The 72089-nt window shown below is 37.5% G+C and overlaps 4 protein-coding genes across 10 annotated transcripts in view; 1 reads left to right on the top strand and 3 right to left on the bottom strand.

Annotated features, from left to right (window-relative positions):
- The window catches only part of LOC103712899 (caffeoylshikimate esterase-like), a 13887-nt gene extending 3454 nt beyond the window's left edge, over positions 1 to 10433 (bottom strand). For 2 of the 4 annotated variants that reach the window (XM_008799604.4, XM_026806871.2), the window contains exons 1-9: positions 10205 to 10433; positions 9964 to 10006; positions 9622 to 9877; positions 7449 to 7478; positions 7107 to 7233; positions 6855 to 7001; positions 1136 to 1266; positions 922 to 1059; positions 555 to 653 (exon numbers count right to left, since the gene is read on the bottom strand). In XM_008799604.4, the coding sequence (XP_008797826.2) occupies positions 555 to 653; positions 922 to 1059; positions 1136 to 1266; positions 6855 to 7001; positions 7107 to 7233; positions 7449 to 7478; positions 9622 to 9877; positions 9964 to 10006; positions 10205 to 10418 (1185 nt within the window). In that variant the 5' untranslated portion in view covers positions 10419 to 10433. Of the gene's footprint in view, positions 1 to 554; positions 654 to 921; positions 1060 to 1135; positions 1267 to 6854; positions 7002 to 7106; positions 7234 to 7448; positions 7479 to 9621; positions 9888 to 9963 lie in introns of all 4 variants that reach the window. The other 2 variants (XM_039128764.1, XM_039128763.1) reach the window with 2 other exon arrangements.
- A 3545-nt stretch (positions 10434 to 13978) lies between these two features.
- LOC103712900 lies at positions 13979 to 16326 on the bottom strand. Its single transcript, XM_039128762.1, has 6 exons — positions 16056 to 16326; positions 15628 to 15986; positions 15228 to 15533; positions 14759 to 15133; positions 14450 to 14652; positions 13979 to 14350 (listed from the first exon to the last, which is right to left on the bottom strand). Exons 1-6 carry the CDS (start codon positions 16289 to 16291, stop codon positions 14105 to 14107), a joined length of 1725 nt encoding a protein of 574 aa, XP_038984690.1. The 5' UTR covers positions 16292 to 16326; the 3' UTR covers positions 13979 to 14104.
- Positions 16327 to 32274: 15948 nt separating this feature from the next.
- Positions 32275 to 35446, top strand: LOC103712902 (NAC domain-containing protein 79). Its single transcript, XM_008799608.4, has 3 exons — positions 32275 to 32433; positions 32673 to 32938; positions 33037 to 35446. Exons 1-3 carry the CDS (start codon positions 32280 to 32282, stop codon positions 33553 to 33555), a joined length of 939 nt encoding a protein of 312 aa, XP_008797830.1. The 5' UTR covers positions 32275 to 32279; the 3' UTR covers positions 33556 to 35446.
- On the bottom strand, positions 35390 to 48857 carry LOC103712903 (KH domain-containing protein HEN4-like). 4 transcript variants are annotated; one of them, XM_026806873.2, is made up of 9 exons: positions 47928 to 48075; positions 44537 to 44646; positions 41880 to 42571; positions 38803 to 39267; positions 38407 to 38652; positions 37981 to 38283; positions 36490 to 36545; positions 36309 to 36408; positions 35390 to 35959 (listed from the first exon to the last, which is right to left on the bottom strand). In XM_026806873.2, the coding sequence occupies exons 3-9, from the start codon at positions 42534 to 42536 to the stop codon at positions 35792 to 35794; spliced, it is 1995 nt and encodes a 664-aa protein (XP_026662674.1). In that variant the 5' UTR covers positions 42537 to 42571; positions 44537 to 44646; positions 47928 to 48075; the 3' UTR covers positions 35390 to 35791. The 4 variants fall into 4 exon arrangements, with proteins under 4 accessions (XP_026662674.1, XP_038984688.1, XP_038984689.1 ...); XM_039128760.1 differs by lacking the exons at positions 44537 to 44646; positions 47928 to 48075 and adding an exon at positions 48383 to 48857; XM_039128761.1 differs by lacking the exons at positions 44537 to 44646; positions 47928 to 48075 and adding an exon at positions 48482 to 48857.
- Between the last annotated feature and the right edge of the window lie 23232 nt (positions 48858 to 72089).

The raw sequence follows: 72089 nt of genomic DNA, 5'->3' as shown, positions 1-72089 counted from the left end.
AAGATTCCAAGCAAGTGCATCATCCTACGTAGAAGATTCAAGCTACTAAGGTTTCACTATTGACACCAGAACTTGCTTATAGAGATTCACTGTTCTCCATCCTCAGTTCTTCACCCTCACATCCAATCAAACCATTAAACTGAACTTAAAAACCCCAATCAGACAATGACAAGCAGCACTTACACATATTTACCAACTCCAAAAATCTAGTAATCCAGCAACTTTTTATTAGATAACTGCTGGTGGTTAATTGCCTAGAATCAAACGACAACATCCTCTTAAATCAAGTTGGTCCTTTTTCATATTCCCACAAACTCTATTATTATCATATATGATGGATAAAATTCAGTATTGCACCAGAGGAAATTAGGTAAATGTTGTAAATGTTGCTCTCACAAACTTGCGCTTTTCTGACACCAAATGTGGTTTGCAAAGTTTTGTGGATATTTTGGCTATGCACGACAAATACATCAATGAGAATATTTTTTTCACACAAAATTCTCTTGCATGCATGATCAAAATATAGCAAACATATCTGGAAAAGAATCTCATACTTCTTCTAATCGGCGTTCTATCTCCTGGGTGGTCCTAAGCAACTCCAGCGCTGTTCTCAGGCGTGGTTTATCCTTGTAAGCAATGACATTGTAAGAACACTGCATTAAACAGAAAATGAAATCATATCCTCCATATAATAAATTGGTAGGAGTGACGAATTTTGCAACTTTTTAAGGGGAAAAAACAAGCAGCACACAATACACGCAATGCAAAGTGTTTGTCATTACATAAATACATGCTACAATGTCCAACAGGTGAACTAATGATACAGGACTCGTATAGCTCAAACTTTAATGTAAAGTCAGATCTGCTATAACTTACTCATACCCAAGCTAAATTAATCCGATTAGTAGTACAACAACCAACCTGTTGTCGCTTTTTTATATCTTTGAATGCCATTTCTGCTAAATCTTTTTGAGGAACCAACTTCTCTTTTGGAAGAATTTTAGCTATACAAATCAAAATTTGCTGAACAGGCCAAGGTGGAACAACATCTTCTGCCATCTACTAGAAAAAAAATATTTATTAAGACAACAATGCCAGATACTAAGACCCCTAAATCAAGTTCAGGCACAATTACCTTACACATTGGTGCAACTAAGATTGCACCATCCCACACATGAGGCTGTTTTAAGTGTACCTTCAGTGCAACTGCTCCACCCATGGATTGTCCAAATAGAAAGCTAGGAAGTCCTTGATATTCAGAATTTTCTGCAAGCCAATGTATGGAACAAGTAGAAATATTATATTTATATTCTAGAAAGAAATAATAACAGTTAGGTCTTATCTAGTGTTAAAAATCACAGCACATTCAGATTTTTGGATCATTAAAATTAATCCTTTCATTTAGCAGCAATCAAGCAATCATCTTAGTATGGAACTCATATGGTCACAATGGGTAATAGTTGCACGATCAGCATGGGCAAATTTTGTTATTATGTTTTCAGTGAATCATTACCACCATCACAGTATTAATTTTATGATTAAACAAGCTCACTCTAAGAAGCCAAGCAGGATCAGGCCATGCAACATTTCTTTTGTGTAATTATTATACTCAAGCTCATAATTATTATACTCAAGTTCATAATTTTCAAGGCTCAAAGCATAGACAATTAATGCTACAATCCATTCTTAGAGAAAAATGAGCTTTTCAAATTTCTAATTTAGTTTTCTGGGTGTTGTCTATCGATTTTAGCAAAAGAACTCTAGCTTGTAAGTTATGAAGCATGGACATGGATACAGGATATGGATACATCAAAAAACAGATATGTCAAAAGAACAAATATTGGAACGAAATAGGATAGGATATGACTACGATATAGCGATATACATATTCACATGTTGAAATGCATCAACAAAGCATAATGCACTATCACAGTAACATAGTCCGTAATATATACAATTACATCAATGTTCACAAATTCAATCTTCTAGTAATCATTTAAATCCATATTCATACTCCATTAAATAACACGAACATCAAAATATTTAGGCCCTATTTGGATGCCCGAATCATCTATCGGGCAATGTTTTTACAAAACAGTATTTGTCATGGAGAAAGGCAGCCACCGTGGGAAAAAATGATGAAATTGGGAGATCATGTGAACCACAAAATCCCAAAAATTATGGATACTGATTTCTGGTATCCCAATTTTTTGGGACTCAACAGATCAAAACTTCCCTCATTTGTAAAAACTCTCTTTCCTATGCTCTCTCCCCGACTAAGCTCTTTCCAGCCACCACCATATATAATATATTCGGTGGATGCCTTGTTGAAGCATCCAAACAAGACCTAAAATTAACCATTCATTGTCATAGTATCTGCATCTACCAAAGAAAGAGAAAAGAAGAAGGTATCTGAAAGTATCCTGGATTTGACCTAAGCAAATTAGGCCCCACAGCCTACACACCTAGTCCAACCTGCCAACCCAATTTTGGGCAGGCATGAACAAAAGGAATATGCCCCAGCAGGTCAGCAAGCCAATGCTTGAAAATGTGGCTCAATTACATTAGGCTAAGCTCAAACTAGCTAGAAAGTATATTAACCCAGCTTACCTAAAGCTATATATATTATTTGGTATCATTATTTATATATATTCACTAATGTAAAATATATAATGTCTATTATCATTTAAAATAAATTCAAAACCCTACTGAATTTTCACAAACCCTAGACATCCTGTCTCTATTGCACAATTCCATCCTCTCTCTGCGCCACCTCCCTTGCCTTGGTTTGGAGAAATGATCATGGTCTGAGAACTTGTGGAAGTGAGTCCAGATACCCCTCTCGATCTATCTATTCTCTTCAATTTCTACCCTCTATTTGTTAGTTCCTTTTCTTATTTTTGCAACCATAGGACAAAAAGCAGTCCTAAAATCAAATTCAAAGCCCTCACTTCCATCTCCTTTTCAACCAGCCATCAAACACAACCACCAGCATGAGCCAGCCTTAAAACTAGAAAGCTAGCCAATTCATGCTGTAAACTTAACTGCTAATCTCTATCATTTAAGATTCATTTAGCCAAATCCTCAAATATAATCCCTACAACCTTTCGTGTTCTAAAATTCTGATAATAAACTGCAATCAGAAATGTGCATGGCATCCTTTGCCTTTTTTATTCTTTCCAATGTATGACTCAAGAGGAGCCTTTCAGATCTTCGATAGTATGGATATGTACAGAAAAGATCTGAGTAGGCTCGTGTAAGGAGAGTCACTTGAGTTTGTATTGAAGATTATAAGAAGAAAAGTAAGACTTAAATTAATACAAATGGAGGTTGTGAGGACGAATATGGAGAAACTTTGAATAACATCAAAGATGGCCCTAGATAGGAATACTTAGCAAATAAGAATCCATTAAGCCAATCCCAAATAGTTGGGAAAAGGCCAGATGATTATGATTAGGATTATAATTCCTATAATTCCGATATATCACTTAAGAGGTTCTCAAATCAGCAAAGAATCATTATAATTGACAGCATATTGTAGTGATTCACATTCAATGCTTAAGAACTCTACTAGGTGTTTGACACAAGCTTAAAAAAGCACAGGCCTATGCTGGCCTCCATCACTTGGAACACAAAGCTTTCTTTGAAATAGTTGTATTTTCATTTTGTTTCTTTCTCTTTTTCTTTTCTTGTAGGTTCTAAAAAATAAAGAGAACTGAAGAATGGGTAAACAAGGTTCTTATTTGTGTGCCTGTGTGTGTATGGCATGGCTTTATTGTTCCTAGGGAACAATGAAGCTAGATGTCCTCCGTTTAAAAGGACAGCTCATGTCCTTATAAAGTTAGCTGCCAAAGTTAGTTATCCATGGGCACTTTTGGTAATTTGGAGCAACTATATCTCATAAGAAGAAAGTATCTCATAAGATTTTGAAGGCATATGTCCCGAAGCTTGAAATCTGTGACAAGCTCCATCTTCCTCATTTTCATCCTTTATTCTTCCTCCCAACACCAACACCACTACTGGCCCCTTCCACCCACTTCCAAACACCACATCGTTACCCTTTTATCTCCTTATGCCTCTGACTATATGCTACCGGTTACTCCACCATGTCCCACCAAACCACCCTCCTCTCACCAAACTTGCATAGTTTATTGGCCTCTTCGTTCCAATTGAACTCTTGGAGAAGCTACACTTTGATTCCTTTTGATTTCTGTTCTCTAGTGCCAAATTTTTCTCTTGCTCACAGAATCTTTGAGAGCCCATATAAGTGTCTATTCTACCTGTTTATAGTGACCTTGTAAACTTCAACTCAAAGTCACTCATGTTTTGTTGAGCTTTCCATGAAATCATTTCTGTCAAGCATAAATTTTGTATGACTCGATGATGTGAAGGAATATTATGAAATGAGAGGAGTTTTCTCCAATCCATGGGGATGGCTCGCTTCCACATATAAATTACAAATTTGAAGAGCTCTCTCTCTCTCTCTCTCTCTCTCTCTCTCTCTCTCTCTCTCTCTCTCTCTCTCTCTCTCTCTGCTTTTTTAAAGGAAGATGCATCTCAATTGAAACTCTTTGTCTATAGCAAATGTCAAAAGCCACTATAGGAGGGTCGCTTATTTGGATGGGAAAAATCCGCTATAATAGTTGTATAAAGACTTTGATGCTTGATCGACTCAGTTGCCTTTGAGGAACAAAAGAACCAGCAAAGAAACCCATTCCATAAATAATGACATTAAAAATACAAACTGTCAGATGTTTGCCAGTTCTTAGAAAAAGTACATAACTAATTGGATATCTTTCAAAGTCTTAAAAATCAAAAAAAAAAAAGAAGAAGAAAACTAGGTCTCTTAGTTTCTGATCAAAGAGCGAAGTCCCATCTATATCATAAGGTCTATATTCTATAATCATCTTTACTTCCTATATCCTTGAACCAACAACCTGTGCATCACTCAAGAGTGGGTTTACTTTATGTCATCATTCCTACAAAAAGATCATTGGTTCTTGGATACTCCTAGCTAGCACTATACAAGAAAACATATTTATTTTAGGGTATGTTTCTCTTCCATGATATTAAAAATGGAGCTGATATACATGTTCTTTGTCTTAGATACTAGTTAATTTTTACATCATCACCAGTAGCACAATAATTGCATCTGCAAAAATTCAGGGATACTCATTATTGCTCTAGTAGTCAAATTGCCTTTGAAGTTTAGGATAGCTATCCTAGACATTTTGGCTACATTAAGCATTTTCATTATTAGCAAATAAAATTTAGATGGCACAAATAATGAGCAAATCACTGAAACTTTGGTTTCTTTGATGCATGGGATAGGTCACAAGAGAAAATTTTTGATTTCAATATTTCATGACTATAAGGATCTTGTCTACCATTCTATCACCAAGTGTCTAGTCATTATCCCAATTGATTAGAATGAACACACAGATATCACAAGAAATTTTGACAAGATATTAGTTGATTGGAACCATGGAGGGTGGAGACGGTGCCAGTTGGTGGCCATAGAAGAAAAGAACAAAGAGGCTGTGAGAAAAGCAATAAGAGAGGAATGGGCGACCGAGAAGTGGTCTGTGGGAAAGATGATTCCTTGATTCAGATCTCCTCTCTCTCACATCTCTCAATCTATCAGTCATCTATCAGTCTGTTTCTACCTAACTTTTCTTTCCCTATTTCTGCAAATAGAAGATCTGATTGGTTTATCAGAATCTTTTTACAGTGTAAATATAATGTGTCTACATCCTATTCTTCAACCTGATAACTTGCATTGACCTTATTTACCTAAAACCTAGTTCCCAAAAACCTTTTACTGGTAGCAACTCGCCATTTATTTCTCCTGTTATGAGAAAACATAAAAGAGTCGCCCTAGAATTATTTAAACTTTGTCAAGCCTCTGGAAATCCCTGACCAGTGAACGCTGAAATTAAATCCCCTTATTGCCTTATTAAAAATATTTGTTCAAATTTGTAACAGAAACCGACTTCTTGACTGCCAATCACTTTTCAATTAAGTGCCTACCATGTCTTGCCTGGATATCATAAACCCCAAAGAACAAAAGCAAACTTAGAAGGAGGTAGTAAGAAACATTTTCAAGACAAGTTCGCAGATTCGAGGATTAGGTAATAGCAAGACTCATGGTGAAATAGGATGCATTAAGTCAATCCAGTTCGATGGTACAAGCCATGTCTTCTTATTCTTTTTTTCTTTTATGATATGTTTGCATTTAAGAATTCAACAATTAGGCTAACAACATTTCTCAGAACTTAATCTTGAATTTTTGATAAAGGGCTGCAACAACCTAGGTTAACGTACCTATACTCAAGGCTACTTAACCCATAGTTTATATTTGGTCAGAACAAAGTACCAAACTAGGGTCAGGTTTGGGACAGAATAATTCAACCTGGTTACAGCTCTGGCTGCATTCAACACAACCAGAGGTAGGACTAAGCAAAACTAACCCGAAACTATCAACCAAGACCAAATTATCCTGTGCATCAATGATCAAAGTCCTATTAAGGCAACCTTAACTGACTAGAACCATCCTGCCCTGTTTAGCCCAACTCTTCATGTCTGGAATTAAAATTTTGGTGTCAAATTGGATGCCTCATCTAGGAGATTCATAGTGAAGTCCGATTCATTAACTTTAAGGTTAGGCATTTGTTTGGAGTAACTTTAGGTTTGTCATGGATCTGACCAGAATTGCCCAAGCTGTAGCATGCTCAAGACTTTAGAGAGGTGACGTGGGCATTAACATGTTGATGAGTCGCAAGAAAAGAGTGTGTCATATGATTTGTATTAAATGGTTAGAAGTTCCTTAACGAGGTGGGAGCCAGTATCAATACCTTTGATTTTAGAGAAATGCTCAGCTACATCATTCACCAGGGTATCAAAACTTGGTATATATCCATGAAGTCCTTCAGAAAGACCAAATCCAGGGTAGTCCAATGCAAAAACTCCATATCCAGATGACGCTAACTTTTTTGCAATCCCTTTGAGAAACATGTTTGCAATGTATGTAGTTATAAGTAAAGCAATCTATACTTTACGAACTAATGCATGTACAGGATTATAAGCTGCAAGTGAACAATACACACCTTCAAAGAAAAATGTGCACGTGTCTCCATAACCATGACAGAAACAAATCAGTGCCTTTGTCTTAGACCCTTCTGGAAGCCAACTTTTGGAGAAGATTTCCAAACCTCTAGAATTCACCTCGTATGACTATATATAAATAACTTAATAAGTATAGTACTTTAAGGCAAGAACATATAGCAACAATGCAATATGATACAAGGAATACGATGACAAATACCAATTTCAAGCCACTATCGTGTGATTAGGGCTCTCATTGGTTTTTCAACTATGACCATTTACCATCATATATAATTTATTTAAGACATGAAGTACAAACTGTACATATGTAAAAAAATTATTACCTCCTTCATTATCACTCCACTATACTGTGCCTGTTATACAAACAAAGGAAAAATTATGAGTAGTTTTCCTATAAACATTCATGGATAAACAGTAAGAAAATCAAAGATATGATAAATCCCTTAAAACAATGAATGCCCCTTATTAAAGAAATGTTTATAAGAACTAGCTAATACAGCTACCAAAGGACAGAATAAAAATTACTACTTAACCACCGAAAGTAATATGGCCAAGTAGGATGAGGCTCGGAGGCTAGAGCTTTAAATTAGCAGAAAAAGGAGATGTCTAACCAACTTTTATCAACATTGGAAGCCTACATTGAACTCCATAATGGTGTCAACTGTATTCAGTAAGATGGGTTTGGAATCAGAAATTTAATTTATTTGATGTTTAATTAATATTTTAGTTTGAAGGCACTTGTATTAGTTATTTGGTTAGTATTATCAGGTATAGCTCCAGTACTTGCATCAAGTCACACAATGTTGCCTTGAGCTACATTTTCTGGATGATATGTAAAGAAAGGAAGATATCTACCCCATGGTGCAGATGCCACAGCCCTTACCAGGGAGCGTATCAACAATGGGATGACTACTTGGAGAAGTGCACTTATAGTACATAGGGCAGCTATCTTGTAAGAGGCATTTCACCTATTCTACTCCAACAACCACCATCCTCAAGCAGACTACCACATTCTAGCTATTTTAAACTCAGGTTTGATGGCTTCATGAGGGCCAATATCCACAATTATTTTTTGTTATTGCAACCAAATCCTCGTTTCCTTGTTTCTTTTTACCATTTTTTCTTCTGCTTCTCTCTGTATACACATCTATCTTCTCTTTTTCCCCTTTTTTTCCTTCTTGTTTTTTTTTCACTTCTCAATTCAATAATATACTATTGGCTTAATCGGTTAGAAGATAATCTCTAGTCCCACAAGTTACCAGATTTGAAAGTTTAGCAATGCATAAAACTTTTCCATAAGTTTTTTTTTAATTATTTGAAAGAATAAAACTTCAAATGCTTAAGCATCAAAGACCATTAGCAGTAACCTGTTAGTAGTTGTCCATTCATCTTACACTATTTTATATCTACTATTCTATCCTTCACACCAACATCCACAACACTCCAGCTGCATTTCTATTGTTTTACCCTTCCTAGTTCCTAGGAAATAAGCTTGGAGCCAGCACCTTCTGATATACTAATTTTTTTTATCCAATTTGTTGTTTGTAAAACAGCAATATTGATTCTCCATTTCATCGGTTCAAATTTATTTCTTTTATAGAAATTTTACCCCCTTACTGCATTTGGTGAGGAACAGCTTGCAGATAACCCTATATTTATGAAAATCAAGTAATGGTTCATGTAACATGTTAAGCATGTTTTCTCTGAATCCCCATTAATCTCATGATTGACTCGACTTTGTTAGAAGAAGGGAAACTAGAAATCAAAATTTACTCAATATTATAGGAACGGCGGATACGTCAATTGACAATAATTCCTCTCACTTTTCCAAATCACATCCACCAACAAAAATAGTTTACTCTGGCATTTTTTAGCTGCTAGACATCCAAGTTGTGGTCAAGAATATGACAGTATGTTTTAGGGTAACCATGCTAAAGTCCAACTCACGAATGACCAACAAATAGAACCACTTGCACTATTCTATTCTTTTTTCCACCACTACATATGAAAAGGACCATACAGACCAGCAGGTGCACACCCGTTCAATATGCCGCAACACCTTTTTTCATTGGTGCCAACTGGTAGAAAGAGCAAGACGCCCAAAAGTAGGTAGAAGCACCCCAACCAGCTATAAAACTTCATGCTTCTTATTCATTTCCGAAATTTGTTTAACAAAAATCATTCACTCCAAATCCCTTATTCCAAGATTTCCCATAAGCACATCTTTATTTCTTTTCTTTTTTTTTTGATTGTAACCCATAGGCAAATCTGACACACCCTACAAGTCGATACTCAATCCACTAATCTTTCATGATACCCCGTCTTTATTTCAAGAATTCGCCATTCTTTTCCATGGCTAAAGAAACTCGAAGATGAATTTTATACCTCCAAATTGTTGCACAATCACACCGTGCCAGTAAAAGAACACACGAATCGAAACGTATGAAGTGGATCATGGCTTCACAGCAGAAAGATATAGATATAGATACGGGATACCTTGAACAAGCAGTGGTCGATGCCAAGCTGGACGTCCTTGAAGGCCTCCCGGACCCTGCGGCGCTCGGGGGCCTGGTCGAGATTGGCCTTGGAGACCATCTTGGCGAGCCTCTCGTCGACGCCCTCCCACCTCGTGACGGCCGCCATCGGAGGGACTGCGTTGGCGACTCTCCCCCGGCCTCCTACTCCTTCCTCCTCCTCTTTCGCCGGCGGCTGCTTCTTTTTCTTCTGGTGCTGGTCGAAGCAGATCCCGACCCTAGTAAAATCTATTAAAGGTCAGACCAAGGAATATTCCAAGGGCTGGGGAAAAAAAGGGAAAGAGAATCGGTTATGAAGAAGTACCGTGCGCGGGAGGCGGACGAAAGAGATTGGCGAAGGCCGGAGGCTTTGACGCCATTTAAAGCAAGAAAAGTTCAGGGTTTTTATTTATATAATAGATTATAAAATAGAAAAGGGAAAGGGAGAGATTGGACTTTTTAGCGGAGGTGGTTAATCTGGGCTGATTTGATTTGGGGGCGAGGAGAGAAAAGGAGTCTTGGATTGCGAGGAGATTTGGAGGCGAAAAGAGAGGGATGAGTCTTACCGGAAGCTTGGAAAGAAATAAGAGGGGCTGCTATTCTCTTCCCCTCTCTTTTCTTCCTTCCTCCTGGTGAACAGGCCAAACCTCTCAAGGGACAGGGTGAGGGCAGTTTGACGCCCACGCGGTCCAGGGCAGTTGTAGGTCCATTTGATTGACCCAGTAAAGCAACGACTAGTCCCGAGCGATGAAGTAAGAGGCGTGGAAACATGGAAGCCATTCCTGTTCCTTAGACTGGTATTATTCCTCGTCCACCCAAATTATTAATTTGGGTGTTTAAATAATTTGGGTGTTTCTTTTTTTCTTTTTTTTTTGGTAAAATTTTGGGTGTTTCTTTGATGTCTCCATCCTTGGGCGTTAATTATTCCACACGTTTCTCCTAGATGAGAGGGTAGAAGCGTCAATTTCTTTATCGTCAAACTCGAAATTTCAATTGTGGAGTTAATGTGGTGCGAGATGTTGCTGCCTTCATAATTGACCAAGTTTATGATTTTTTTTTTTAATATGAAACCAAATCAAATACGCCTAATTTGGATCAATATTAGGTCAGTTCTGTGATTGCAACTAAACAAGCTGTTTCATGCTCTTCGCAGATGGTTCATGGGCTTAAGTTGGAGGACCCGAAAGGTCATCATGGTATCCGCATCTGTTTTCTTTATTTGGTGGCTGTATAGAAATTCACATATAATCTTCATATATTTTCTTTTTAGAATAATGAGCGTTTTGTTGATCATTTCTAAGAAGTGATTTAGAAATTATTTTAAATACTTGAAAATCACCATTTGGATAAGTATCAGAATCGCTGGGCTATAATCAACCAATGATCTAAGTGTAAATTTTAACAAACTAAACAAGTCATATAAGGCCAATTCAAAGTTAAACATCACTGCAATCCAACCAGTTGAGAAGTTGAGCCAAATTTTGATATAAAATAAGTAAGGGATGAGCTCGTATATCAACTCCATTGTATTTCAATTTTAACCCATATATTATTTTTGAAAGAAATCAAATATTACTACTCGTTTCATTTGCGCCCGGTTTTTAATTTCCTTGTAGTCAAATTTGCATCGAAAAACTGAGACTTGAGCTGGATAGTAAACTAGGTTGTGCTGGGACATGACTCGGGCCTGCTTAAAAACTTAGTTTCGTTAAGCCCAACTCCACCAATGAACGGGGACCACGTGTTTAAGCCACCAGTTGACCACGGATCAGACAATAAAATTATCTACCCAGCATGAAGTCCTTAATTTGGGTGTGTGGGCAAGGGTACCATATTTGAGTCACTTCTAAAATAATTTAGAGAATCTTTTTTTTTCTTTTTCTCTTTCATGATATTTTCTTCTCCTGATGAGAATTTAGGTCTTGGAAATGATTAACATGGAAGGCAATTGAGGGGTGGGTGTCCTGAGGAAGGCTGGGTTGCACAAATTGCCCTGTTGCAGGTATCTCCTGGCTGACCATCGGGCTTGGAGATCTAAATATATTTGCCAACCATATGGCCTAAATTAGTTAGTCAACATAGTAACAAAGCTCAAATTTCAAGACTTGAGTTCAGATCATCTTCATACTAATTATTTATTTAATTATTCAGTTATTATTCTGATTTATTTCAGTCCTTGTAGTACCTGTACGTGCATTGTCTAGGCCGTACGTTAAGTGTTGATGTCGATATACATTATTGACATTTTTCTTTTATATATATAAGATTTTTTTTTCGTTAAGATTTTGACTGATGTCTTCCACATCATGATTATTTTTACTAGTCATGATTATTTTAGAAAAATCATAATCTCTTCCTCCTAAAAAAGAATTCCAATCAAGATTGGTAACAGTTGACCTTATTAGTTCAAATAGAGGAATTTTAATCAATTATATTATTTAATTAATGAAAGAAAAAAAATTAGAACCTTATTTTCGTAGATTTTTTTTATTTTCTATTATACTTCCTCCTTTCTTCGATCAGATCAAAAGAAAAACAATTAATTGAACATCATAATTATTTTTTTATTTATGTATTTATTTTTGTTATTTGGTACAAGTTTAGTTCTCTTGATTGACTACATAGAACTAAAATTGGTCTTGCTAATCTGGATCTCCCACTTCTTCCCGTAATATTGCAGTAGCTTCTTTTGGTAGCTAATGATCATGAGTCTAGCAACCGAGTCTAGAAAAATCAATGAAGTCCTCCAAATTCTATAAAAATTAACTTGTACCCTCCGAAGAATCTTTGCCTGCAGCAATTAAATAAATTGCTGAAGACTAATAGGTTAAGCACGTGCACTGTACCTTGCTGACCTCCAACCGGATAATGAGACAATGGACATCAAACAGTGGTGGGACAAAGAGAACTTCTCAAACTAACTCCTCTCTTTTCCTCTTAAACATGATGGCCCGCGGATATGTTTAATTAAGATTGGAGGGCCATTTTGACTAATGCAAAGGCTGAGCAATATACTTTCGATGATGTATGAGCCCCAGCCATCAAAACATTTACAAGGTCATTCCATACTCTATAAAGACTTCTGATTTGCCACTTGCCTTCAACTTCTGTTGATCCAAAACCCATGTTCGGGCCCATTACCCACGCACTAAACAAGTCTCCCTTGGAAAGCAAAAGAAAGCTAAAGTTGCGCTTGTCTCTATCTCCACTCCTTCCACACTCTCATGCCTTTCACTTTTCTTCACTCCACTTTGTCTTTCAATGTTCATGAAGAAATCATCCACCTTTCACCTTTTTATAGCCAACATTGCTTCCAAATCCTCGAAATCCATGTCATCACATGCAACCATGTTTAGGTGTCGCCTCTTTCTTTTTTTTTTTTGTGCTAAAGCAAGATTTCATATATTACGTGCATGAATGCACCTAAGAAAGTTAGAAAACAAAAGATCGCGGAGTGCTCGAGACAACTCTCCCTCTCTGGCCCACATGGTTTACCAACATGATTGGTCACGTAGATAGCCACCCAATCTGCAGCTTCGTTGGTCTCTCTCTAAATAAATGCTTGAACTAGAAGACCCCTCCATCCCTCATCATCATGCAGATGTCTCGAAGTAAGGGATGATCCAAACCAACACCCCTCAAACCTCCTGGAGCCATCTGATCACCGTAGCCGAATCACTCTATAGAATGATTGAGCTGGTCTGTAGCACTCGCCGCGCATGTTGAAGACCCTCCCAAATAGCTTTAGCTCCATACTGGGGACTGAAATGTCGAATAATTGACAATCGTCCGCTGCCACCCTTTTGGAGTTGAGGTCCAAATTACACAACCCTCCCCTCGCCTTTTAGGGCTCATTTGGTTTGCGGAAAACATATTTCCTTTTAAGAATATAATTTCTGGAAAATAGATTTCTGAAAAGAGAATGCCTGGAAAAGTACTTTTGGCATATTTGGTTGGCAATGAAAAAGTGACAGATTTACAGAGTGCTTATGTTTAGTTGACCATCTATTTTTCTGGAAAAGTCATATGTAATTTCTATTATATCCTTAATAAAAATTAGGTCTTTAATGTCTCTTTAATACTAAAGGATTTTTTTGGAAAAAAATAAAAATAAAATGATTTCCGACTTACGGAAAAATAACTTTTCCATATTTCTTATGGAAAAGACTTTTTCATAAAATATGAGAATCATATTCACATGAGAATACAACTTTTTTATTTCTCTCCTTTGAAAATTCTAACTAAATAAGAAGTATCTTATTATTTTTTCGTTGACCTTTTTTTTTTTTCCCACCAACCAGTCGGGCCTTTAATTTTCCAGATCTTTACAGTGTTTTGTAAGTAGAGAGAAGCTTGGAATGCATATTCTCAAATCCAAGTACTTTTTTGGGTACATATCATATCGAAGTACTTTATCCAGTCATCAAGCAACCTACAAAAGTAAAGTAGATTATACAATGGTAGGGTCACTGAACGGGGAAAAAAAGTGGGGAGGAATCTCGTTTTATTTTCCCATTCCAAACTCTCACTTTGCTCATCTTCTCATCGCACCAATGCAGCTGCTCCTCACTGATGTCAGACATCCTTAAAACCCTTGACACAACCTTCATGTCTATTAGGCCCATCAGAATCTCCATCCCCTCTTCCTCCTCTATCTTCCTCTTCTTCGGACATCTCCGCGGCCTCCCAAGGTCTTTGAGCCTCATCTTTTTCTGAAGATATTATGTTAAGAACAATATGAGACTACAAATAAAAGATAAGCGAAAAAAGAGTGATAGTAGACCTTAAATAGGCAGTGAAAAAACACTTACCTTTTTATTAGCTTTCTTGAGCAAATGAAGAAGAATTGGATCAACCGAGCTTGATTTCATCTTTATGAGTGATTTCAACATTTGGCAGCAGCTCTCCTTATCGGCCTTGAGAAAATTCATGAAGGTCCGGATCGCATTTTGCAATATCATGAAAAATTCAGTAGGTGAAATCATTTCTTCTTTGCCTTGATCAGTCTCCGAATCTTTTTATCAAACAATTGAAATAGCACCAAGGAAGTAAGATTAAGCATAATTTTTGATGAAATAAAAGCATTGCAGCCATCGAGTAGGACTTGGAAATTATGGTACCTTTGAATTCTGGAACTTGGAGCAACTTTGGAGAGTAACTCCTCACTCGGGCATAGACCTCAGGCCTTCTACCATGCTCATAAGGCTCATTTTCTATGAATCGTTGCAGCAAGATCTCAAACTGCTGAAACTGCTGAGCAATTCGTGCGGGAAAGCAGTAACCTTCCATGTCTCGGTAGGAATTTGCTGGATGGAAGTTAGTGTAATTCCAATTAAGAGCTTCCCATGTCAGACAGATCTGAAACACATAAGCACTCTCCAATTCCAAATATGGATCCATAACTCGCCTTGATGAGTTTTTACTTGTCATGAATATTTTGCGAACTATCCTTTGGGAAATTGATCTTGGTTGGTACTTTATGGACCTCAATGATTCTGAAAACAAGTACTTACACTAAGCCAACTTGTGACCGTAAAAAAAAAAAAAAAAAAAAATTGAGGAACTATCAAGGATGATATATTGACGAACCTGTTTCTCTGAGTTTTTGTCCACTGATTCGGTCGAAGAACATCATCTCCTCGTCGTACTGGTGGAAAAGTGCATATGATTCCCAGTTGGCAGAGCTCCTCCGGGATGAAGAGGAGAAGGGATACTCTGTCTCCGAATCTCTGAGGATTGTAGAGCTTCTCCATTCAATAGAGCTTTTGGACGTGGACTCCCCAGTGAGAGACCCGCCAAAATTTTCCTTAATTTTTTTTCTGTCTGAGTGAGTGTTGTTGACCCCGGAGAATGTCTCATCCTCCCAAAAGTTCTCTTCATGAGTCTGATTAGTTTCTATTTCATGAGAGTCATCCATTAACAGCACAGGCAATGTCAACACAAGAGATGGTCAAATCGTAACATTCACGACGTGGGCTTGAATGATTACCTTCACAAGTAACATATTGAGACGCCAATATGATTGGGCTTGCGCAATCTGAAGGTGTTAGGACATCCGTGATCAGATCACCACCATGCTCGATTCCAAGCTTGTCATGGCCAAGATTCTCTGGAGGAGAACCGTACAGCGATTCCGAGACAGAGGTATCCTCTAGTTCCAAGCAATGCTGCTCGTCGGAATCTTTCCCTTGCTCGGTAAGTAGGGAATCCTTGACACCGCTTCCCCTGTAGAAGAAAAGTAGGTCTTCTCCACAAACCACATCGGTGATCAAGCCATCCTTCTCGGAGAGCTCCTCGGAGGTTGACACGGGCTCGTTCTCAAGTTGAAGAGCTTTGAGCTGAACTTCCCTGCATTAAAGTAGTTAGTAAATTAGAGAGAGAGAGAGAGAGAGAGAGAGAGAGAGAGGGAGGAGTTACCGTTGGTCTTTGGAGATGGCTCTAGAATGGAGAAAGATGAAGAGCTTGGTGAGGAGGAAGCAAGAGAGGTGGATAAGGAATAGTAAAAAGCCAAGAGAGATGGAGGCATGGAGGAGAAACATCACACCCTCTTCCTTCTGGCAAAGGATGGTGGTTTGGCCATGGCAAGGAAGGGAGGAGATTGGCTGACTGGCAGTCTCCAGGCCAAGCACTGCGTGAAAGGACGCCCGGGGCATTTATGATGGAAGGAGGAGGAAGTGGTTTTGCTTTTGAGGAGACTAAGATGACTGCTTTATTTAAGCGAAGTTGGAAGATATCAAGTTATCAACCGGCTCTCAAGCCGAGATTACAAGAATGGCCTCTAAAGCAGAGATTAGGGATGCCAATGGGACCCAATCCGACAATAAGACTGACATAACTCGGTTTTTGGTTCAAGTGACTTGACCCGAAAGCAAGTTGGTATCCCCGGATATAAAGCGTGTCTGTTTCGTATGCTTTAGGTAAGTTAAGGGGCTTGTCTGTTTGCGAGTTTCTAAGAAGATGGGTCAAAACATAGCCTAAGAAAGGTTTATCATATGCTATTACCAAGGCCCCGTTTGGAGAGCTTTTGGGGCACCAAAAACACTCTCTGGCTCTCCAAAATCATTTTTAGATGAAGTAGAGGTGTTTAATAAAAATTTCGAAAAGTTGTTTTAGCTTTTCTAAAAAGCTAAAAAAAGCTTTTTGGGAGAAGCTTTATTTTGGAGGTTTCCGAAAAAGCTCTTTTAGGCCCAGTCGGAAAGCTATTTTTTTGACTAAAATATCCGTGATAAAATATATAGCAATTACATAAAATCACCTAGTTAGAAAATTTGTTATATTATGAAAAATTAATTTATGCTAATTATTATAATATTTTATATCTTTATTATTGTATTATAATATAAATATAATATTATATTACATTATATCATAATACATTGATATAACATATTAAATAATTTAATATTATATTAAATTATTATGCTATAGTATACAATAATATATTATTATATTATAATAATATTATATTAAATTACATTAATATTATATTATATCATATATTTATATATTAATATATTATATATTTTATTATGCTCTGTTGTATAATACTATGCAATATCCTTTATAGTGATTTGGTCATACCAAAAGTATTTTATCAGTTTGTTTACCATATACATGTTAAAATGGTATAGCACTTTAGAAATATAGTTACCAAATAATAAACAACTTTTTATATAAGCTCTACTTCAGAAAGTTCTATTTCCAAAAGATAAATAACCCTAACACATCTTATTCCTTTTCAATTTTTTACATATCTTTCATACTTATGATTTTTATAAAAATATAAAAATAATATTAAATATTGATGATATCATATTTTCTTGAAATTAAGAATCAAATATATGATATTTTGAAACTCATGATTTATTGTGAAATAATGGTTCATAAATATTTTAATATTAATGACTTATTTATGAACTATGAACTTCATATTTATGAAATTTAGATTTTTGTTATAAAAAAATAATTTTATGATTATTTGATTGTTAAAGGCTTATTTATGGACTACGAACACTATAAAGCCATTTAGTGTTTTATTCATGTATGACCTAAGGAATATGACTTTAAAATTTTGTTTTAAGAAAAATATGACTATAGGCTCTCAAATAGCTATGTACGATCCTCGCCAACAGGTTATAGTAGTTGGTATATAGCTCTCGCTAGGGAGTTATAGTAGTTGGCATACAGTTCTCTCGCTAATGGTTACAGTAGTTTAGCATATGGCCCTCGCCAGCAGATTGTAGTAGTTTAGTATATAGCCCCGCCAACAGGTTATAGTAGTCTGCATGATATTAATTATGATCCTATCATGGTTATAAGGTACCCTTAGCATTTAGTCTAAGAGAATATTAAGAATCATGATGTAGCAAAACAAAAAAATAATTTATGAGTTTATAAAGTTAATATGATTTGTGATTTTGTTTATACACTTAAAACCATATTTAGTAATTGGCTTGATTTATGCATATACAAGTGTATGATTGATTTATGATTAATTTGTTATTATGAAATATTCTTTTTTTAATAGTAGTTATCTTTTTCAAATGATTTATTGATGTATGTAAAAACTTATGCTTGATCCAATAAGATGATATAAGATTTACTTACTGAGGTGTGTAGCTCATATCTTTTTTTTCTTCTTTTCAGACAAATAAAGTCACTAAGAATAAAGAATGATCCTTGGAGTTCGCACTAGCAAGATTGGCTATTTTAATTGTTTATAAATTTGTAGTTAATGACTTTCTAAATTTTGAGATTTTGGGTTTTGATATTTAAATTGGGATTTAGTTGCTCTGGATCAATACTTATTTATATAATGAATGATGAATTTGGTTCATTTTGTTATACTTTACTTGTGATGGATTTGTGAGCGGATTATAATTGTTGGTTTTGTATTATCGTAGGTTGTACCTCTCAGTATGACCGTGTTATGTCCTAATTTTGGGGCGTGATACAACTAAGGCTGCAAATGGGTCGGGTCGACCCGTGACCCGACCCGACCCGACCCGCGTAGACCCGACCCGACCCGAATTTTAGGACCCGCGGGTCCGGGTCGGGTCCTAAAATTGGACCCGAATCATTTTCTGGATCGGGTCTGGGTTTACCAAACGAACCCGACCCGACCCGAATGGACCCGAAGAGAGAGAGAGAGGAAAAGCAAAAGAAAGTCTTTTCTTTTTCTTTTTCTTTTTTTTTGGCGTGGGTTGTGGTACTGTTGGTCAGTGTGGGAGGATAGCAAGTTAGCAACAAGCATAGGTTCACAGAATCCAAAGGAACGTCGGCCCTTCAGGATTCTCTCTCGATCTATTACACTGTTGAGACCTCTGGTGTGTAGCTGCCTTTTTTTTTTCCTTCTGTTTTTTGGTTTTTGTTTCTTTTAACTTTTGAAGGGAGAAAGTGAGGGAACACTGCAACTGAATATGGGTCATGTGCCAGTTTTCTGTAATGGAATTGGATTTTGGAAGAAGGTCTGGGATTTTTTTTTGTCCTCGTGAGAGGGGAGCTGGGAGACACCGAGTTCCGTCCAATCAGTCATATAGATAAAAAATAGTGTGATATGAAATTTGGCTTGTAGACCGACTTAGTTAGTGAGTCATGGGTCATCTGTTCTGACTGGAGCTCAATTGCAAAGTCTTTCAAGTCATGGGTCACCCAGCACCTCATAATTATGGTATGACCAAATTAGATTTGTCCAAATTTTTTCCCAAAAGTACAAAAAAAATTGGACCCGATCGGACCCGGACCCGACCCGAATCAGACCCGGACCCGACCCGACCCAACCCGATCTTCAACCGGGTCGGGTCCGGGTCCAAAATTGGGACCCGAACAAAAAACCGGGTCGGATCGGGGTCACCTAGGACCCGACCCGACCCGACCCATTTGCACCCCTAGATACAACTTGTTTAGATCTGTATTATCCCTATGCATTTGTTAGTGGGATCAAAACTTTTCAACTTTTTATTATATAATCTATTTCTTATTCTTTTAAGAAGTATTATATGATCTATTCGGTTTATAAATTTTATTCTATCTTTCGATTTAAATTTTGAAAATTAACTTGTAAGTTAACTTGTTTTGAAATTAAATTCTTTAGATCCTAAGTTGATTTTCTTAAATGTACAGCATCAGTTTCCTTCACCACCTAGACTGCACGGGTAAACATTGTACGACAACAGCCGAACAATTCAAGGATATTATTACAATAGATTTTTATTTTGAATATAAATGACAAAAATCATTTAGTTGTTCTCTCCCCAGAAAAAAAAAGGTTTAAATAATTTGATCGTTGGACTTCTTACCCTGCAAAATGCGCATGGCACATAGCCGCTGAGAGACCTTGAACCATTACTTTCTTATGTATCATCTGAGATAATAATATCTTTTTACATTGTAGGCAAATAAAGAGTGAAATATGCTGTCTCCGCTGCATAAGTCCAATTTTGCATCCACACTGTTTGCTTAACCTTAGGGTTGGCTAACCATTGTCATGTTCAATTATCTTCATTAACCCAATAGAATTAGACATGTTAAATAAAACATGAAAAAGCAAAAGTTGAAAGCCCCCTTAATGGTGTAATAAGTTCCCTTCTAGATATCATTGGATGATTATTATAGAAAGTAAATATAATTTTACAATAAACATTGAAAATTACCAGGCAATTTTTATAGGGATTTCACTATTTGCTTCTGGCTGCAGTTCAAGTGAATCAAGTCCATTGCCAAGTGAAATCAGAGTTTCCACATGAGCCCTCGATCCATACACAATACATGACGCAGTTTGAGATTCAAACAATACTTTGCAGGATTAACTCATCAGTGTATTAGTGAGCTCTTGATAGGAACAAATATCAAAATCACCACATCTTATACGGATCACATCCTAGCAGGACTCTCTTCCGCTTTCCAGCAGTCACCTGAGCCACTGCCTTGGCCTTTAGTTATGCATCTTTTTTCCTTATATGGTTGTAGCTGTGGTTTTAGTTTTCCTTTTTTTTTTTTTTGTATGTGTCTTTGGGGTTTAGTTTTATTTCGTGCTTTTATTGTTGGTAGGACTTCCTTACAAGACGAGCTTGTATTAATTTAGAACAAAAAACTGTATGGAAAATGGTGTCTCTGGGATCATCATTTAAAACTTTGATGATCTTCGGAAGGACTTCTCCACCACTCCTCTCCGCCCCCTTTACCCCACGCGGGTCGACTTCTGAACGGTCTAAAAGTTCGAGCTTAATGAATCATAAGGACAAACCATGAGAAGAAAAAGTTGCAAAAAAAAAAATTACTCCTTGGCGATGCCCCACTTGCCTTCTGACTCCAGAAAACTCGGCTCATGCTCTATTCACATGAGCTCCACTGCAATCTTGTTGCCTATTATCACATTGGACTTGCTGGTTACTCTCTGAATTCATTGGGTTCGCCAAAAAAGAAAAAAACAATGAAAACATAAAGAAATATCTTATATTTGAATTTTTTTTAAAAAATAAAAAATAGTTTCTTATAAGAATATTTTTTTATATTTTATAAAAAAATTATATGAAATTTAATTTTCACTAACTGAAAATTAGAATAGTTTTTTTTGAAAAACTACTTCTAAGATTTTAAATAGAATGTGGTAAGAGTATAACATGTTTATACAAATTTTTTTAGAAAAGTAAATACTCAACTAAACATAAATTAATTTGAAATATGCCACTTTCTCATGGTCAACCAAATATGTAACAATAATTTTTTTAAGTCATCAGATATCTAGAAACCAAAAGGAGTTCAGAGAGAGCTAAGCTTTATAATATAATATTATAATTTGAGCAGTATATGGTGGGAATTCGGAATACTCAGTTTGGCGTGTAAGCCTACTTCAATATAGAAAATACTACAGAGCGCAAATCTAGTATCAAAATTTTCTTTCGCAACTAAGCATGCCGAATGGCATGATAGGATTTGTTCTTTATGGCATGTTACCACCGTGAATCAAATGGCATTTCAAACTGTGCCAATACACTCATGTCATATGATATGATAGCAATGAGGAGAATCTTAATTTCCAATACTAGGATTGATCAACACGGCACTAAGCAGCATGATCGACTTGGCTCATGATTTACCATGTACCTACATAATTTATTCTAGATATTAATTAATATAATTTATAGAGAAAACAAGAGGAATGACATCTGTACAGCATCGATAATATGCCACCCCAAGGAGATTCTGGTGCTTTTGTAGATATGGCCGTAGGTACGAAGGCACCGAGTGGAAAATTGTGGGAGAGAAAAAACCGGAAAAAAAAGAAAGATGATTTGAGAGAAAGGCACTCAAATTTATGGAAATTATGGAACTCCAGATAAAAGAACCTATCACCATTTTATTAGATATGAAATGAGCACAGAAAACATAAAATAGAAAGGCAAAAATAAGAAAAAATAAATAAAAAACAAAGTAAAGTGCAGAGGAGCCCAAGCAACCCAAACGTACTGCCCGATTCCAAAACCAATTCCTCCAGCAATGGACCACCCACGATTCCAAACCAATGGGCTAAATACGCTGTTTGGACAAACCACTCGGTCATAGTTCAAAACTTTGAATCTTAGAATTAGAGCATGGGCCAAATCTCGGGCCTAAACTTCATTCATTTTTAATCAGTCTTTAGACCGAAACTACGTAAAATTTAATATTTTCTATCCTCAAATCTGGCCCATGATCAGCTTTACTTTACCAGCAAGCCTGCCTAAAAAGGTCAAAAGGGCATTGCAGAAACACACTCTGCGAACCCAATTGTTGCACCATGCTTCATTTACTTTGCTTAGGAGAAAAAGATTGTTTTTGCTTTTTTAGAGCTCGTAAACTTAAGACATACTCAACCGTGATCATAACCATCACTCCATTAATTTCAAAGCAAGATAATGCGATCGATGCTCACTCTCTGAAAAATACTTCAGTCATGTGCTTTCAGAATCGCCGATCGTAGGTTAGCTTCACAGATAACCACATATGGGTAGAAATATAGCTGAAAAAATCGTTTCAGTTACACTGTGTACAAATTACATCTAAAAGAGTAAAGAACAAGTACGATGCACACGAAACACCTGTAGGGAAGCCAATGAACTAGCTGATCTGCTCCTTGCTTCAAAACTCTCTACAGTAATGTGATATTGAGATTGCCTCTTAGGCAGGAGGAAAGGTCATACTAAAATCCCACAGGAGCTAAAGCCTATCTCATATGTCCCTTTTCATGCATCACCCAGTAGATAAAAATACTTGGGCGCGAAGGTTGTGGATGAGATGAGGATGATGGTGTCCCTTTTGACGAGTATCCATGAGGCTTATACGTGGACGGCTCTCAAATGAAGTGTACTTGTCCCATGATCCTTTTTCCGACAAAATTAGGATTCCAGGAATCTCTCATGTAAGCTTTACATTTAGGATTGCCAATTTGCCAGCAGATAAGATAAAAGAAAGCCACAGTTCGAGACATCTGGAGATAGAGTCTAATTCTGCCACTCAGAGGAGGTAAACTAGGGAAAGGCACAACTCTGTTCTGGGTGTTAATCCACTTCTCCATAGGCTCAAAGGATGTGAGTTAGCACTTCTGTCTTGTGTCTATCGGAATTTGCAACGAGGTGCACGATTTATATCTTGTGCCTGGAAAAGAAGGAATATTAAAGTAGAAGGACAAAAATAAAAGATCTGTCCTAGGGGTTAATCAACTCCTTGCAGGGCATGTCTTAAAACTGCACTGTTGTTTCTGATATCACACTGATACAGGGGATGAAACTGATCCTCCAAATCTCCGTCAACTTGCTAAGAAGCCGGCCAATTCCTCTATGATTATAGAGAATCAAAATTAAAGGAGCAAAAATAAAAAAAGAAAGCACTGTTCTGGAGAACTGCATTTATTAACTAGAGTTTCTAGCATATGGGATACTGATAAGTCCAGTCTAGTTCTTCCAAAGGATAGGCATTAAAAGTTTTAAGTTGCCCTAGTGTTTGGACGGTGGATCCAATTCGGTGCATGCCATTCACTTGACAGGAAAATATGAATGATTATGATTTTCTAATTTGGTTATAGTTTTTACTGTTTATGTATTACAGAGCAACATGAAACCATATCATATGTTTCAACATATTATATTGGTTTTATATATAGATTTGGCATGCAGTCGGAATCCCACCAACCCGGGCCAAATTATGGATGGTTTACGCCGGGCTAGGAGCCGTATCATATATGTTTCATTCCCCGAAAGGGAACGCTATCCGCATGTGCCAACTTCTGGTTAAACTAGGTTAAAATGGTAGGGGAAAACCACCCAACGTAGAAATTTATGTTGACTTCAGGTTACATGACCTTTGAACTCTGATGACCCAGCCAACCTAACTTCAAATTGACCGAACCAGACCCAAACTGCGAGTTGGTTTTTAGTGAAAGAGGCGACTGACGGCCACAACCAGTGAAACAGTAGTTAAGACCTCTTCCCCTACGAAAGCAAGGGACATCTAGAAGCACGCAGTGCTGCGAGGAGCTGAGCTGTTTTCCCTTCGTGCATTTATAAATGAAGTTTGGTAATGATAGAGGAATTGGTCAGTAGTACCACGGAGGGTGATTTCGAGAAGCCATCGCTTTTTTTTTTTGCCAAGAAAGCCATCGCTTTCGGCCAACGAAATTTTTCTTGTTAGGAACGAACACCCGGAGTCTGTAGGCGTGAACCTAGGCCACGGTCCGCGAAATGCTCTCTCACCTTCGGAACCACGCTTTCCCTGCGATAACGGGCAGCCGAGAAGCTGCATGAAGGCAAGATTTCAAAACCGACGAAATGCCAAAGCACGCATCCGGACGAGATAGGGTCCTGAGGTTTGGTGACCTCTTGTTAACCACTGTAGCCTCCTTGTTTGTTTACGTGGTCCGCCAAACCTTGCGTATCCTAATTGCATGACGAGAAGTTTGGATGGGGCGATTAACTTGACCAATAAAGTAATCAGTGTGTGTGACCAACAAGATTAAGTATATCTGTTTCTGTGTGGTATGCGAGTCCTCCTTCATTAGCTAGTACGAAGGTCAGCATGATGTGACTTCATTGAATGATATTCGAAAGTTGTCGAGCTCTCGAGTGGCTGAGTCTGATTAGATTATTGTTAGAAGGAAATGATTGTGGTGACGCATGGCTAAAGTGGGTGCCCGTACTCTATCAGAAAATGTGGTAGGCACGTATTAGCAAGAGTTAGAAGAGTTTTAGAATGATTTTATACTATGATATAGCAGGGATCATCGAGTGAATCACATAGGTTAAGAAGTCTATTGCATGCATAAAAAAAAAAAAATTATACAGGTGCCCGTTTCTCATGCATATTTGTGTATACAGCTTCCACAAAATCATTAATATGAGATTACACCTGCCTCAGTTTGTAGAATGAAAGCAATGCAGCACCAGAGCCTGATAGACAAGTTGCCAACTACTGGCTCAGGAACTGCATGAAAACTCATATCTAGATTTGAGCTTTTACTTGTAATAAATTCAGCGATCGATAACATAACGGAATTGACGTTTGTGATACCATATGAAAGATTGATACGATGACCGTGGTTCTCAAATATTTCAAATACAAGCGTACTGTCCTAGGCATATGATTTGATCAATTAGCTAGAAGGAATAGAGGTGTAGCTAGATAGAATTGCTTACACTATAGAAAAAATAAAAAATTTTGACCCTAATGTACCAACGCTAGAAAGAAACGTCGGTAATTTGACTACTGCGCCAAAATTCGGCGAAGCTTTTTATTAGCGTCAGTAGATTACGACACTTAAAAGCGTCAGGAACGAAGGACATGGTTTTTCTAACGCTTTTTGGTAAGCATCATCGGAAGCCAAGAATTAGTCATCGCATATAAGCGTCGAAAATCTTTTACCGACACTTTTTGGTAAGTGTCATCGGATTCCAATAATAAGACAACGCGAATAAGCGTCATCAGAAGCTAATAACAAAAAAACGCTTATAAGCGTCGTTGGAAGCCATACATTCTCTGAATCCCTACCCGGCCCACCATCAGCCCTCTTCTTCTCTATTCCACAGAGCCGCTAGCCGAGCTCCTCCTCCAGAGAGCCTCTCCATTGGTCTCTTTCTCCTCCTTCGCCTTTCCACCGGCCTCATTCTCCTCCTTCGTAAGCTGCTCCTCCTCCTCCCCATCTCTAGCCACCACCAATTTGCGGTGGTCTATGAAACTCTGGTGAATCGTCCTCCTCTATCGATGATGCTGTTACCGCCCCCACGAATCTCAGGTAACCCACTCTCAACTATGATCATTTTTCGTTTCTTCTCTCTGGTGGTATTTTTGCATAATGCTCTAATAATCCCCAAGTGGTATAGGTTTTCGATTTAACCGGCTCAAACGTACTATCCATTTTGTGACAGATTTTTAAGTGACCATGGGGATTGATGATGTGTATGGTTTTTTTTTTATGCATGTTAGATCTTTGGATAGTGTCCCACCGAGGTGATTGAGACATCTGAATTTTATGCATGTCATAATTTTGGATATAATTTCATTACTGATTTCTTATCCTAATCGATCGGATATTGCTGATTTGTAGTTGAAGCACTTGATTTATGATTATGATTTGTTACATTGTATATATATGTTCGGATGTGCCACCTACTTTATTTCATTGGGAGAGTTCTATCCCTCAACGGTGGCAATTTTTGTTGGCTTATTATAGTCTTGAAATCATGACACTCGATCGATTCTTCTAGAATTACAGTGGACTCAGCTGGACTGAAAGTTGAGTGTTGTTGAGCTTTTGGGCCTTTTGCATTTCATTTATCGACAAAGGACAACTAGAGATTCTTAGGCCCTGTTTGGGGGAGCTTTTGGAGGGCCAGAAAGCACTTTCTGGCCCTCCAAAAGTACTTTTAGATGAAAAACTGTGTTTGGTAAATTTTTCAAAAAGCTGTTTCAGCTTTTGCGGGAAGCTGAAAACAGCTTTTGGGAGGAAACTCCAATTTGGAGCTTTTGGGAGGAAGCTGTTTCAGCTTTTTCGGAAAGCTATATTTTTGACAAAAATGCCCATATTAAAATAACATAATTACATAGTTTATCCCTGTATAAACCTAAAAATCTGCTAGAGCCAAGAACCCAAGCCGTCAGACTCCCTTCCGTAAGAAAAAGTATTTTTCTTTTCAATTTTTGTATGCATCTCTTGAACCACATTTTAGAAGAAAAAAAATTTAATCCTTTTTCATACCTTCCAAAATCAATCTATTGTTTTTTTTTATCATCAACCTCGCGGCCCACGCTGAGGTCCTCCTCGAGCGTGGACCATGAAGAAGAGCCCCTTGACCGCGGAAAATTATTTTATGAAAAATTATGAAAAATTATTTTATACTAATAATTATAATATTTTATACCTTTATTTTTGTATTATACTATAAATATAATATCATATTATATTATATCATAATACATTAATATGTTATGTTAAATAATTTAATATTATGTTATATTATGAAAAATTAATTTATACTAATAATTATAATATTTTATACCTTTATTTTTGTATTATACTATAAATATAATATCATATTATATTATATCATAATACATTAATATGTTATGTTAAATAATTTAATATTATGTTATATTATGAAAAATTAATTTATACTAATAATTATAATATTTTATACCTTTATTTTTTGTATTATACTATAAATATAATATCATATTATATTATATCATAATACATTAATATGTTATGTTAAATAATTTAATATTATGTTATATTATGGAAAATTAATTTATACTAATAATTATAATATTTTATACCTTTATTATTGTATTATACTATAAATATTGTATATTACATTACATTATAATACATTAATATGTTATTTTAAATAATTTAATATTATGGTATATTATGAAAAATTAATTTATAATATTAATTATAATATTTTATACTTTTATTTTTGTATTAAACTATAAATATAATATCATATTATATTATATCATAATACATTAATATGTTATGTTAAATAATTTAATATTATGTTATATTATGGAAAATTAATTTATACTATAATTATAATATTTTATACCTTTATTATTGTATTATACTATAAATATTGTATTATATTACATTACATTATAATACATTAATATGTTATTTTAAATAATTTAATATTATGTTATATTATGGAAAATTAATTTATAATATTAATTATAATATTTTATACCTTTATTATTGTATTATACTATAAATATTGTATTATATTACATTACATTATAATACATTAATATGTTATTTTAAATAATTTAATATTATGTTATATTATGAAAAATTAATTTATACTAATAATTATAATATTTTATATTTTTATTATTGTATTATATTATAAATATAATATATATTACATTATATCATAATACATTAATATGTTAGGTTAAATAATTTAATATTATGTTATATTACCAAATATTAATTTACTCTAATAATTATATTACTATTATGCTATATTAACATAATATTATTTTATATTACAATAATATTATACTATATCGTATATTTATGTATTAATTTATGTTATGTTTTATTATGTTGTGTTGTATAATACTATGCAATGTCCTTTATGGTAATTTTGTCATATAAAAGTACTTTCTCAGTTTGTTTACCAAACACAAAACAAAGTACTACAGCACTTTACGAATGTAGTTACCAAACAGCAAACAGCTTTTTATAACAGCTCTACTTCAGACAGCTCTACTTCCAATAGCTCTACTTCCAACAGCTCTACTGCCAACAGCTCCCCCAAACAAGGCCTTACTCTAACACCAAAATACTAATGTCAAAGATGGGAAGGTGTTGATCCTCCACTCCTTCCATCTTTGGGGAAACTTATGCTCGGAAAAGAATGTCAATAGGATACCTTTTGATTCTCCCCTGTTATGTGATGATGCTGTTTAGTGGAGACATTACCTTTGCAATTTTAAAAGATTTGTGAACAGGGGAGACTTTTGAGAGGCTGCGGGCAGCTATCTGGTACTGTTCTATATGTATCAGAAATCAAATTTATTCCCGAATTCGTTGATTGCAACATGTTTTGGATATCTTGGCCCTACTTTATTACAAACAAGGGAGGGACAGAGTATTTGAAATCACCTGTAAAAAAACATAATTATTACATGATATGGATATATCCCAATATGTTGAACTATGTTAAATAGTAGATACTTGTATTATGTGGTTGGCATGCATTGATAAGAATGGAAAGTTTTGTTCTCTCATCTTTTACCAACTTAATAGCTCATGTGTCGAGAATTTAATACACATACTGCAATCAGAGTTTATAAAGTCTCTCATTTAGAGATGTGGAGTTTTAGCATTCTCAGGCTAGATCGTCTTTTGATCAGTCCTTACAGTCCCAGCAGCCCTACGAGCCCTAGCAGCCCCACAAGCTCCAGCAGCACGAGCCCTAGTTCTGGTACACGCCTCCTGCTGATTACCCAAGTGAGAAGATTATTATGGATGACTTGCAGATCTAGGATAATTTAATTAAAATATTATATTTTAATATCTATTACAATTTAAATATTTTATTACATTTGACTTTATTTTATTTAATGCATATTTAATAGTGTTGAATATGTGTTTTTCATAGATGGACAGGGGATAGTGAGGACAAAATGGAGAACCACTCGAGCATGGGATGTGTGGCAGCTTCATGAAGGCGAGAGGATTATCATCTGATGCAACCAAATGGGGGAGCCCATCAAGAGGGCTAGAAGCATATTAGCTGGTTTTCTAGGATCGATTGCGCGGAAGGTCAGTTTTGTTCGCTCAAGTATGTAGAATGATATGCTTCCTTCATATAAGGTTGAGCTTCTACGAGTTGTATAGGTAAAGAATTGATATTGATATTGTATGTTAATTTGCTAGCTATCATAATTATGTAATTTGATTTAACAATTATAATATTCTTTACTTTGTTGTAAAATAAGTTTATGCTCCCTCTATAGAGCCATAACATGGTGTTGAAGTTCTTCAATCGCAAGTAAAAAGAATTTAAGAGAAAGTTGAAGAAGGATTACAAAGGAGAGGGTATGATAGAGGAGAGATTGCTCGTAATTGTCCTCATGATGTATACCCTCATCATTGGAAGAAGTTTGTTTACTACTAGCTTTTTAAGACAGAACAGGTTGTATATACTCTCTCAATACCTTATATTATATTTATTATTAATATAGATTGCAAATATACATATTGAATATATTACATTGTTTATTTTTTTTGACAGACATATTTTGATATTAGTAGAGCTGCACGAGGATCTCAGGTGGTTACTCACACATCAGGTTCTAAGAGTTATGTGAGGCGTAGAGATGAAGTTGTATATTTCTTTGAAACTCTTTGTCATGTTTCAAACTCCTTATTAAATTTATTTCTATTATATTGAAACACTTATGCTTCTCAATGAAACTATGTATTATGTATCGTGTACCATGTATCATGATACTTATACGTCTTATTAAAATTCTTTGACTCATTTACTTCAAATTAAAAGTTTAATCTTCATATTGAACTATGTATCATGTATCATATACTTTTTATTGTAGATGGAAGAGCATAGGAGGGAATCTGGTGAGGTGGAGTTCTACAGAATGACTCATACCTACCGAGATGGCAGCTTTGTTCGGAAGAAGTCAAGAGAGATAGTCGTATGCATTGATAATCGATTTATGCAATGATTTATAGTTTTATTTTTTAAAATATTAATAAGTGACTTTTTTTCTTAAATATAGGAGAGGGCTACATTCCTTATTGCAGAGCATGTCAAAGACTCATCATCCTCTAGAGAGATCAATCGCATCGAAGCTCAAGTATTCATCGAACTGATGGGACCGGAGCATTATAGTTGAGTGAGGGATTATGGCGTTAGGGTTATTTTCACTTAATTATTTGCAGTGAGCAGATATACCAAGGATGCTAGATATAATAGTAGCATTGCTGATGTTCGTAGGCTGAAGGCAGAGATAGAGGAGATGAGGCAAAAGCATCAAAGAGAGATACAATTTTTGAGGGCTCAGCTTGACCAGATTGTATTCTTATTGCATAGGTTTGTCCCTCCTCAGATAAATAACTATATCTATTTCAATATTTTATATAATTATCATGTATATTTTTGTATGAGCTTAATGATTTATAATATCTTATGATTTTTATATTCTCAACTTCTAAAATTTTTATCTTTTTCTTATAGGTTCCTCATACTTCCAGTAGTCGTAGAGTTGATGATGATGCTACCATGGACTCCTAATAGCCCTTAGAATTTTTTTTAGAAGTTTTATATGTATATTTTTATATTTTCTAAAGCACATTGAGTTGTAATAGATATTCAATCATGTTTGACAATGTAAATGTAATCATATTTAACAATATAAATATTTGCTGTTTTTATATATGATACATATATTTCTGTAGTCATTATGATCATAAAATATAGATTGGGCAAAGCTTATTTGCCCATATAGAAAAATTTTAACAATCCATTATGGTAACAAGGATTACAAATACTGCATAGATATAGTGTACCAAGCTTTGCCGTGTTATTTGAAGAGGATCGATCCATGCTAGAATGGCTATACTCCATCCATGGTTGGTAACTCTTTTGGCATTTATCTTTCTCTATTCCTCGAGCCTACATGTATAGGATTATTTCTACATACCGCTATTGCTGTTTAACATCCATTTTTTTCCCATGTAGAAACTTACCCATATTTGTTAATACCTTGACAAGTGCCCAAAACTAGACATAATTTGATTTGACTTGCTTGAAAAATATCTTTAAATAAAATAAATATTTGATAACATCATCTAAAAAGTGCTTAAAATAACAAAAGAATATTTTGCAGAAGTTAAAAAGAAAAAAATCCAATTTCTAGAGAACTCTCCATTTTTCTGAAGATAAAGCAATGCCAAAGATACGTCAAGTAACAAGGATAAGTTTTTTCTCAAAGTGGAATGGAAAGTGTCTGCAATCGTCCAGTACTTGTGACTTTCTGTATTTATAAAATAATTGTTAGCGTCTCTTCGGACAGGAATTCCGTACAAAAACTAAGCTTGCAGTGGAGCCTTTTTCTCACGTGCAAGACCCGGAGGGGAAACTGTGTCCTGTTTCTATTGGCTGATGGCAGCCACGTGTGCGGCTGTTCGGGCGTAGACGGGTGGATAGGAACGGTTGGAGTTGGTTGGAACGGGGGACAAGGAGATCTGGAGGAGTGTGACCCATACTCCAACTTCCCCTCAAATGCCCTCCGTTCCTCCCTGTTTTACCCAAAAACCACCAAGGAAACCCCAGAACTACCTTTCCCATTCGGTACTTCAATGGCATTATCGTAATAGAACTTATTTTTTTTGTAATTACCGGCAGTCCAAACTTATAGAATAGGTTCGCCATCTTTTTCAATGAGGTGGATGAGATTTAAAAAAGATCTAGAAGGACAGCCTCCATTACGGGCAGGGGAGACTCCCGGATCTTATTAATATCAGTCCTTCATGTTCCACTGCTACTGGTGCTATTCTTCTACCAAGACAGATCCCAAAACGAGAGGAGTTCTTCGTCCCCAAGTCCAGAGACCATGCGAGGTACTCACATTTAGCCTAAAATGGAGGAAAACCTTCCTCCTGGCTTCAGATTCCACCCTACCGACGAAGAGCTCATCACTTACTACCTAACCCGCAAGGTCTCGGACTTTGGATTCGCTGCTAAAGCCATTGCCGATGTCGATCTCAATAAGTGCGAGCCTTGGGACCTCCCAGGTACGCAAGTCTCGTCTTCTAACTCTAGCTACATGTTCATTAATTTGTGTCTTCATACTAGTGTTTTCCCTTTCATAACACCACTTTGTATGGCACCGAATCATGATCCTTATTTCGACTAATAAACATATCTTGTTTAGAACAAAGAATTAGTTGTAGGATATATTGCAGCGGCAGGTCTTATTTGATATTGGTGGTAATACTTCAAGAGAATTTGGTTTGGTTCTAAATGATTGCAGCGAAGGCAAGCATGGGGGAGAAAGAGTGGTACTTCTTCAGCTTGAGGGATCGCAAGTACCCAACCGGGATGCGGACCAACCGAGCGACCGATGCTGGTTACTGGAAGACAACAGGCAAAGACAAGGAGATCTTCCACTGCGGGGTCTTGGTTGGGATGAAGAAAACCTTGGTGTTCTACAAAGGAAGAGCTCCCAAGGGCGAGAAGACCAATTGGGTGATGCATGAGTATAGGCTCCAGACCAAATTTCCCTACAGAACCACAAAGGTCTTGCAAAAATGGAACTTTCAAAAGAGCATCGTAATCGTTGTACGTAAGACCTTTGCAATAACAATGGATATATAACATTCCCTTTTGTTCCACAGGAGGAATGGGTTGTTTGTAGGGTTTTCAAGAAGAGCTCCAACGGAAAGAAAACGCAACCGAACACTCCACCATTGCCACCTTTGCTCGAGTCTCCATGCAATACAACCTCGTTAAGCGAGCTAGGAGAACTTGATGTATCAATCTTAAGTAATCTCGTCACAAATGGTCCCGATGGTATGCAAGTTAATGACAGCATCAACAAGGAGGTGGATATGAACATGTACATGAATTGGGTCTTAGCTAGAGAAGCTACAAGCCAACCTTCACTTCCATGGACGTCAAGCTTGTTAGGCATGGGCTACTTACCAAGTCCAGCAATACTGAAAGCACTGCCATTCAACGGTTGTCAACCACAGGAAGCCACCAATCTCACAAGCTTAAGCTCTTTCGCGGCACAAGCAAATCCCCTCCTTGGAAGTGAATCAAAATCGAGCTTCCCTTCTTCTTCCGCTAAAGCTATAGAAGTCCCACAACAGCAGCAGCCCTTTGATCAAGGACCAATTTGGAGAGGCTATTGATTGTGTGAAAAGTCTAACTATAAAGTTGTTAAGTTCATCTTAGTATAAGGTATTAAGGTTGGTTAACTGGAATCAAACCCTCGTGTAAGTGCAGAATTAAATTAGACAACCAGTTAAAGAGTACAATGTCCGTCACTTGTTAAGTAGGTATTGTTAATTATAAAGCAAATGCATGAAAGTCGCATGCAGGTCTCTGCACGAAACCAACATTTGTCTCAAGTTATCAGTATGTATCACAGTATCAGATGAAGTTGTCTTGGTTTCATAGCCCATTGGAAAAGAATGTTTGTGAGGTGCATAATTTTAAGTCGTTTCATGCTTGTTCCGTACTGGCTCATGGCCGAACCATGCCTTCACCGGAACCATACAATAGGAAAATGACACGACTCTTACAGATTGGAGTTGATTGTGGAGGTGTCCTGCCAAATTAGTTGCCGTGATGACAAAATGAGAGTGATATTTCATATATCTGTAGATTTATTTCCCCTCCAAACTCGTTATTCGCTCTTCTTTATATCATACATCGCGAAAAAGTAATTATTTACTATTCTGTTGAAGCTGAGGGCGGCACATGTCACAGTCCGTTTCACATTAAGCAGCAGATAAATCACCTAAGAAATTTTTGGAGCTCAGTTTAGATAACTGCAGGAACCTTTTGTCTTCAACACTTTATTTAGTGTTTCTTTTGCAGTCTTATTCGCATATAATTGATTTGATAAAAAACTGCAGGTGATTCTCCAGCGCAACAAACATTTTTTTTTTCTTTTCTTTCTTTCTTCTTCTTCTTTTTTTTTTTGGTCATCCGTAAGAAGGATGGTGCTTTTACGAGTTGATATGGTTCCCCCTTCCTCATCCCTAATTTGTCTATCTCTTGTCCTCAAATATATTTTCTACTCTTACTGCATGCAATACGAGGGAGTTTAAGCGTGAAAAATTCTCTATGTTGAGGATCCATATGGATCGCAGATCGATTATGAGGACCCATAGTATAGGGATGCGTTTAAATCGACATAATAAAGTGTGGGTACGAGAGAAGGATGCTAAATAATAGCATGCCTAGCCTTTTTGAATGACTGTCTCCAAACATAAAAACACTTGTTAGGATATGCTTAGACAATCAAGTTTGGCCCAGCCCAACCTAGACAATTTTCAAGTCAATTGCCCTTCCATGCCTACTGCTGCAGACTGCAGGTCCATTTAAACAGCGTTAGATAATGGTACAAAATAATCGTCAAATTTAACAAATCATCACAAACGACAGTCCAGGGAGGCATCTAAAACTGAGGCACGACATGAATATAGAACCTTATTCCAGTTGTAATGCCGGATTCAGGAGTAGGCTAGTTTACCAGGAGCAAGGGCAGCCTCATTCCTCGATCAACACAGCCTACAGCATTCCGTATTTCTACATCCAATCATGGAATAACAGGCAATCAGGCTGCAGGATATGGGGAGGCGTCAGATCTGAGAAGGCCATTGAATCCGACGGCCAATTAAGGAGAATTCTGCATTTTAACTCTCTCAATGTCACCCTATAATCTGGTTCCACAACATTTACATCTTACAATTCCCCCTTTTTGCGCAAGAAGAAAGGCCAACTGAGAATTCTGAACAACTTACATCAAACTAAACAAACGACATATTTTCGCGATGTTACTGCAATCTGAGCATAACTGTTCAACAGCATTTATGAAATCTTCCATAAACCTCACCTGACATCTTTTTAGACTTTAAAAAATCACACAAACCACCTGACACCACCTATAAGCACAATGGCAAACAGAAACTTTCACGAGAGTCAGAATCATGCAGACTAATTAAACCATAGAAAATGGAAGAAAATGATAAAGGAATAACTTATTCAGACATGAACTTTGCCACAAAAAAAAAACAAAAATACAAAAATACAAAAAAAAGGATCTATTAAATCTGGTTAACAGAGGAATTCAAAGCACCAAAATGCTCGACCTACAAAGTCACATAGTTAATCGAACGATCTAACCTTTGGGCCATACACAACAGACCTCCATTGTTGAACCACTTGATAATCACATTCACATTTTTGGATCCTGTCAACATTTCAATTTCCGTAATCGCCTACAGTAATCACTGTAAATCAGGACCTCAAACAGTCAAAGTAGTGGCTTACTCATGCCAGCAAAGCCATGAAAACAACAGCCATACAGCATTGCACAGCTAAGATGGCAACGGAAGACCTCTGGTTCCAGGTGAAAGACTAATACGGGCGGGGAGCTTGCGGTGGTGGTAGGTTCTGTCCGCCAGAAGCTATGAACGGATGGAGGCTTTGTGCTGCCTTCATTGGATCAGAAGAGCCGTGTATCTCAACAACGCACTCAGATGCACCAGACAGAGGATCATGCAACTTAACCCTTGCTCCGGATATCTAAAATTGGCAAAAAGAACACAAAAGTCTCTCACTCACTGAACTAACAGACGGTATACTATACTAAAGAATCTCAGAAAGGAATAATTTAACTGGTTGCATGTTTAAAAGTAACAGGCATTGAAAGAATGGTCTGTATTTCGTTGAGAAATTTGGATCTGATTCCAACTTGACAGACAATCAGAGTGGAACATCATTCATAAATATCACTAGTTAAATGTAAGGCTTCTCAGAAATTGATATAATTCCCGATATATCTTTGAATATCTGAAATGTGATTATTTTAACTAGATTTTTTTCATGGAGTTACAATTTTCCAAGGAATCCTGAAGATGTCCAAATGGCTTACCTGACGGATATCAGAAATATTGCTACCACCTGATCCACGAACAGAAGCCACGGCACTATTAGGAATCTTAACCTCCAAAGAACTATTCATAGTTGGATAACTGGAATAGATACAAAAGTGAGAGGCCTTTCAACATCTATAAAAATAACTCGATATAGAATAAATTTAGAAGGTACTCTACCCGGTAGCATTTCGTGGACCTGGATAACTGTGAGCTTCATATATCATTCCAGAACCCTGGGGTAAAAAAGAAAATTAAATAAATGTTTCATTTTGGAATCCAGATTATCTGTACATCAAACAAAGATAAATGGAGAGAGAAACTAATAATGAATAAGCAAATAAACACATTTCACTTAGAAACCATTGCAGACAAAGTTTCTAGCTCAATCAAAACTTAGGCTGGACAATCCATCACAACTTGGCTGAATTGGATGCAAAATAACCATAAGAAACTATGTGCTTCGACCGAGCTATTAGTTTCTTGTTGTTGAGGTATTATACATGCTTCAGTTTATTATCAACCATTTGTATCGTACTTACTGGTAACAGCATAACTGAAGCATGTGTAACTGCAAGATGAGAGATAAAAGAACATAAACCAGAAGTTGAGGTCCTTGAGGACCTAAGAACTAAATACTAAATACACAAGAAGAAAACACAAATCACTTGACATGGCGTGATAATTATTCAAAACAGCATAAAGTTACAGAGTCAATGTTAACCCTAGTTATTTATTCTCTTTCATAAGCATTCAAATGAATTAATAATTCAACCTTTAAAAATATAACATTTGATAAATGTTCTTCCTCCTTTCCTTCTTATTGATGCAATAATCTAAGCCCAGGAAGCAGTGATGCATCTGAAATACTCAATATAATTTAAATAAGTTGGATGCATTGATTCAATCAATGACTTTATTATATGAATACATTTAACTGACTCGTGAGGGATTGTCTATTTTAATAACAAAAGCCTTATATTTTTAGATAAAGGGGCTGCCTTGTCTCCAGGAAGAGCACATGCAAAATTTTAATTCAGACCATTTATATCCCTAAAAGAAACTGCATCAAGCATATAAGTGCCTGACATAACCCTAAGCACCATACTTGAAGACCATAAATATAATCTATTCAACATAAATGCTAATAGGTATGCTACGCATGAAGTTTTTTAACTTGTTAGTAAGTGAGAGTAACCGACTTCTTTCAAAAATAACGCTATCCTTATATACATCTAATTGAAAAAAGAATAATTTTTTAAATTTGAAAATCAAATTGATAATTAGCATTATTTTGGAAGAGATTTGTTTAACAGTATACTATAACTGCTGATTGAGAGAATAAACTCATAATCTCAGATAAACCAATATAAAGCACACCCAAACAACCACTTACAGAAATTATAACTTCAATCCTCAAAAGCATGCGAGATTACCAAATGTCCATTATTCCACAATACATCCAAAATGCAACCTTGATGATGCATGTTAAAGAAGAACAAGAAACATCAAATACATATTCACAACCATAAGAAGAAAATTAAGCTCCTAGGACAATCACATAGTTTACCAATCTGACAAGTCATAGCAATCAATAAGAAAATAAAAGAGTACCATTTATAAGAATAGAGGCAACAGAAATAAGGGTAAATGATAAAAATATTATAATACCTTTGGATGATCATAATTAACAGCATTCCCAGATCCAACCATGCCAGGTGATGGTAATCCTCTACCAGAAAAGCCTTCTAGGGGAGCAAATCCATGGAAAGGGACTGTTCGAGAAGGATTTATAGAAGAATTTACATTTGGTGGTAGTCCTCTACTAGACAAGCTTTCTGAAGGAGGAAATCCATGGAAAGGTACTGGAGGTGCAGTATTTGCAGCAGGATTTCCACCTCGAAGAGTCCTCGCTCTAAGCCTGGATGCAATCTCTGAGAGCGCCTCCCTTGCAACACTCTGATTTCCAGATATCTATATGACCAAGTCAAACAATCAGTACACCTAAAGGAATGACTGCAAATGATAACCATGTGAAAGACCAGGATGACATATTGTAAGACAGCTTAGCATAAAGCATGATGCTAACCACATCACCTGCACAAGTTCTTCATTTGCTGATGTATACTTTGGCTTATCATCCTTTGAGTAAACTCGAATATCTGCTCTGGTTCGCCTTCTCATTTCTGTGATTATGTCACCACCTTGTCCAAGGATACAACCAACCTTACTGGAGGGAACAAGAAGCCTTGTAGCGATCACACCTTTTTCAGAGGATGCACTAGTTCTGCTTTGAAGCTGGAGAAGAGCCTCAATTGTTGGAGAGATTGGATCCCAAAGAACCTATAGTTATTCATTTAGATACACGTCATTGTCTGTACAATCAACTGTTGAACAAACTAAAAAGTTCCCATGCACGTAAATTTCTAAGATGATTAGCAATATAAATTTCAATAAGCACATCACAAATGTTACAGAATAGGTATAATATACCTCCTTAGAAGAGATAACAATGACACGCTCTTCAGCTTCAGGAGCAGTATCCTCAACTTGAATGTGAGCACCTGTCTGTTGTTCTAACTGTCTGACATTAACCCCACCTTTACCAATCACCCCACCAATCTTCCCAGTGGCACATAAAATTCTCATGGAAAACTCCGCTGTTTCTCCCTCATTTCCAGCATGACTACTGAAATTACCTGGAGCATATCCAGATGGCTCATTTCTATATCCACCAATCCATGGCATTGGTGGTGCAGCGTCGACACCTGGGTGCTGCTGAGACCACAATGGATTTCCTTGAGGCAATGGAGGCATAGAAGCACTGGATTGGTATAAACCATGGGTACTGGCATATATAAGATCTTCTAAAGGAGGATTTTCTTTACGAGGATGTTGATGCAACAGAGTGGAAATATCATATAGAGCATTCTTCACAATGGATGGCACTCCTGATATCTAAAAGGTGCATTCAGAGAGAGTTTAGATGGAATAACTAAAATCAGGAAAAACATTCAAGGACTAATCTAGCAGACTATGCATATGCCTGATTTTCTACAAAAGGATCTCATAAAATATTCCAGAAAACATCAGAAAATTCAAAAAAGAACATCATCGCGATTAAGCAGCTATCGAGAATCAGTTTATTAGAAAAATCTGGAGCCACTATGCCACAGCTCAAATTCCACAGATACTGATATTAGCACCAAGTAGAGCAGCTTAGACGACGACGTGTGTGCAGAGGTTCCATAAAACCAATTTAATTTGAGGTAGAGCATTTTAGGAGAAAGACTAGAGCAACAAGGCTGTAACAGAAAGAAACTGTTGACCATACCAGAACTTGCCAACATCAACCAAGGCATAAAAGGAAGAATCAATAGATCAGTAACTTATGACAAACAAAATAGGAGCGCAAGAGAAGTTAACCAGATTCATTCCAGTAATCTCTTTAAAGATGGCATTGTGCAATTATAGCAAACCAGTCTTGTGACTGCTTCAGACTCACTTAAGTATGTTTAAAACTTGCCTTCGGGTCCTCAACATAGCCTGTCTGCAGGCCTTCTAGAGTGTCTGATAAAGTAGTATTTACCTAAAACATATTGCTAGTACTACAGCAATTATCATAATACAATCTCATCAAAACAATATGACCTTGAAGAAATGGCTATAGAACTAACCATCAAACCCCTCGCTCAGATCCTTACTGACACTTAGACAATCCACATGCATGATATGTGAAAAACAATATGGCCAAATATTTTTCCCAGGCTAGAAAGAACGACCTAAAACATTTCTTCTTGATGTTTCCAAGGAGCTCCTGGTGCTCACTTCTTTTGTGAAGACCAAGCTTGCCTAGCTTAAAATGTGTTATTCAATGCTTTGTGACTTTAGAATCCTTATTCTTTTTTTTTCTTGAAAATGAACCACTGAGTTGGATTAAGTGAAAAAAAAAGACCCACAAGGTTAACTTCTCTTTTTTTATGTTTTGATGTACTAACAACCCTAAACAAGGCTTTCTTTATAATGAAAATTACTATCCGTACCAGTACAGAAAAAGCACAACTGCCCCCCTAACAAAAGTTTGGGGTTCCTTTTCTTCACAATCATGTACCATCAAGTGCTACTCTTTGAAAGCACCGCATCCCTGCTACTACTTATTCAACTCATGCAACCATGCTTTTCATTAACAAAAACCAGGGACTATAATTATGACTATTCCCCTCGTGTTCCATACAAATATGATGTAAAGAATCTTTCTCACAAAGAGGGGGGAAAAATGTAAAAAAGCCTCCATAAGATATATTTCCAGCATGCAGTTGAATGCCTAACAATACAAAATCCTGAAGCATTCTGAATATTGCACCTTATTATGATTCGTTATTCTAATACAATGTCTAACATGTCAAACTTCCACTTAGTTCAAACAACCAATCTACCTATGACTAGGATCTATTTTTCTATTCTTCAAGTATTATACATACATACATGCATACATACATATATAATTAGATTCTACCTACATCATCTTTGCCAAAGAAAAATACTGGTGGTACTATTCCCCTACTTCAATAGGCAAGCAAATTCTATTTCCAAACTTAATTGTTTCCTCTATTAGACAAATCTAAAATTGAAATCTACATCAAGCCATCTATCTCAATTCATCCGAGAATTTAGCATTCTTAATTCATGTCAAGTCATTCAATAAGGTCCTTCACCTCAGCTTCTTCGAAAGCAGATACCTCAATGTCAAACTAACATAAAAAGCAAGCCTCTCAGTTGTTCCTAATCTTTCAGTTATTAAAAAAAAAAGCAAGTTATTTGGATACCCAGATCCTATGTGCAGGAATCAAAGCTTTCATCCTATATATAAACCATTGAACATACTGGATGCACATAATTGATCCAAGATTAGATGGATAATCATGATCCCACAAAAAACTTGCATGTCCATTGGTTACTCTTTCTCTAAAAGATTATCAGAAACAGAATAATCAAGGGGCTGTATGTGCCAAAGAAGAGATGTATTAAAGATACTTCAGAAGAGTAGTTACTAGAAATAAGCAAAAAATTAAAATTGAACTGTGACTATTTATTTATATAAACTAGCCATTATAACAAACAAATACATAAAATAAGATTGAGTACAACACACTCTCCAGTACATATTCATTTATTTATATCTATTCAAAGGATTAAATCTGCAAGTATCTTTAAATTTTCAAAACAAAGTAATATGTTTGTTCTAAAACATTTCCAGTATTCGGGTCTCAGGTGATAAAACATACTCTAGAAACACATTAAGGCCATGTTTGGTGTCGCTCCTTCTTTGCAAAAAAAGGAAGAGAAGCCAGAAGCTAGGTTTTTTAGCTTCTCCTAAAAGCATTTTTCTTTTGACTTTTCTTCTTGTAGAAGCACTTCCAGATGATATTACCAAAGCATACAGTTTTTTAGCAAGTGATTTTTTACTTTAAAATTCATAAAAGCATTTTTCATTAATACTAGACACATAGTAAGAGTACACTCATGACCACACCATGAATGAATCACAGATGGATCTAGAAAGGAATTACCTGAACTAATTCATCAGTGCTCATAGCACATGGTGGAAGGTGCTCTGCAGGTAGAATTCGGATATTAGCACCAGTATCACTTCGTAGCTTCTGTATAACAGTGCCTCCCTTACCAAGAAGACAACCAACTTGATTGCTTGGAACCAAAATGCGAGCAGTGACAACATCATCAGCTCCAGTCTTTTCATGCACCACACCACCACGTAGAACCTCATCTGCAGCAATCCTATCATGGACTTTTAACAAAGCATCCTGGGCAGGACAATGGGGCTTCATATCCTCTGATTCATTCATGGTGAAATTAACATCATCAGGATCCTCATCAGAATTGAGTTCTCCAGATTGTCGTGATAAGTAACTAAAAATGATAATCACTCTCTCCTCTGCCCCAGGAATAGCATCAGCAACTCTTATTTTTGCATGAGTCTCATCTCTGAGGGCATTAACAATGTCACCTCCTTTCCCAAGAACACTACCAATCTTTTTGACAGGGCAAAGGATGCGATAAATGGTTTCAACAGGTTTGGAAGTCAAAAAATTATGATCGTGGCTAGAATTCTGCCTTTTTCTTTTCCCATTGTCTGGACGGGAACGAGAACGCTTCCTGAAATTTCCCTCTTTGTGTTTTCCATCAGAAAATGGCTTTTCATCATCCATGCCCTTACCCAAGAACTCCCGTTATTCACGTTAACCTAGTAAGAAAATGTAAAATCTCGTCAATATATTGAGGACAAAGAATACATATCATCATATAAGTATGTCTACAGCGAGAGCATCATTAAAGAAGCATCCATATAATGAAGGGGAAAAACTATATCATCCACGAAAATAAATAAGACACCATAACAGTAATATGAACTGCAAAACTAAGTTTGCATCTGGATGGAATAATTTAGATGTAATTATTTAATTTTGGATTTTAAAAGATATGACTTGCTGTTGAATGTGTTTGATTAGTTAAGAATGAAACCTATTACTTCTAATAGTTGCTTTAAACTAGGATTTCCTGAGTTTATATGAGGCCTAAATCATTTTTTGTTATTAATTAGAGTTCGGTTTTGATTATCTCTATAAATGAGCATGCTACAAAGGAGGCTAAAGAAAGACCGCCAAACAAAGGATACTTATCCAATAGCAATGCATGCTTGAAAGTTGAAATGCAATGGCAAACAATGCAAAGGAGCATGTTGAAGAGAACACAAGCATATAGCTTTAAATTATATCTTGAGTATTAACATGTTAATCAATTAAAAATCCAAATACAGCATAACAATAAATATTACACCAGTAATTGTCATAACTTGTCTACTATAGATAACTAAAAAAATTATTTTTCAAATAAATACATAAATTATCTGTTTCTATTTCTGAAATACTAAAACATCACAAATTCCAACTCCTGTTGATAATTTGAAGACACTTCTAAAATAAGACCACCTTTCATTTAAAACATGAAAATTAACATAAATAGAAGTCTGCCCTCAGCCAAAAAGCTCGATGATTTAATGCCAGATTGTCAGTTCTAACATTCTGTGTATTTTTGCACTAGGCATATATTGCATATCCAAAACACAATAACAAACAAACTAGACATCAGATGTTAAGTTTGGGTATCCTTAAGGTATCAATGTCAAGCACCAATACTGAGTGTTGGAAGTTGGAACTGACTTTGGGTATCAGTTTCTCTAAAGCTCAAATTGATAGAATTATCATAATGCAAAACACATGGTGCATACCTTTGACTTGTATTGACACCCTAATGTATTAATATGTCCCTTACAAAAATGTACCGGCAACAAGTAAATAGCATGGACCATGTGATCCCTGAAAATGGTTCCGCCAAATACTTGCATATACAACAAAAGGAAACATCTATTGCATATAGAAAAACAAATAATGAATAAGCTAGACATCATGTGTTAATCTTGGGTATTGACAAGGTAAAACATCAAAAACCAATACTGGATGTTGGAAGTTAGAACTGAGGTTGGCTGTCAGTTACTCCGAGCTCGAACTGGTGGGATCTCATAATACAAAATATATGGTGCATACTTTTGACTTCTATTGACAATGTAATGCATTAATTTTTTTCCGTACAATATGTAAGAGCAAGAAATAAATAGAAGGTGACTGAGATCTTTGAAAATGATACAGCCAAAAACTTGCGTATACAACCAAAGGAAATTCTTCTTAGAAAATGCAACTGGGACATCAAAATATTGATGTACATGGACACTAACTCAGGGCCATCCTTGATGAATAACCATATTGCTAGTAATTTTTCTGATGTAATTGTTTATGTTCATTAAAAATGTTCGAGTAGGCGAGGGGGTCGGATGTATCAAAAGAGAAGTAGGGTGCTAAAATATTTGAAATTTGGCTCATAGGAGTCTAGGTTTCTCTCCTACCTGAAGCAAAACACCAAATTTGGATAAGTCCATTAAAGAATCCAACTGATAGCAGTAAATCTGTTAACTCTAAACTAGTACCTCAACCAAGAAAAAATTGCAATAGAGTAGGCTAGGTACATAACCATTGTGTTTAGTTTTATGTCAATATCAATTTCAAGCAAGGTTTTCCATACCGGTCGGTACCAGTACGTACCGATCGTGCCATACCATACTGGTACCGAATCGTATGTGATACAGAAGGTATACCGTCACTCAATATGCTGAACCAGCCCCCGTACCGAGCGTACTGATACTGTAATAGGATGGTATCGGTATAGGATCTGATACCAAAACGATGAACACTAATTTCAAGCAACCTGCAATAATCAAATTCTTTCTCTTAATTAATTATACGCTGATGAAGTATCGTAGATACCATTAAAATGAAGCACTTTATCCTTCCCCCCAACACACACACACACAAAAAGGGAAAAAGAAAATTGATAATTATAAAATTTAAATCATGAACAAAATGGTTTAATAATGCTACATGGCTGCACCTATGCTTATGCAATACGTAATCAGAACCCTTTTTTTTCTTGAGGGAAAATATAGAATCTGAACCTTGACATGGGTGACTGCTAGCATTGCCATGGCATTCAATATAATTCATGATAAGCAAATGCATGATAGAATTTGTAATAAATGAGAGAAATGATGTAGTTTTCTATATAGAGAATTTTTTGTTGTAAACCCCATTCATTGATAATGGCGGAGCTCAAATACTAAAAGATCAAATTCATGTGGATAGTATGGCAGGGCAATTTCAAAATTTCTTATTCTTTGAATGGAATATATAATATCGCTCCGCTTTCATGAGTACCTACACCCTTAAAGATGATATTGTTTATAACATTACCTACTACCTTGCTTCAGCAGGAGCATAGGTTTACTAAGTTCATAGTAGGGGTTAGTCTATTTTTTTTTTAAATACCTGTACAAATGAACATATATGGGCAAGGAATCTCTATTATTGAATCATTAGGTTTTTAAATAGCCCAGGCAAGGCCCAGAAATGGACACAGCCCACAAGCTAGGCAAGACAGAAGTCACTCGGTCAGCCTTTAACTCACCTACTCTATTTGTAATAACCTCCATAAAATTTTTGATTAAGCTAACATTTTAAGATGCATAAAGAAATATACAAATACATTGTCTGAGTATCCCTTAGGAAACACAGCAAACACAGCATCCTTATCATAGCTCCAACTTCCAATAAGCTGACATTTTCATACACCTCAAGAACTGTGTGTTAAACATCTCGGATGAGTATACATTAGCAATCAAAGCCGCTTGAATGTGTAACATCAATGCTACACTTATAATTAAAATACAAGTAATAACATATATCATTTTTATCAAATCTCAAATGCACCTTCAGGGTTATTTGCCTACGTTACTTTTCCTCATTTCAAATAATTTGACTCCTCTTTGGATCTGAAGTATCAAACTACCACAATCTCTCTCTACCTAGACGTGTATGTCCTGGCCAGAAGGCAGGTGGTGGATGACATCAGAATTTTCAGAATATATGAGAACTAAAAACTGATTCAAACCATTTTCCCCATTTTCTTAACCCAAAACCCTAGAAAGGTGCATAAGATTTCTTCCAAGAGAAGCAACTACTGGATGTAGTTGACAACAAGTCAATTGTGGGATCTATACATGACAGATATGGAAAGCTCAACTAGATAAACCATCTAGCATTCTATCCACCAGCCTGAAGCATATTTCAGGGTCAAGCCAAGGGCTAGTGATGCCTCTTAGCCTCTTAATCATTAAAAGGCCTGAACAATGTGCGAGCTCCTATTATTCTTTTTTGTCTGCCTTTTCTCAATGATCACTCTAGTGAGAGCCAGCAATACCTCTCCTAGAAATTAAAAGAATTCCAATTTTCAACTACTAGAACTTCATCATTTTCATCTAAGTGCAAAATCACAAAGCTTTACATCCAGGATTAATCTCTTCAATCATTGAAAACTCCAGGCATTCTAGAACAGATCATATGGCTTCCTTTCCAATCTTAAGTAGCTCCACAGCACTAGCTTTTTGGAAGGAAGCATTTGAAATTTGATGATTATACTGTGGCCCTCAGTTGGATCTTGGCCCGATTTTGGTTATGACAACAATCCATATTGCACAAGATTTTGCTTCTCAAGATGTGCATCCTATGTCTTTGATACATATTCTCTTACATTAAAGCAAATTCTCTTACACTAAAGCAAAAGACAATTCTCTAATACCATTGAAAGTATAGCATTAACATCCGACTTGGTGTCATCATATAGAAAATTACCATAAACATGATGTGCTCAAATTATCAAGTGTTTAGTTAAGTGGTAGAAAATCTATGATGCTCAGGACCAGGACACAGTTGAAACTGAAGACATGTAAGCGTGTCTTATATAGATGCTTCACGGCTGCCATGGAATAGCATCAATTTTTTTCCCTATCTGGCACTATGTGGCAACGCGATGTTTCACATATACAGACCTCCTCTCAAGACCAACATACTCAAATGACCATACATGTCTAGGCTGGTTAGATAACAAAACCATTTACGAATGCTTGACTTTGTACAACGATGTTCATGTAAAAAGACATAATGGTCTTTTGTTTCCCGGAGGAAACCCTAGCTTGTGGTGCAATCTGACGAGTTTATAAGTTGTTATGTTCCTTTCCACATGCTCAATTCCATTCCCTAAAAATGTCTACACATAGCAACTATTTCTATGGTAGCATCATATAACTAGCTTCAGAAAGTAATATTTATGAAGAAACTTACAGTGACACAATTGACATCATAGATAGATCGCAAATTTAATTTGATTCGTTTCAATATAAATGATAAGATAATCAGACCTATAATTACGATAAAAAGATTTCCTATTGTTTTTAATATAACTTGAAACCATATCCATACAATTTGAACACATGGTTGCGAAAGGATTATCTGAATGAAGCAAAGCAGGTATAAATTCCACACTCCCACTATCACCAGCTTGAAGAACGGAAACCTACAAAGAACAAGTTATAGCTGCTATGTCTTGTAACGGACTTGGAGTTCATCACTGTTCCAACACCAATAGCCAGGGAACAGAGACATTATAGAATGTAAATCACCATAGTCTTTACAATCGGTGAAATTACCATGGGATGACCCTCTATGTCAAATTTATATAGCAATCGTCCCTAAAATTCATGAAAGAAACAAAAGAACTGAAACTTCTCCCAACCTCTCCAGAAAATCATATAGCATTTCGACTTGTCACAATAATCCTTCAGGGTGTTATCCTTCTTTTTTTCAATTCAAGATTACAATCGATAAGAAAATAATCTCTTTTTTGCATTACAACAAATCCGGATTTTTGAAGCAGCGAACTCGAAACGAGTACAGCAAATTCTCACAAACAAGAAACAATTGCGAGAGCGTCCCGAAATTCACCTTCTCAGGATAATTTCATGGTAATTCCGGCAGCCAAGAATCAGAGGGAAAAGAGTGGAGAAGAGAAACCCTAGAATTGGATCTCCGAGGAAGTTGGGCGAGAAAAGGGAAGGAAACGGCAAGAAGTGAAGCAATGAGGAAATAAAGACATACCTATCGTGCGGTGATTTCTTAGTGCTTCGTTGCGAACAGAGGGAGCGACAGCGAGCGAGCGAGGGAAGGAGAGAGATGGGGGGAGAGGGCCAAAGGATGCGGTTGGGGCTCTTCGGTTCAGGGTTAGGTTTCGGCTAGGGCAGCCGAGCGGCGATATTAAAGAAGAGCACGCGTCAGGCACGCCCGGCACTTGGCGGGTTGGAGCTGGTTGGTCAGGTAAGCGCCGTCCGAAGCGAACCGGCTGATCAGACCGGAAACTTATTTGGACCGCCGTGAACCGGTGGACTTGGGAAATTCATTTGGTTACCTAAAAATATAATTTTTTTTCTCAAGCTGTACCTACAAGGCCAGTTCATTGACTAGCCCAAGAGACCTGCACAGGCCAATATTTTTCCTTCACATGAAACTCAAAGTACATGTGCTCTGCACGTGAGATGGAAGAAGCGGACTCCTACCTAGACTCCGTTGAGCACTTGCTGAGAGGAGTTTAGGGCTCGCCAGAGCCCCAGATTCATCTTATAAAATGCCTTTCCTCTTCCCTCTAATCATCTCACCTCAAATCCCCATTGATCGTTGGTGAAAATCCGTGGGATTGCCCTTGATTTTCCCTTGAGTATTCTAATGAGCCACCGTCCGTTCTTGCTGGAAAAGAGGATCAAAGACTTCGCCGAAGATGAGGTATGGATTATATATCTTCTCTTCCTCTTCCGATCTTCTAATCGTCATTGCCACCCTATTAGGAGCCCGCAAGCCGCCGGATTTCAACAAACAAGGCTTTCCTTATTTTTTGTTTCTTTTTTCTTCTTCTTTTCATCCGGCCAATGACCGCCGGCTTGGAATGTCATTGTCGCTGCCACCAGGGGTTGCTGCCGCAGGGGTGGCCGACCCTAAAGCTCTCTTCCTTTCTTTCTTTTGAGAAGAAACCTCTATGGTTTCTCTCTTTTCCTCTCTCTTCTCTATATTTCTCTCTCCCCTCTTCTTTTCTCTTTCTCTCTCTAGATGTTTTGATGGCTTAGAGGAAGGGCCCCAACTATATGTAGACCAAATAAAATATAAGAGGGGTCTTGGGGTGGGATTATGCGATCAGAGGCCTCGGGTCAACATTGTGTGACTAGGGGTTTTGAGTCGGCAATCTTAAAACTCACTACTATTTCTTCCTGTAATTCCATACGACTAATCATGGTTGTTGTGATCATCTGGTGATAAAATTTAGCTCTTTAGATGAGCAATCGTCCAGGAAAGAAAGTATCGAGCTAGATATTTTGCCCCAAGTTAGTAAATTGAGAAACGGATCTGTTGGGGGGGAAAAATGGACTACCCCACAAATATAATTAAAGCACCCAAATCCGACAGCAATCCGAGCTCATGCAGGCCGAGCCGAGCTCAGAACACCGAGCTGAGCTCATGCAGGCCGAGCCGAGCTCAGAAGGCCAAGCTCAGAAGGCCGAGCTCGTGCAGACCCAGCTCATGCAGGCCGAGCTCGTGCAGACCGAGCTCATACAGTCCGAGCCGAGCACAGAAGGCTGCCGAGCACAGAAGGCAAAGCTGACCTCAGAAGGCCGACCTCGTCGTCCACATGCTGCAGCCATGCTCTGCAGCAGCCTCACCGCACCGTACTTTGCTTGCCGGCCACGCCACGACACATCAACCAGGGACCATATCCTGCTACGACTGTCAACAATTAATGCACATGGTCTCCACGAATCTCCGGGTTACTCAAAATCTCAGACCATCTACGGCAACTCATCGACTCACTCAACTACGTCCGGTCACCCACAACAACTTATTGGCTCCAGTCTTGTCCTACACGGCAATGCATTAATTCAAATAACCACACTCAATCATGACGGTAACTCATTTAATTCGTCCGGTCACATCACAGATAACCTTGTATCCCTCCTAGAAAAGAAAAACCTCTCCCTCTTAGAAAAGGCAGAACTCTACAAAACTAAAGAGGATAATTTCTCTCCCCTTATACATTAGCTCCCTCTGACTTAAGCATTGGAGGGCCGGCGCCGGAAACCCCGGCCACCGACTTTTTGCAGGTCCTCCGGAGGATGCCGCCCGCCGACATACCGCCGCCCACCAACTCTCGCCGGAGCTCCTCCTTCTCAGCCGACGGCCGCCCCCGGGTCCACTTTCCAGCAACATGATCGATGTTCGTTGTATTTAAGTTTGAGACGGATAGAGATAAGAATTTCCAACACAATCACTTATATGGATAATATATATTTTGGGTTTATGTATCGTTTGTCGCATAATTGCTGATTGATATATATATATATATATATATATATATATATATATATATATATATATATTAACATATCAAATATCGATGATTTTGCTTGCTTGAAATATATTTTTGGTTATTTCGAACATGATGCTGGTTATTTTAGAATTTGAGGGGGAAAATATAATATAAAATAATATTTTCTCTAGTATGGATGAAATTGAATAATTTGACAGCTAAATTAAAGGATTTGGACTAGATATGTTATGGATTGCTAGTTACGAGCTAAATCGTGACACATTAGTTTACCACTGTGAGCCGAAACATGAATATATCTTGTTTTGCCACCATGGGCCGAAGTGCAGACATATTTTAGTTTGCCACTGTGGGCTGAAGTATAGATATTTTAGTTTGCCACCATGGGTCGTAACGTAATGTAATAACCCCAAAATATTTTTTTTTATATAAAAAGGGATAGAATAGTCCTTTTCAATTAATATAAGGGGTAAAATTGGAAGGAATCAAAAGATAATGGCATAGTTGTAGATGCGTTGAAGTGGTAAGGGTAAAATTGGAAAGGAATCAAAAGTTAATGGCATAACGGTAGATATGTTGAAGTGTTAGGGGCAAAATGGGAATTTAATAATATTAAACAAAGGGTGAATAGTATCTTGATGTGATTTAATTGGAGGGTTTGAGCTGGCTTTTGGAATGAAACTGAGAGAAAGAGGGAGGGGGGTTCTCAGGTGTGAAACAGAGGAAATGAAAGGAAGAAAGGAAGAGGAAAGGAAAGGAAGAAAGGAAGAGGAAGGAGATCCCGGTTGCGCTGCCAGCTGAAGGGAAAAACGTAGATCTCCTTCCCCTCTACGCAAGGACCTCGATTTCCAAAAAGAAAAAGGTAAATATCCATCCCTATCTAGTCTTTTGATGACATTAGGCTATACAAAGGGTGGATATAGTCTAGAGGGGTCGGATAAGGGTTGTAGAGGTGGTTAAAAGAAGAAGAATCGGATTTTGACAAATTTTCCGGCACTACGGAAAAACTGTGTCGAAGTCCCAACTTCGGCAAATTATTTAGGGGGTCAAACGGCCTCCGATGATGATGCATGTTATCTCTTTGGAATTCTCTGTGAGTGTAGAATGTTAGGTAAAAATTTCATCAAATTTGGAGTCCTGAAAGTGGATCAAAACCGGGATGAAGTAACCCACTGTCAGTTCGGGTTACTGTTCATCCGGGTGGAAAATAGGGGATTTCATGCTATAATAGAGTATTAAGCCTAGATCAAGCTAAAAGGGACCTTGTACTCATGCAAAGGAGTCCCTAATACACATAAATGGTGAGTTAATTAATTAAAAAGGAAAAAAAGAAAGAAAAGAAAAGATTTAGGGAACAGGGGAGTTGAATCAATTAAAGTTCCCTATGTTATAATTGGCACGTAGATTATAGCCCTTGATACAAGACTAAATGTATTGTAAATGCATGTCACAGTTGGGCAAGAAGCTAGGGAACAAGAGGAAGAAGTTCTCCACTGCCTGCTGTAGATTTTTGGAGGCGTATCAGGGCTGTGCCGGATTGACAGGTGAGTGGGAGTCATGTACTTTGCACCATGAGCATCCTTAATTCATTTTCATGAATGTCGCCAAGTGTGAATTGATTCCACTTGAGCATATTGATTGATATTGTAGTAGATTTCTCTATAATCTTGATTCTCTATGCTTGATTATTCTGTACATGCATTTGAGGGAACATTGAGAGGAATTACGAGGGGTTGATGAGTAATCAAATTGATTCCGAATTGTGAAATGATTTCTTTTGTAAATTGATTTCATTTCCTCTATTTTAAAGACTTGTGAGTCGTAGCTTGATTATACTCTTTTATGAGTAATTAAATTGGTTCCAAATTGTGAAATAACTTCTTTTGTAAATTGATTTCATTTCCTCCATTTCAAAGATTTGTAGAGCCTTTTTAGTGGTATATTGAGTTGTATTGCACTTCCTTGACCCTCACTCCTAACCCTGATGTTAGTTTATGATTGGGTCATGATCGAGTGAGTGGTAATCTTGATTATACTCCTTTTTAGTAGAGTATTGGGAGGGTGCATTATGGCATTTATGCATGGCTTGGCAGTATCTGCAGGACACCTATAGTCGATGGGGTTGAACATCGGCCTTTGTGCACATAGTAGCCTTCTGGGTGGGCGGAGCCCAGTCCCTTCCTAGGGGGGGACACGGCCCTAGGCGTAGGATCGGCCGGTCCTACGACTTATATTCTGCTTGCCGCCGGGCATAGTAAGACCCCGCGAGGTGCAGTATGGCTTTCCGCGGATGTAGAATTCCCGCGAGGTGCCGTTTAGTATGTAGATGTGAGATGGATTTCTGTTCTGGATACTGGCCAGCATTTATATGATCAGTGTGGTGTCTTATCCTGCATATGCATGTGACAGTAGGGAGTTGTTGCTGGTTCGCCTGGGGCGTAAAACCCACCTCCTGATAGCTGTCTACCATTTATGTTATCGGTATGGTGTCTTATCCTGCATATGCATGTGACAGTAGGGAGTTGTTGCTGGTTCGCCTGGGGCGTAAAACCCACCTCCCGACAGCTGTCTAGCATTTATGTTATCGGTATGGTGTCTTATCCTGCATATGCATGTGACAGTAGGGAGTTGTTGCTGGTTCGCCTGGGGCGTAAAACCCACCTCCCGACAGCTGTCTAGTGATGATTTCAGCATATTGACACCTGATTTGTATGTTCCAGCATTATGATCTGTTGAGCATATTCATGAGTAGCATATATGTTTGCTTGATTATTCCATATATGCTTCAGATGAGTTGATATTGATTGTGGTAATATTGATGATTTATTCCATATTCTCTATGTTGAGTTCATGTTCATGTTGTTATTGATCTTGAGATTTCATCTCGAGTCATGATTATATTCTGTCTCATGTGCATAGTACTCTCTACTCCACTCACTGAGTATTTATATACTCACTCCCCAGTTTGATGTTTTTGATTGCAGGGCAGGTATTGTATAGAGAGGAGCAGGATTAGAGATTGCCTGCTAGCTGTGCCGCTCCATAGTATAGTATAGTATAATGTAGATAGAGGTTTATACATTTTGGTGTATTATAAACCTTCTATTATATATAGTGCATAGTTACAGTCATAGATCCTGTTGTGGATATGGGTTTGACCATGGATGGAATGGGAACCAGATTTTTATACAGATGAGTTATATGCCTGAGATAATGTATTGATATATATTGTCCAGGTTCATTATGTGACGGATTATGTGATTGCTGCTCTGACAGGTAGTGTGTTGTATGTATTGAGATAATCCTGACAGGTTACTATAGGAAAAGTGATCATTTTGTGCATGTATCATGCCAAATTTTTCAAGATCTATTGATGATTGATAGGTAGTAGGGTTCTACGCGGTGGCTGGTGGCCTTATGCCTACCCGCACCCTAGGACCGTCGCGGCGGCCCGCCGGAAACGGGGCGGGGGTCGTGACAAAGCTTGGTATCAGAGCAAAGGTTAAGAAGAGTCCTGTCAGAGCAATAGGATGAGTCAGGATTAAGTATAGGATTATACTATGGAGCATAGGATTTTTCTGTATGTTATTTTATGAGTCATTTACAACTCAGTAAAATATATCATGACTCAGTGTGTAACGACCATCCTCTCTTTTTGACTTTTTTAGAGAGATATAAAGAATACCTCCAAGGAGAGGACCTGCTCGTCCTGGAAGGAGGATGGAGCCAGATATAGCATTGGATGCGGGTTCTGCACATGTCGAGCCCCAAAGAGAAAAACCTCCTCCTGCTGATAGACGGAGGGTTGATGATCAAGGAGATGTAGGAAGTAGAGATACATTGATGGAACAGTTACTGGCGGAGAATCAGGCTCTGAGGGAGCAGATTGCTCGGGGGAAATCTCCTGCCCCGTCAGTAGTATCCATCCCACCTCCTGTACCTGTGCCAAGAAGTTTGGCCAGGCGGGCTCTAGATGATGAGGGAATTACTGTACAGGAATTTCTGAGGCTCAGAACCCCGGAGTTTAAGGGGGAAGAAGGTGAAGATCCTCAGAGATTTGAGACTGAAAAGATGATACGGAGACTGTCCTGTTCTGATGCAAGAGCTATAGAACTTGTAGGGCTTACAATAAAGGAAGATGCTTGGGACTGGTACCAGAGACAAGTGGAGGACAAATTGTACAGTAGGAATTCTCCAACCTGGGAAGAGTTCAGGCAAGCAGTGATGGATGAGTTTTTGTCTCCGGTTGAGAGGCAGAATCGGGCTCTTCAGTTTGAGAGGCTGAAGCAGATGCCCGGAATGAGCGTATCTGAGTACGCTCGTGAGTTCACTAGATTGGGGAAGTATGCTCCTTACATCATCCCCACTGAAGCTGCCAGGATAGAAAGATTCAGGCGGGGTCTGATTTCCCCGCTTTATAATGCAGTACTGGCAGTAGAGGTCCCCACCTTGTCTAGGCTGATTGATAAAGCAAAACAGTGGGAGACCAGAAACAAAGAGGAAAGAGCTGAAAGAGAACAGAGGAAAATGAGTATGGGGAAAGGGCAAAGCAGTAGACATAGATCTGAGGGAGTAGATCTCTCGGAGGGCCTGACGGAGCAGTCTGTACGCTCAGCTCCACCTGCCCCACGTAAGAGGAAATGGAGGGAAAGAGGTCAATCACAAGATACTTTTCTACCATCAATACCTCGTCCTCCAGTCACTATGGCCAGAACTGAATCTAGGTTCCAATCATGACCAGTATGTAGCATATGTGGGAAGCAGCACCCTGGCAGATGCAGAATGGGTCAGAGAGTGTGCTACAGATGTGGACAGCCGGGTCATTTTGTCAGAGAATGCCCGCAGGGTGCCACCCAGCAGTTTGTGCCTTTAACATCCTATCCTTCTGTGCAGATGGACAGGCCTAGTAGTAGGGGGCCTGTAGGCAGAGGCAGAGGTCAGACACCAGCGTCACAGCAGAGTGTTGGACCATCTCAGCTGTTAGCTCCAGCAGGCAGAGGGCAAGGAAGGGTGTTCACGGTAAATCCACAGGAGGCACAGGCATCGAATGCAGTTATGACAGGTACACTCCTCATTGATAAGATTAAAGCTAGAGTGTTATTTGATTCTGGAGTTACCCATTCATTTATATCCCCTTATTTTGCTAAAAAGTTAGCTTAGGATAAGATATTAATGTATATTCCCTTAGCTATTAGTACACCTGTAGGGGATAGTATAAAAGCGAAGTATGTGTATCCTACCTGTGTGGTAGAAATAGAAGGTAAAACACTTCCAATTTATTTGATTTCCAATACCACACCGAGCAGAATATGAAGAGAAGATACACTCACCCCTTTGAGTAATCAGGTAATTTACTCTTTTAAATTCGAGGACGAATTTTATATAAGGGGGGAGGATGTAATAACCCCAAAATATTTTTTTTTATATAAAAAGGGATAGAATAGTCCTTTTCAATTAATATAAGGGGTAAAATTGGAAGGAATCAAAAGATAATGGCATAGTTGTAGATGCGTTGAAGTGGTAAGGGTAAAATTGGAAAGGAATCAAAAGTTAATGGCATAACGGTAGATATGTTGAAGTGTTAGGGGCAAAATGGGAATTTAATAATATTAAACAAAGGGTGAATAGTATCTTGATGTGATTTAATTGGAGGGTTTGAGCTGGCTTTTGGAATGAAACTGAGAGAAAGAGGGAGGGGGGTTCTCAGGTGTGAAACAGAGGAAATGAAAGGAAGAAAGGAAGAGGAAAGGAAAGGAAGAAAGGAAGAGGAAGGAGATCCCGGTTGCGCTGCCAGCTGAAGGGAAAAACGTAGATCTCCTTCCCCTCTACGCAAGGACCTCGATTTCCAAAAAGAAAAAGGTAAATATCCATCCCTATCTAGTCTTTTGATGACATTAGGCTATACAAAGGGTGGATATAGTCTAGAGGGGTCGGATAAGGGTTGTAGAGGTGGTTAAAAGAAGAAGAATCGGATTTTGACAAATTTTCCGGCACTACGGAAAAACTGTGTCGAAGTCCCAACTTCGGCAAATTATTTAGGGGGTCAAACGGCCTCCGATGATGATGCATGTTATCTCTTTGGAATTCTCTGTGAGTGTAGAATGTTAGGTAAAAATTTCATCAAATTTGGAGTCCTGAAAGTGGATCAAAACCGGGATGAAGTAACCCACTGTCAGTTCGGGTTACTGTTCATCCGGGTGGAAAATAGGGGATTTCATGCTATAATAGAGTATTAAGCCTAGATCAAGCTAAAAGGGACCTTGTACTCATGCAAAGGAGTCCCTAATACACATAAATGGTGAGTTAATTAATTAAAAAGGAAAAAAAGAAAGAAAAGAAAAGATTTAGGGAACAGGGGAGTTGAATCAATTAAAGTTCCCTATGTTATAATTGGCACGTAGATTATAGCCCTTGATACAAGACTAAATGTATTGTAAATGCATGTCACAGTTGGGCAAGAAGCTAGGGAACAAGAGGAAGAAGTTCTCCACTGCCTGCTGTAGATTTTTGGAGGCGTATCAGGGCTGTGCCGGATTGACAGGTGAGTGGGAGTCATGTACTTTGCACCATGAGCATCCTTAATTCATTTTCATGAATGTCGCCAAGTGTGAATTGATTCCACTTGAGCATATTGATTGATATTGTAGTAGATTTCTCTATAATCTTGATTCTCTATGCTTGATTATTCTGTACATGCATTTGAGGGAACATTGAGAGGAATTACGAGGGGTTGATGAGTAATCAAATTGATTCCGAATTGTGAAATGATTTCTTTTGTAAATTGATTTCATTTCCTCTATTTTAAAGACTTGTGAGTCGTAGCTTGATTATACTCTTTTATGAGTAATTAAATTGGTTCCAAATTGTGAAATAACTTCTTTTGTAAATTGATTTCATTTCCTCCATTTCAAAGATTTGTAGAGCCTTTTTAGTGGTATATTGAGTTGTATTGCACTTCCTTGACCCTCACTCCTAACCCTGATGTTAGTTTATGATTGGGTCATGATCGAGTGAGTGGTAATCTTGATTATACTCCTTTTTAGTAGAGTATTGGGAGGGTGCATTATGGCATTTATGCATGGCTTGGCAGTATCTGCAGGACACCTATAGTCGATGGGGTTGAACATCGGCCTTTGTGCACATAGTAGCCTTCTGGGTGGGCGGAGCCCAGTCCCTTCCTAGGGGGGGACACGGCCCTAGGCGTAGGATCGGCCGGTCCTACGACTTATATTCTGCTTGCCGCCGGGCATAGTAAGACCCCGCGAGGTGCAGTATGGCTTTCCGCGGATGTAGAATTCCCGCGAGGTGCCGTTTAGTATGTAGATGTGAGATGGATTTCTGTTCTGGATACTGGCCAGCATTTATATGATCAGTGTGGTGTCTTATCCTGCATATGCATGTGACAGTAGGGAGTTGTTGCTGGTTCGCCTGGGGCGTAAAACCCACCTCCTGATAGCTGTCTACCATTTATGTTATCGGTATGGTGTCTTATCCTGCATATGCATGTGACAGTAGGGAGTTGTTGCTGGTTCGCCTGGGGCGTAAAACCCACCTCCCGACAGCTGTCTAGCATTTATGTTATCGGTATGGTGTCTTATCCTGCATATGCATGTGACAGTAGGGAGTTGTTGCTGGTTCGCCTGGGGCGTAAAACCCACCTCCCGACAGCTGTCTAGTGATGATTTCAGCATATTGACACCTGATTTGTATGTTCCAGCATTATGATCTGTTGAGCATATTCATGAGTAGCATATATGTTTGCTTGATTATTCCATATATGCTTCAGATGAGTTGATATTGATTGTGGTAATATTGATGATTTATTCCATATTCTCTATGTTGAGTTCATGTTCATGTTGTTATTGATCTTGAGATTTCATCTCGAGTCATGATTATATTCTGTCTCATGTGCATAGTACTCTCTACTCCACTCACTGAGTATTTATATACTCACTCCCCAGTTTGATGTTTTTGATTGCAGGGCAGGTATTGTATAGAGAGGAGCAGGATTAGAGATTGCCTGCTAGCTGTGCCGCTCCATAGTATAGTATAGTATAATGTAGATAGAGGTTTATACATTTTGGTGTATTATAAACCTTCTATTATATATAGTGCATAGTTACAGTCATAGATCCTGTTGTGGATATGGGTTTGACCATGGATGGAATGGGAACCAGATTTTTATACAGATGAGTTATATGCCTGAGATAATGTATTGATATATATTGTCCAGGTTCATTATGTGACGGATTATGTGATTGCTGCTCTGACAGGTAGTGTGTTGTATGTATTGAGATAATCCTGACAGGTTACTATAGGAAAAGTGATCATTTTGTGCATGTATCATGCCAAATTTTTCAAGATCTATTGATGATTGATAGGTAGTAGGGTTCTACGCGGTGGCTGGTGGCCTTATGCCTACCCGCACCCTAGGACCGTCGCGGCGGCCCGCCGGAAACGGGGCGGGGGTCGTGACACGTAAAATTATAGTTTACCAATCATGAGCCAAAACGTTGCCGTGGATAGTCCAAATCAGAAAGATAATTAATGATCGAAAATCTAGATAATAATAGAAAATAAGATATATGAGGCAATTATTTAAATAAAGATTTTAGACTAATGTTATATCTAACATGTTTTTGTATGATTGATGATGTATATTTATATGTGCATATTTATATGAATTTATTTGAGCTATATTGAATAATTGATATGGGGTTTTATGATTTTGCGTGCATTTGAATATAGTTTATAGTTAAACTTTATTTTTAAATTTATTATATCTATATTGGTGTGATTGTGAAGGATTTTTACTGGGCTTTAAAACTCACACCACCTATTTTCTTTTTTTTTCAAAGTCATAGGATGCGTAGTCTTGGATGGATTGTGTGTAGAGTTCAAGCATGCGAGTTAATAATTAGTTTATTTTTTGATATCAAAGAATATTTGAAAATTTTGTAATTGAACAAGTTTGATTGATTAATCATAATGAATTTATTTAGTTGGGTTATTTGACGATTATCTATTGATTTAAATCTATGAAGTTATTTGAAAAGATTTTTTGCATACATATTCTCGTAAATATTGAAATGTGCATGAATATCTTTCCAAATTGATATTTGCATATATATCCTTATAAAATACTTATTTTGCATGTATACTCTTCTCTTTTTTTTTTGTATATGTACCCACACCATCTAACGTCGTCAAAAAATTAGTAGTTTAAAGTTAAAAATGACTAAAATATCTTTACTGGATAAATATGCAAAAAAAATATTTATAAGAGTATACATGCAAATAACAACTTTGTGAGGATATTCGTGTAATTTTACATATTTAGAAGGGTTTACATGTAAAAAATTCTAACTTTATTTTTTTATTTCAATTTGTTTTAACACTCGAATTTATCTAGTGTATGCTCCTTAATATTTTTTATTAAAATATTGCTCAAGAAAAGGATTGATTCGTTAATTAGATAATAAAAAGCGTTATGGAAGTTCTTTCAATCATTATAGAATTATTCTACTTTATTCTTCTTTATTTATAACAACCATTGTACCTTATTTTATCAAAATATAGCTTGTAATATTTATTAATATAGATGCATATATAAGAGCATGCATAAGAATATAAAAAAAAGATTAGAATCTCTTAAAGGCATATGATAGATTGCAATAATCAAGCTTGCTTGCTACTGCTATACTCTTGGGTGGAAGAACAACATTAACTATCCCAAGTAAAATCATTGAAGGACTTTAGAACCCTTCAGACTTATTAACAACCTCTGCGGCTATATGCTAGAAAACCACTCCTTATATTATATACCTTAACCCACTTTTCTTTGGAGCTTCAATTTTCTAGAAGAAGAAATATCCGGTATATAGGGCCCATTTTGTCACAATAATATTAAATCGCCTACTAGCCTGTATAAAAGAAATTTTCTAGCTCTAAAAGATAAATATTGCAAATCTTATACACTAAAAGATAATTATTGCAAATCCCTTACAATACTTTTCTTTAAATAATTCATAAAGCTAAAAGCAGGACCTGACCATCTACATATAAAAAAGGATACAATGAAGGGTTGTCTATGGTGGAAAAGGAAGTCGAGGAATGGTTTTAATTCCAAACGAAAAAGTGAAAGAGAGGGTCGAGAGAGATTAGAAAATTTCTAAAAGGATGTAGAGATATTAGTTTCCCATGATACTTATTAACTTATTACCTACTTCAAGGGTAAAAAGATGATTTTATAATTTTAATTAATTTTTAATTTAAATAAATATAATTTTGGCTGATGACGTCAGCTGAATCTCTATATCAAAGGTATTTATATAAAAATATTAATTTGTGAGAGCATGCACGTAAATATTGATTTGGAGGGTATTCATGTAAATTTCAATATTTAGAAGGGTATTTATGCAAAATCTAAGATTTTTTTTGCTTGTATACTCTCCTAAATATGTGAAATTGCATGAATACCCTCCAAAATTTCTATTTGCATGTATACCCTTTGTTGTGGTTCAAATTTGGCCCAAGGGTGACCATGCCGGTGGAATCGAGGGAGCCGTCGTTGGTCGAAAGGAGAAGACAGATGCCACCTCCTGCGCGACGGCCATGGACCTGCACAAAACCTTACCGGCATTTTCGGTAAGGGCTCTCCGACGATCAAGTTAGAATGAGATCAATTTGGTCCAACCAAAAAGAGTTATTTAGAAGTTACGTGACCGAGCTATTTATAGTTCCGAGTGGCCCAGGTGGCAGAGACACTGTCGCCCCTCATCATGAGGGGGTGTGGCCCTGAGCCGGATGGCGCGCAGCTTAGGCTGGTTGGTAGCGTGTAGTACTGCCCGTTCTTGAGAACGGTAGGGTATTGACAGTCGCGGCGGGATATGGCCGAAGTAATCAAGGTGTTGTCTGACTGTTGAAGGCTGGCTATGGAGATGTGGCATGGTAGTATTGTAATGTATGGCCACGTAGGTGGGCGTAGGCGCGCACATTGGTGCGGTCGTTGGCGAGGTTGAGCCCGTTGAAAGGTCGCATCATATATTTGACGAGATCGGCTTGACGGGTGCTGTGAGTAGCTCGACTTTTCGGATTCTAAGGTGTGCTCGATGGAGCCCCTCGAGCTCGAGCCTAAGACCATTCAATATTATTGCTTGAGGTTGTTATACCACATTAACAGCATGAAGCTTGGATAACTATGAACTTGCCTTCATCTCATGATTGCATTATATTGAACACCACATCATCGATGTGCCTTTTTGTGTCTAGTCAACATCCAAGTGTTAGTGAGGCTTGCATAAGAGATTAATCTAATTAAAACTATACAGCTCAATCCAAACCTGTAATCGCATGATAACATGTGGCTGTAGTACAACGTTGAACAATCTCCATATGATCACAACCCATTGATTGGATTATCACGACACTACATACATTCATTTCTCATCAATCAAGCTAAATGATTGCAATCAGTGGAAGCCCGTAAGAGCAAAAACTCTAACACCTTGGGCCTTGGGCCTCATCATAAATTTGGAGATGGGAAAGGACTATTCTTTATGTAGAGGTTACTTACCCATTGGCAAAGTATTTAAAAAATCCATATTAACTTGCTAGATATTCAAAAGGTTACCTAAGTCTAGAAGGGCATCTTATTTTGGTCTTTTGGTGCATTCAGAGAATTTTTCAAAAAACTGGACAAGATTATCAAGTCTTTTGGAGCACCACATAACTGCTTGCCTTCCATATTGAGGTTGCTTCAAACGCAAGGCTCGGGTGCATGAATTTTGCTGAGGAGAGAGATTGCATTAATTATGACATTCATACCTACACCCGATCTTCTTGACATACTTGCTTTGATTGGCGATGGAGACCGAGTCTCCGCGTCTTCATTCACTCAAGGAACTATGCGTAGCTTTCTATATTTCCGCTCGTCATTTCCATCTCATCACATGAAGTGCAATAGAGTCCTAACCCCTGCTACTTGCTAGACCTTAGAGCTTGTTTTCTTGCTTGTGATTTGCATCGGATTTACAGCCCAAAAGCTTAAGCTATTAGGATAAATACCGGTCCAGACTAATAAACTCATATAGCATCCACGTTTTCATCTCGATTGACTCCTACTCAAGTAAGGAGAGGCCCACCCATAGTCTGGTCCTACTCAGCCTTATTGGATCCTTCTCAACCCTAGTAGGGCTGGAAGTGGGCTCGGGCCGGCCCGAAGCCCATCGGGTCGGGCCGCCTGCGGGCCGGGCTATGGGCTAGACCCAATGAATGTCGGGCCGGGCTCGGGCTGCAAACTTAAGCCCAATTTTATTTCGGGCCGGGCTCGGGTTTCCCATTGGCCCGGCCCGGGCCCGGACCAAGCCCGAGCCCAATGCCAGCCCGAACCAAGCCCAAAATCAAGGCCCGAATTGCATTTGGGTAAGTTAAAGAATAAAAACTTAAGCTTGGCCCTTGGGTAACTGGGTAAGGGGCTTAATAAGCAGTTGAATCCTCTGCATGAGGAAGTCACCTCGACATCTTAGAATGTCGGTATCGAGGAAAGACAGAAATATGGGTTAATCAACAGTTCCCAACAGAGATAGATTTTGTGAATCTACAGACAGATATGGTTTTTGAACTGAGCCTGTTCCCACTCGTATACCAGCCAAAGTTAGGTAAAGAGGGTTTCTTTGGCTTCTGAACTTAAAAAACCGGTTTAGGCATTACGGGATTTGGAGATTTTTTACGGGTTGCCGTCTTGGATCTTGCCGAATCGCGATTTGGGGATTTTTTACGGGTTGCTCGTCGACCGTCGTCGTCGTCGTCTAGGGTCCAGTGGAGGCGTCGTTGGCTCGTCGTCGTCGGGTCGTCGAGTGCAAAGGCGAGACGAGAGCGGGGGAGGCTCGTCGGCGGCGGCTCGTCGAGTGCTAGGGTTTCTCCGCTCGTCGTCGTCGGCTCTCAGGTTAGGGTCCCTGCTTCTCAGGTTAGGTTGATGTTTTCCTGGGATGATTAGCGGATTTCTCGCCCCTCACCGTCACCGATGCCCAACCGGCAACCTCCCACCTCCTGCTCCGGCGTGCCGCGTGCCGTCTTCTCTCCCGCCAATGCCTCATACTCATACACCCCCTTTCCCCCCACCCCACTCTCTCTCTATCTTTCTCTTTTCTCTCTCTCTCTCTCCCTCTTACCCGGCTCTGTAACCTCTGTTTGTTGATGCATATGATGGCTGGTCCAGTGGTCCTTAACCAACTATATTTAGTCAGAGAAGGCTTGGATGATGATGGCAATAACAAGAAGAAAAAGAAATCCTAAGCTTGACAAAGTGCGTTAATAAAACTGAAATGAAAATGCCTCCCCTTTACATCAAAAAAAGAAACTGAAATGAAAAGTTTAATCTATTGTCAAGGTTTTAACGCTTCAAGAACTAATGCTTGGTAGAATTTTTCCTCGTGCAACTAATAATTATCTTTCGTTTTTTTTTTTTGAGAAAAAAATCGTCCTTTGGTTTTTAAGCTTATCAGGTAGTTTAACAAGTTGCCAAAAGTTTTCATGTTCTATAGTAGTTTATACATTTCCGTCTAGTTCTTTATATATTTCCTAACATCCTATTCTCAGGGGTCATTTGATAAAATCTTGTGAATTGATTATTCGATCTTGACATGAAGATATATTGTGTCCTATGATTACATTCAATTATGTAAATATTAGGTGACTCTAATGCAACTGGAGCACAGATTGATTCTATAGCAATAGGTAAATTGTCCACTCTCAGATATTTATCAAATTGTTTATGGTCCCCTACAGACATGGCTATAGATTGCTGCATAACAGCATAAGTGGTTATAGACTATAGTGATTTGTTATTATTTATTTGTTTATTTATTTATGGGTTCAATTTTCAAATGAGTTAGTAAATTTTTAGTTGAACTGGCAAGTTGATCATCTTTGTTATGTTATAGCAATTGGAAGTTTTCATGCTTTTAATTATGATGCCTACTGAGGAGAATTGTTACAATAGTTGCAATTGTGGCTAGATTACAATAGTTGATCTCTAACTTTGTCAATAACAAGAGTTTTAAATTTTCGTACATATCTGATGCTATAGGTTAAATTTGTGATATTTATTTTGTTATTTGGGCAGATTATTTTTACTAATGTCTCATTCTAAAGTGGGTGAAAATGAGACTGTTGAAGATTTAAGGAATGAGGATGATAGAAATGAAGATATTGCTGAAAATGTTTGTGACAATTCTTCTAGAAAAAGATCTTGGGTATGGAATCACTTTATCGAGGAAAAAAATTCTGAAGGGTCAATAGCTAAGTGCAAATATTGTAAAAAAGTTTTAAGTGGGAGCACTAAAGGAGGAACGAGTCATCTAAAACGCCATCTTGAAAATGTTTGCAAGAAGTATCAAAAGAATTCGACTAATCAGTTGCTCTTACTACCAAGTTCAAAAGATCCGATAAAGTGTTTCAAATTCAATCAAGAAGAGAGTAGAAAAATTCTTGCAAAATTTATCATATGTGCTGAGCTTCCATTTTGTATTGTTGAGCGCAATGTTTTTCTGAATTTTATGAGATCTCTTCAGCCATTATTCAAAATTATGGGTCGTAAGACTGTAAAACATGATTGTATGGCTTTGTATCAAGAAGAGAGGAAAAAATTGCATGATGTATTCAAGAACCTAAGTTCTCGGGTTAGTTTCACTACTGATATTTGGACATCAAATCAGAAAATCGGTTACATTTCTTTCACAGCACATTATATTGATTCTGACTTTACTCTGCATAAGAAGATTATTAGTTTCAAGAAACTTCCATACCCTCACACCAGCTTTGCAATTGAAGATGCTGTAAAAAAATGTCTTGTTGAATGAGAATTGGATTATAAAATATGTGCTATTACTTTGTGTTGCCCAGTAGATACAACCCAAGAGGAGGGGTGAATTGGGTCTTTTAAATCTTTTAACCTACTTCTGAAAGTTTTTGATTAATTATGCTAAGTTGTATAGATGTACAGTGAAAGTTAAACTTAGCAACAGTTTGATATATAGATTGTGACTTGATTGAATATGCTTGCAACTAAAGAATTTGCGGATAATAGTTAAGCAAGCAATTTATCTAAATGAGTAAGTGTGTAAGTTAGACAATGACAAGAAGCATTACAAACACAACAAACATATAGTGGTTCGGTGCACCCCAGCACCTACATCCACTCCCCAAGACCTCTTGGAAATTTCACTATAATCCTACAGATTACAGCCGGTTGTTTTACAAGCTCACAACCCAACTTGTTGTTTTACGAGCGTACAACGAACTCGGTCGGTTTTCCCAGGGTCACCGACTAGAACCACCCCGATTGTTTTCCCGGGATCACAATCAAACCCTTACACGTTGGTTTTACCCTCGGCTCACCAACAAACCTAACACCGTTGGTTTTCCCTTTGGCTCACCAACAAACCTTAACCCCTTGATTCAATCCCTTGATTGAATCAAGTTACAAGATATTAAAATAAAGGTTTAAAACAAATCAAAGCTTCTTAAATAAGCAAATATAACAATATAAACAAATAGAGTAAAGAGAAGCCTTCAAACGAGTTTTGAAGATGAAGGAGCTCGGCTTCTTCTTTACTTGACCCTCTTCTGATTTTGCACGAAGTAGAGGATCTCCAAGGCAGCACACGGATGGAGAGGAAGCTTTGGGATTCACTTGGATGCTCTTCTTCTCTCTATTTTACTTTGAATGGCCCTTTTGTGCATATGGGAGATTTTCCAAGTAATCTCTTTGAAATCTCTTTCCTAAGTGTTCTCTCCCACTTCCATCCCTTCTCCTCTAGCTCTCCTCTTGTTTTTATAGCTTTAGATGACGTGGAAACAAGAATCTAGCCGTTAGAGACAAAAATAGAGCCGTTGGACACAGTCTGCACCTCCTGACAATATTACCGTTGGGATCGGAGTCGACTCGCGCGATCAGGAGTCGACTCGCCTGTTGCAGGAGTCGACTCGTGCTTCACTGGAGACGACTCGGCCACTGTTCCAAATTTGAATTAAAGTGCATGCCTTTTCCTCGGGTCGACTCGGACCAAACTGGAGTCAACTCGCCAATAGCTGGAGACGACTCGGCCACTTGGGGGTCGGCTCATTCTCAGGAATCCAGAGGACATACTTTTTGATTTTCTTCCTCGAGTCGACTCGGATTTTCTTCGAGTCGACTCGGCTCTCAGAGCCCGCAAACTGATCCTCTGTATTTTGGCTCGTCTGGTCTTGGAGTCGACTCGAACTGTTCCGGAGTCGACTCGGCTCTCAGTTTCCGAAACACAGCCTTCTGCCATTTTGGTGTAGCGCTGCCTTGGAGTCGACTCGAGCTGTCTGGGAGTCGACTCGGATCTCAGAGTCCGAAAAACTGCTCTCTGATTTTTTTCTTTGTGTACCACTGAGAGTCGACTTGCCAGCTATTGGAGTCGACTCGAGTTCTTTAGGAGTCGACTCGCCTCTCAGGGTCCAAAATATCTTTTCTGTCTTTCTGTCTGTTACTCCCTGGAGTCGACTCGTTCTACTCTGGAGTCGACTCGGCAAGCATTGGAGTCGACTCGCGCTCTTCAGGAGTCGACTCGTTGACAGGTTCTGAGATGAATCTTTCTGTCCGGCTGTCTGTTGCTCCTTGGAGTCGACTCGGAACTGTAGGAGTCGACTCGAGTGCCTTTCCTTTGAATTTTTCTTAAAACTTGCTCTTCTAAATTGAGTCCTTTGAACTTGAGACTTGGGCCAATAAATTGTAGCTTTCTTCCAACTTTTCTTGAGAGCTTTGGAGGCCTTCTTGTGTTCTTCCAACTTGTTATGTTTCTAGCAAAATAAATATCTTTCTTCTTGCAACACAAACATTAGTAATTATACTTCAAGGTTTTGTGATCATCAAAATCAATCTTTAAATCAATCCTTGGGTCATCAGTCTCCTCCTTTTTGATGATGACAAAACTTGGAGTATATGCAATATAAGATATATTGTGTTCTAGAAGTAATGCATAGCTAAGTTGCTATTTCTCCCCCTTTTTGACAACATCAAAAAGGTAGTAAAACATTAAGCACAAAGATAAGAATACTCAAATATTTCTTTTCCTTATTGTACTCTGATTTGCATGTCAAATTATTGCAAGGATATGAATCATAAAACTCAAGGCAATAATATTAGAATCAGATTAATGAGCATAGATCAGAGCCAATTAAGATAATTTCAGAGCAGAACACATCGAATGTGATTTCAAGAAGTTTTCTAATTTGATACCACAGATAGTTTTCTAATCAAGTATAGGTGGAATCTTCCTTAGGTTAATACAAGAAGTACCACAAATGATATTCAAGGAAACACATGAGTGGAAATCTAACCTCTCTTTAATAAGTATGAAAGCTTGTTTATTTAAGACCTTTTGCCCAATCTATTAAGTATTTTATCAACATGAGAGCAATTTAATTGATTTTCAGAGTAAAAGATCAAAACTTATATATTTGAAAGACATATCATCATGTTGGATCATTAATTCTTAATGACTTCAAGGTTCTTTTATGATAATAAGAGTATTGGGGCACAAATGCCAAAATATGAATTCATGCAATTTATGATTCATCTCAGAGCTCCTTTAAAGACTTTCTTTTGTTCTTTTAGAAAATAAGCACAATTTGATACATAAAAAATATGAATTGGCACATAATTTAAGTTCTAAAGAGCAAGCCAATTAGGACTCATTAGTGAATTTCAAAATAGATTTTCTAAAAGATACTCAAGCAAATTCAACACGTTATTCTCCCCCTTTTTCATTAAATTAGAGGCTCTTAAGATCAACTATTTGAATTGCAATTTGGTTCATGATTGATGCATAAGATATACTAACCAAATAACAAGCTTCAAGGTGTATCGTAAAAATTTTCAGATTTAAATTTCAGATGATAAATATTAGAGAGCATTAGGATCACTTTTCATTTAGTATTCTTTCTCTCTCCTTTAGTTATAGATTTATGCGATTTAGCTTCAGATGATCTTTCCTTCTGAAATTTTCTTTCTCCCCCTTAATTGATCATTCCATTTAAGAGTTTAGAATTTGAAGATAATGTTCAATATAATTGTCAATCTCAAAAATATATTTTCTATAAGTTTCAGCTTATTTTCATAAGACTCAAGGTTTGAGATAAGACAACCTTTATAGAACTCATCTCAAGGTATAAACTTATAATTAAAGCAAGTATTGCAATATAAGGAGGTTCATCAAAATCAATCTATAAAAATCAAGGTATGCTTCAAATTAAAGTAATTTTTGGAAGATACTGAATATCTAAAGCTCCCCCTCAAAAGATGCATTCCTCTTTAATCATTCTTTCTCATGATATCGAGAATGTAGAGTGATCTAGAATTATTCAAAAATTTATAGTAATCACTCTTTCTAATCCTTTAAGAACAAGTTATGCTTTCTCTTAATCTTAGAGAAAATGTATAGAAATATTAATCAGAAAATGATTCATTTGAAGCTCAAATTCTTTTAAAAGCATTTACATTTTCTTTCTTTTAAGAATCATTTGAGTGAGCTGAAATGTTTCTAGACTTAAGATCATTCACTCTCTTAATAATATATATATATATATATTGATGGAAGTCTTTAATAATGTAGGAGAGAAAAACATATAGATGATCATTGAAGTATATCTATTTATAGAACTCAATTTCTTAATTATAGTTTTTCAGCAATGTATACATGAAGCACAATAAATCTTTTTAATATCAAAATAAACTCATATATTTAAAAATATTTGTTTGCAATTAAGATCATTGAAAGACACATCATTTAGACCAATATTAGTATACTTTGAAGATAAGAAATGATATGTTTCGGATGCGTATCGGAGCAATCAACCAAGGCATCAAAATTAATTCTGTTTTTCTTAAATTAAGATTTTATTTAGAAATCATATTGAGTTTAAGCTTTTATACAAAATCAGATTCTGAATTTCATAAAGATTTTCAATAGAGGCTTTCAAAGTCATAATTTGAGATATGGATCTTCCACATTGTAGCTGTTGCCCAGAGATGGTCACCCAAGAGGGGGGTGAATTGGGTGTTTTAAAAACTTTTTGCCTAATTAAAAATAAAACACACAAATATAAGAACTAAAATAAAGATAAAGAGATAAGAAGAGACAACCACAAACACACGGTTTTATAGTGGTTCGGAGCCTTCACCGCTCCTACATCCACTCCCCAAAGCGCCTTTGGGAATTTCCACTATAATCCAAGATTATAGTACGGTAGTTTTGCGAGTTCACTACCCAACTCGTTGTTTTACACCGGGCTCACAACAAACCCTAAAACCCCCAATTTCTCTTAGGCTTGGGACGCCTTTCCCTTGTTCCAAGTCCCTTGACTGGAACAAGCACCACAATAAAAGAGTTTACAAAAGGAAATAAAAGCTCTAAGAAGCAAATATAACAATTATGAATAATGTAACCCGGAAGAATCCTTTTGCCGTTGGAAGCATGGGAAATGTTGATTCTTCTGAGGTGGAGCGTGTAGGGTTGAGTGTGAGCTTCGAATCCCGAGCGCACAAGAGTGGTTGAGCTTGAAATCGCTTGGGAGACTTGAGAATACTTGATTTCCTTCCTTGAATGCACTCACTCCCTTGAGCTTTTCTTTCTAACTTCTCTCTTGAATGATCTAGCTTTTTGGTTGGTGAAGAGTTGTTGAGAACCACTTAAGAGGTCTCTTTTTATAGCCCAAAAAGCAAATATAGCCGTTAGAAACAAAAAGAGAAGGATTTGAAATTCAAACCAAACCTGAAAAGCTGTCAGTTGCGTCCCAGGCGCTCCGGGGACGTCTCCGCTACAACGAGGGACGTCTCGCCTACAGGATTTTACTTTTTATGTTGTCTGGGGTCGACTCGGCACTTTACGGGGACGTCTCGGCTTGTCTGCACTTTTTGAGTGGGGACGACTCCGCTGCCTTGGGGACGACTCCGCTTCTTTATCTCCGAAAGACATGTCCTCTGGAATTCCCTGAGAGAGTCGACTCCGCTCTTTCAGGGGACGTCTCGCGCATATCTCTTGAAAACTGCCTTTCTGCCGCCACTGAGAGAGTCGACTCCGCTACTGAGAGAGTCGACTCCGCTAACGCGGGGACGACTCGGCAGGTGCCGGGGACGTCTCCAAGTGTGCCAGTTCTTCCTGTTTGTGCCAGAGACGTCTCTGAAACTATCAGGAGACGTCTCGGCTGTCCCTGAACTTTTTCATTAACTCAAAATGTTCTTCAATGAATTCATAAAAATTATGGGAACTTGCCTAGACATTTCTCAACAATATTCTAGATAAAACGCATGAATTCCTTAATTAAATTGTTAAGATATAATGGAATTATGCTCTAGTGTTTTGTATTCATCAAAATCCATTAGGGGGTCAACAATCTCCCCCTTTTTGATGATGACAAAACACTGAGTATATGCAAAATTTGAAATTTAAACATATACACAGTATTTGATCGGATGTACAAGTATAATATTTTGGCCTAGATACAATGTGCATCACTCAATTCAGTTCTTTCCTTGTGCATAAGATTGATCTTTATAGTTCTTAAATGATTTTGGCATATGAACTGAGTTTGAATCAAGTTAAAATGAAATATTGATGCTGAAGATAATTGAAAGCTAGATTCTTTTTGACTCCCCCTTTCTTTTCCAGAAGGGCAATTATCTTAAAGTCAATATTCTTCAATTTTATCTTTCCTAATTCAACTTTGGAGTATGATTAAAAAATTTTGCATTCCATATTCAATATCCATGTCTACTCCCCCTTTCATACTCCCCCTTTCAATATCTCCATATTCAATATCTATTATAAATTTTGCATTCCATATACTATCTACTCCCCCTTTTTGTCAGCAACATGAAGGGGACAAATTATCCTTAGGTGCTTAAGACTCAATTTATAGTGGAATTCAGCATTCATTTTACTCAAGGATATTCAAGTTGTGCTCCCCCTGTCCAAGTCATTTCTATTAATGTATTCATATCACTCCCCCTTTGTTTTGGAATTCATTTCAGACTTATCTTTTAGTTTAACATAGTTATCACAAGATGTGCTCCCCCTGTTTTATGTGCATTGTTTCTTTGTATCAAATTTGAACACTCAAGGTATGTGGTAAGATTTTTATGGCATATCATACAATCACATACACAATCACAGAAACACATACGCAGAATTGGCAATGTACACAAAGTGTTCAAAAGAGATTGTATTCATTCATATGTCATCATAAACCTTTGAAGTCAGTACATAGTCAAAAGAAGAAATCATTACAAGTATTGATTTCTAATACAAAAGGTGTTTTAAAATAGCCTAGGATTTATAAAAAGAAGATCCTACAAGATATCCATCATCGGCGACGTTGCTCATGGGGCCTACTAGATGTACTTTGTGCATAAGCCTTACAAGCTGCATCTATGAATGCATTGATGGAATCCATGAGGGTCTTAAATTGATCTCCCTGTGACTTGTGGAAACCTGCCACAAGTGCTTCAAATTCTATGGTTGCCATTTCAATTCTCCCTCTGAGTTGGGCAACCAAGGTGCCCACGTTGCCATCTGGTTTTGTCAGCTCTTTGAGACTCTTGGAAATGCTCTTCAAGCTGTCCTTGAGCTCTAATGATCTGATGGTTTGGGTGGCACCCATACCAATTATCTCTTGTGTTGTAGCTTCAATCTGACTTCTAATATCCTTCATCTCTTGTAGAAGCCCTTCATGTGAAGCTCTGATGGGGGCCAACTCTGTGGAGATCATGGATCTCATCTCCTCCCTCATCTGCTGGCAAATGGCAGATGCTAGGGTGCGCATCTGATCTTCTGATAGGAAGGAGGGCCCACTGACTGGAGGAGGTG

The sequence above is a fragment of the Phoenix dactylifera genome, chromosome 8, assembly GCF_009389715.1.
Source record: "Phoenix dactylifera cultivar Barhee BC4 chromosome 8, palm_55x_up_171113_PBpolish2nd_filt_p, whole genome shotgun sequence".
NCBI lineage: Eukaryota > Viridiplantae > Streptophyta > Magnoliopsida > Arecales > Arecaceae > Phoenix > Phoenix dactylifera.
Note: the sequence above shows the minus strand (reverse complement) of the source record. Positions and strands in the feature narration are given on the sequence as shown.

Bases quoted from the DNA above. Each gene is read 5' to 3' on its own strand.
- LOC103712900 (XM_039128762.1), bottom strand. From the start codon at position 16,291: ATGCCCCGGGCGTCCTTTCACGCAGTGCTTGGCCTGGAGACTGCCAGT. The intron at 15,987-16,055 runs GTAACTCCTCCC...ACTTTAATGCAG, and splicing joins GCCATCTCCAAAGACCAACG to GGAAGTTCAGCTCAAAGCTC. The intron at 15,534-15,627 runs GTAATCATTCAA...CTCATGAAATAG, and splicing joins TCAATATGTTACTTGTGAAG to AAACTAATCAGACTCATGAA.
- LOC103712902 (XM_008799608.4), top strand. From the start codon at position 32,280: ATGGAGGAAAACCTTCCTCCTGGCTTCAGATTCCACCCTACCGACGAA. The intron at 32,434-32,672 runs GTACGCAAGTCT...AAATGATTGCAG, and splicing joins CGAGCCTTGGGACCTCCCAG to CGAAGGCAAGCATGGGGGAG. The intron at 32,939-33,036 runs GTCTTGCAAAAA...TTTGTTCCACAG, and splicing joins TTCCCTACAGAACCACAAAG to GAGGAATGGGTTGTTTGTAG.
- LOC103712903 (XM_039128760.1), bottom strand. From the start codon at position 42,536: ATGGATGATGAAAAGCCATTTTCTGATGGAAAACACAAAGAGGGAAAT. The intron at 38,653-38,802 runs GTATATTATACC...GAATAACTATAG, and splicing joins TTGTTATCTCTTCTAAGGAG to GTTCTTTGGGATCCAATCTC. The intron at 38,284-38,406 runs GTGATGTGGTTA...TTGGTCATATAG, and splicing joins CAAATGAAGAACTTGTGCAG to ATATCTGGAAATCAGAGTGT.